The sequence below is a fragment of the Sapajus apella genome, unplaced genomic scaffold, assembly GCF_009761245.1.
Source record: "Sapajus apella isolate SASKATOON/1434 unplaced genomic scaffold, GSC_monkey_1.0 scaffold33, whole genome shotgun sequence".
In the NCBI taxonomy this organism is placed as follows: domain Eukaryota; kingdom Metazoa; phylum Chordata; class Mammalia; order Primates; family Cebidae; genus Sapajus; species Sapajus apella.
In genome coordinates this window covers 11910668-11982756 of record NW_022436973.1, presented here as the reverse complement: position 1 = coordinate 11982756, position 72089 = coordinate 11910668, and the positions used below count along the sequence as shown (strand labels likewise).

The window sequence follows — 72089 nt, the reverse complement described above, 5'->3', positions numbered from 1 at the left end:
GTTTGTTAAGAAAAATCTCATGTTAAATGTTCACTGAACAAATAAACACACAAATACCCCACCTCCTCCCAAAACCGAAACCAAAAGGACACAAGTAAACTTTAGAAGGTGATGTATATGTCTATCACCTTGATTGTGGTGATAGTATCACAGCTATTTGCACATGCCCAAACTCGTGCCATTATTCACATTAAATATGTTCGGTTCTCTGTGTATCAGTTATGCTTCAATAAAGCTGTTAAACTGGAATAAGTGTCTGTGCCATTGTAATTTCGGCAACAGAAGCAAGCGTGATCTGAGATTGCTGATTTTTGGGATATAATGTTACATCTCCATTTTATGAATAAATAAACTGATGCTTACGTGTGGATAAATGATTTGTTCAAAACCACACAGCTGAAAAGTGCTAGTATCAGGATGCTAGCCCAGTCATATCATACCTGAATTTCTATACTCTTAAGTTATATGCCACAGCCCTCAGAAACATGCCTGTCTTCTCGGGATTAGTGGCATCCTGTTTGCCTAACAGTCCTATAACTACTTGTGCCCTAAAACTCTCTAGCCTTGTGCTGTTCCATATGCTATAGAATCGTCTATCCATATGTGACTATAAGCACTTGAGATGTGGCTAACGTAAATAGAAATGTACTCTAAGTGTAATTACACATAGGAGATTTCAAAGATGTAATCCAAAAAAAAACTCTCTCATAAATAATTTTTACATTGAGTACATGTATAATAATATCTTGGATATATTACATTCAATAAAATATATTATTACAATTAATCTTTTTCTGATTTCTCCATATTCTATTTTACATATGGGCCTTTCCTCCTAAATATATGAGAAAAGAAAATACATCTCCTGATGCTTTCCTTATTATTGCTCCAGGAAAAAAACACCATAAATGCTTGTTACAGAGGCCTAATCCAGGCCATCCATGGGACAAACTCGATGCTGTAGTCACATTCCTGATGCCCACTTTTTCCTGGGCATCTAAACTTAAAAAATTCCATCCTTCCCTATCTCCACCTCCTCTGTGAGGCTCTTGTGAGAATGATAACATTACATAAACTGTAGGTGCTTAAACAGTATTTATTGAATGACTGATGACAGAAGAAACAGTTCTATGTCATTTTACAGATAGCAAAAGTAGGAGGAACTTGGAGTTTTAAGGGAAAGTTCCACATTACTGCTCTTCTGCTTCTTCCAGCTCCAGTGATGGTATTGGCAGTATGTTTGCTGGAGGTGGTGCTGGTGGTGGGGAGGCAGTGGCAGAATCTCTGCTTTCTTTGGTGTCACTCTTGTTAGAAGTACCAGTGTACATGATCTGTCCTGGGGTCATGGTGCTGGTGGTGGCAGAGTTCACAGGGGTGGCATTTGGAATGATGACAAAGTTGGTATTAGCAAAAAAGCTAGTGCTCTTGATTTGGGGGAGAACAGATAAAATGTGTTTTCTTGGTATCACAGCACTAGAATTCTTGACATGCTTTAGCATTTCTCGGACGTCTTCACCAAGGATACTGGGTGTTTCATATAGCAGGTAGTTTTTAATCAACGTAATCACTTTTGGTCCAATACAACATTTTTTCATCTTGCATTTCTGTACCTCTTTTTCATCCACATTGCAGTGATCCCTGCATCTCCCAAAACCCATTAAACACCTTCTCAAGCCAATAAATTCTGCATAAAAAAGAGAAAAACATTGGGTCAAGGTTAATAACTAGAGATGATGTTAAAACTGCTAGTGGGAGATGGACAGACTAAGAGAGAGTTTATTTATACTAAATTTAAAGCCCAGTGTTTAGGAATGTTGTTCACGGCAAATGGGCAGGCCAAGAGAGGCTCTATGCCCCTCTTGAATTCAAAATAAATTTCCTGTTTAGTCTGCCTTTCTTGAGTAATTTTAAGAAGCAAAGAACATGTAGAGGATAGAGTAATTATTTGCTTTTAGGATAGAATTTTAGACCTTCAACTTAGCATCTTAGATACTTGTAGGACATCACTATCTCATCTCCATAATCTTAGGAAATACCAATGACAGCAAAGTCTATCATAAAACTAATTTAAGAAAGAAGTTCAAAAGAGAATCAATAGAATTTTCAGGAATCAATAGAATTTTCAGGAGTCCTTGCTGTTCACCAAACCCAGTAGTCCATGACTTCTCTCTTCTCAACAATCGCCAGATCTGTGATTCCTGAAGCATGGTGTTCTTCCATCTCTTCTAGCCTTTTTGGACACACCATCCCTCAGAAGTCTCGTTCATTATCATAGCCTTAACCTCATCTCTACCAAGGCAACTTCTGTGTGGTTATCTATAATTCTAAATTCCCTGCTCAGCTTAGTTCTTTATCTGCTGAATGACTTTTCCATCCCAATGTCTCGTTTTTTTTTTTTTCTGAATCAAGAAACTTTTTCTCCCTTGTTCCTCTTAATAACTTAATGATTTTTCCATAAATTACAAGAGATTTATGTAGCATCTGCTAATTTTCAAAGCATGTTCGCATACATTTCCACATTGTTTTCTCATCAAATACAAAACAGAAAAATTCTTATATTGGAAGCAGCTGCATTGATTAACCCCATTATACTCATGTGGAAATTGAAGTTCAAAGTGGTTAAGTGACTTTACCCAAGATGATACAGCCATACTTACTTATGGTACTGCCCTTTTCCTAGGGTTCCAAGACAAAAACACTAGAAACATCTTTGACTCTTTCACTTTCCCTGCCCCTACCCATTGCTCATTATTTCAAATAGCTGGATGATTCTTGTATTCTGAAACAAATCTCAGTGCTTATCCTTTCTTTTCCAAAACCAATAGTTACTCTTCTGGCTTAGGCTTTTGCCATAATGCATTCCTAGATGCCCTTGTGGTAGCTTGGGGGTTTTCAGGAAGAGAAAGTCTGAGAGAGGGGATAAGGCTCTGGAAAACCTGAAATAATTCCAAATGGAGAACACAGGCCTGTTTACTGGATCTTGAAAAAGTTTTTTTTTGAGCATGAGGAGAAGAACTTCCTCCTTTCTACACCAAAGTGCAAACTGATAGAAACTTTTGTTTCAAGAGGTGGTTTCACAGGAAGGGGAATAACACACACTGGGGCCTGTTGTGGGGAGGGAGAGCATCAGGAAAAATAGCTAATGCATGCTGGGCTTATTACCTGGGCGATGGATTGATAGGTGCAGCAAATAACCACGACACACATTTACCTATGTAACAAACCTGCACATCCTGCACAAGTACCCCAGAACTTAAAAAAAGAGAGAGAGAGAAATGGTTTAAGATAGAATTACAGCTAAAAAGGCTGGGCTGGGTCTTAGCATGATAGATATGTACAGGGCAGGAAAGCAGCATTATATTTTGGATAGTTCCTGAATACACAAAAAATATCCTGCTTTCTCTGTAGCTTCCTGGGTATTCCAATCGGACACAGTCTGGGAGTTGGGGCCTATGAGAATGTATCAATGCATGACTGATACAATATGTAAGCTCTTCAGCCATCTTTTTGAACATCTCATCTTTCAGTCTCTCTTTGGGTTTCCATTGTCATGGGCAGCCAAATCCTCGGTTCCTCACATCTACCCATCTTAAACCTGGTAATCCACATTACCTGTGTTCACCTGGTACTGTAGCATGAGGCTGGCAAAGATAGGAAAAAGGAGCTTCATGGTTGGGTGCCAGAGAGGAAGCTTTGGATCTGGGCTGATGCTCCTGAGCTCCAGCCTTTATTGGCCTCTTCATGGCCTTAGGCCATGAGCAGTGAAGTGCAGCCAAAGCAGATTTGTGTGCTGCTCGCCATAGCTGTGTTTTTTCTGACTCTGCTTGAAAACACCCTTTCTTAAACACCTCTTTGCAACAAATTCATTGCTCTTGATCCTGGAGAAAAACATAAGATATATAAGAAAAGAAAGAAAGAGCAAGCCCTTTCTTTTTCTTTTTCATTTTTTTTTTTTTTTTTTTTTGAGATGGAGTCTCACTCTGTTGCCCAGGCTGGAGTGCAGTGACACGACCTTGGCTCACTGCAACCTCTGCCTCCCAGGTTCAAGTGATTCTCCTGCCTCAGGCTCCCAAGTAGAGTAGTTGGGACAACAGGAACATGTCACCATGCCCAGTTAACTTTTGTATTTTTATTAGAGACTGGGTTTCACCATGCTGGCCAGGCTGGTCTTGAACTCCTGACCTCAATTCATCTGCCCACCTTGGCCTCCCAAAGTGCTGGGATTATAGGCGTGAGCCACTGTGCCCAGCTGCATGTCTCTTTCTTAATGTTGGAGTAGGATGAGTTAGGTATTTGATTCACTAATTGTCAGCCAGTTATGATAAGATTGGCACTTAGTGCATGAGAATTAGAAGAGCTAGAGGAGAGTAAAGATTCTGTCTTGTTTGTACTGGTATGTCCAGTGGCCAGCATGGGTATCGGATCAACATACAAACTCAGTAGATGTTTGTTAAACAAGTTTGTGGGCTAATACTCTTGGCATATCTTTAACTTTTCAGTTTACAATGATTCCCACATCCTTTTAAAGTAGCAACTTAAAAAAACTTTTTTAACTTCGGGGATACATGTGCAGGATGTGCAGGTTTGTTACATAGGTAAATGTGTGTCGTGGGGGCTGGTTATACAGATTATTTTGTCACCCAGCTATTAAGCCTAGTATCCGTTAGTTACTTTCTCTGATCCTCTCCTCTCACTTTCCGCCCTCCAGTAAGCCCCAGTGTGTGTTGTGCCCCTCTATGTGTCCGTGTGTTCTCATCATTTAGCTCTCACTTAGAAGTGGGAACATGCAGTGTTTGGTTTTCTGTTCCTGCATTAGTTTGCTAAGGAAAATGACCTCCAACTCCATCCATGTCCCTGCAAAGGACATGATCTCATTCTTTTTTATGGCTGAATAGTATTCCATGGTATATAGGTACCACATTTTCTTTATCCAGTCTTTATCCAAATGCCCAAACGATGGGCATAAATATAAATATTCCTTTGGACATATACCACGTAATAGGATTGCTAGGTCAAATGGTATTTCTGATTTTAGGCCTTTGAGGGATCACCACACTGTCTTCCATAATGGTTGAACTAATTAAAAGCAGTAATTTTTATGGTGTACTGCTCAGATTCCTTGGGTATAGCTGATTGATCCAGGGGTAACAGTAGAACCAAGCCTACCAATCAAATGCTTTCTTCTGCTAATTTAGGACTTTTCCTAAGAAACTCAGATATTGAAGCTCATTGGCTCTGAAAATCATTCATTGTTCAAGTTTCAAGAGTTTCCCTGGTTCCTTGCCTTCCTGAAATTCACATCTTTTTAGGATTTCACTAGTTACCAATGACTTCTCTGTTTTGTTCAAACTAAACTGTAATTTTTTAAAACTAAAAGCAAATCTACTTATGAGCTTTAACTTTATGAAATGTATATTTTACTTCTATGAACAAAAATAATCAAGCTTAGGCATAGTTACTTACTACTTGTCAATATCAAGAGATAGATTTAACAGCCCTTTAGAATCAGTTAATCCTGAATATCACATATTAATCGGTTTCTGGTGTTTTAAGATGCATTAAAATAACATTATTCACCTTATCAAGTCTTGCTAGTCCAAAAACAATAAGAATATTGAGAGCACCAGTAAGAAGAGAAGCACAGTTATTAGGGAACAAAAAGTTGAGTTAATAAGAATTGGAAAGTTGTGAAAAATTAAGTATGTTGCATGTGTATATGGAATGAATCTATCAACAGTGTAGAATAATTTTGTAAAATGACAAATTATTCACATGTGCAAGGTGTTGCACTTACGTGTATCAGTTGGGAAATGAAAAACACTAGCTATTTTCAACAGAAATATTTCTAACATGCAGGATTATGTGCTTATAAACTCTCTTTAGAAGCTGACTGTGGGACTGGTCTCCCAGAATGACTTCCAGAACAATCCCAGCAAACTGGCCCAGCAGAGAATCTTCTAGTTCTTTCACAAGCAGGAAGGTAGTTTAACAGGGGCCTGTGATTAGACATGTTGGACTTCAAGAACACATCATGGTAGCTATAACCTAAGAGCAAGGATATATTTCTGCTGCTTCTGCAACTATCTCTTGAAAACCATAGAGCTAGGGATCAGACACTGGAATGTAACAGAACAACTCAATTGAATTTTAGGAATTTAATTTCCCTAACAATTCAGAACTGTCAGATTTTCAATTTCTTCTTGAATCACATCAAGTAATTATTTCTTCTAAATTTGATTTTTGGCATTAAGTTATTCCCAATATGTTCTTTGATCTTTTTGCTATCTATAGAGTTTATAGCAATGGCTACATGCTTTATTCCTCATATGGATAATGTGTTTTCATTTTTTTCTTGGTCATTCCTATGGCAAGTTAATTAATTGGTCCTTTCAAAATCAACTTTTGGTTTTGTTGATTCTATGTTTGATTTTTATTTAATTATATTTTATTTTAAATATTATGAAAATTAGAAAATATTTATTTTCTCCTCTCAGAGAAAATAAATTTTATTTTATTCTGTTATTGTTTTCTAACTTATTATTTGTGTCACCTCATAAATTTTCAGCTTTTCTTCAGTATAACCAACTGGATAAGACTAATTTTCCCTTTATATATGCTTTAGCTACACTTCATAGGTTTTGATATGTAGTGTTTCATTAACATAATCATTCACCTAAAAATAAACACTTTTCAATTTCCACTGTGTCACCTTTTCTGACGTATGAATTAGTTTGGATTTTGCTATTCACAGTGTGATGGAAAGACCAGCAGCAACAACACTTCCTGGGAGCTTGTCAGAAATGCAGGATTTCAACATATTCCAGAATGAATCAATCAAAATCTGCATGTTAGCAAGATCCTCAGGTGATTTGTATACACTTTAATATCTGAGAAACACTGGTTGAGAAATGTGTTTCTTATCTGAGCATGTGAGGATTTTTTCGTTATGAGCGAACTTTAAAAAGTTAGTGGAAGATGACACTAAAAGATAAAAAGATGAAAATATAAACTTTATCTCTCAACATAAACTCCATCAAGTTCAAGACACGTTTGTAAGCAATGATACCAGCCACTTAGTCTATCCCTGAAGAGCTGAGTTTCCTGGGAATTTAACCACATCAATATAGTCTTTTTTACATTATTAACTGAAGAAAAATTGGTGTCCTTTAAAGATTTTTTAAGATTAGGAGATGTAAATAAGTCAAAAGGAGCCCGATCATGATGGCAGGGTGGATGCCTAATGACTTCCCATCGAAACTCTTGAAAAATTGCCCTTGTTTGATGGAAGGAATGAGCAGGATCATTGTCATGGTGAAGAAGGACTCTGGTGAAGTTTTTCTGGGTATTTTTCAGCTAAAGCTTTGGCTAACTTTCTCAAAACGCTCTCCTAATAAGCAGATGTTATTGTTCTCTGGCCCTCCAGAAAGTCAACAAGCAAAATACCTTGTATGTCCACCAAAAACTGTTGACATGACATTTGCTCTTAACTGATCAGCTTATGCTTTGACTGGTCACTTCCATCTCCTGCTAATCTTTGCTTCGATTTTGCTTTGTCTTCAGGGTCATACTGGTAAAGCCATGTTCCAACTTTTGTTATAATGCTTTGAATAAATGTTTTAGGATCTTGATCCCACTTGTTTAAAGTTTCATTGAAAGCTCTGCCCTTGTGTGTAGCTGATTTGGGCACAATGGTTTTGGCACCCATCAAGTGGAATGTTTGTTCTACTTTTTTAGTCAGAATTCTGTTAACTGAACCAACTGAGAAGTCCATGATGTTGACATTTGTTTTCACTGTTAACTATCAGTCCTCTTCAATTGGGGCATGGACAAGATTAATTTTTTCCTCCCAAACTGATGTGGATGGACTGCTGCTAAGGGCTTCATATTCAATATTATCTCACCCCTTCTTAAAATGAGTTATTCACTTGCAAACTGCTGAGTTCTTTGGGGCATCGTCCCATAAACTTTTTGCAAAGCATCATTGATTTCATCATTCTTTTACCCAGGTTTCACCATACATTTGATATTTGTTCTTGCTTCAATTTTAGCAGAATTCATGTTGCTCCGATAGGGGCTCTTTTCAAACTGATGTCTTATCTTTTTTACTGTCTCATACTAGAACTTGTTCAAACATTTTATAAACAGTTAGTATTAGTTTATTTTTGTGCAAAATTTTTAAAAATTCCTGCATGATTTTTTTCACACTACACATTTTCTTGAACTTTTTGCTATGGATTTCTAAATAATTTCTATATTGGGGAAGGGAATAAGATATGGCAATAATTTTTGATATTAAGCCTGCTTTATCAATTTTTTTTTACTTTTTTGACATACATGTTTATTGCTATAAAACCCCCTCCCTTTTAGTACCACTTTTGCTGTATCCCATTGGTTTTGCTATGTTGTGTTTCCATTTTCATTTGTTTCAATACATTTAAAATTTCCTTCTTAATTTCTTCATTGACCCAATGGTCATTCAGGGGCATGTTCTTTAATTTCTATGTGTTTGTGTAATGTCCAAAGTTCCTCTTGTTATTGATTTCTACTTTTATTCTATTGTGGTCATAAAAGAGACTTGATATTGATTTTAATTATTTGGGTTCTTTTGAGACTTGTTTTGTGACCTAAAAAGTGGTTTATCTTTGAGAATGTTCCATGTGATAAGGAAAAGAATGGGTATTCTGTGGCTGTTGGATGAAATGTTCTATAAATGTCTGTTGTATCCATTTGGTTCATAGCAGACTAAGTTTGATGTTTCTTTGTGGATTTTCTGTCTTGGTGATCTGTCCAATGCTTAAAGTGGGGTGTTAGTGTCCCCAGCTATTATTATTTTGGGGTTTACCTCTCTCTTTAGCACTGATAATTTTTGCTTTATATATCTGTGTTCTCCAGTGTTGGGTGTATATATATTTATAATTGTTAGATCCTCTAGCAAAAATTGACTCCTTTATTATCATGCAATGACCTTCTTTGTCTCTTTTTACAGTTTTGTCTTGAAATCCATTTTGATCTGATATAAGTATAGCTGCTTCTCTTCTTTTTTGGTTTCTATTTGCACAGAATATCTTTTTTCATTCCTTTATATTCAGTCTGTGACTTTCTTTATAGGTGAAGTGAGTTTCTTACAGGCAGCATATAGTTGGGTCTTGCTTTTTTTTTAAATCAATTCAGCCACTCTTTGTCTTTTGATTGGAGACTTTAGTCCATTTACATTCAATGTTCTTATTACTAGGTAAGGACTTACAACTGCCATTTAAAATTTGTTTTCTGGTTGTTTCATTGGTCCTTTCTTTCCTTCCCTCCCATCCTTCCCTCCCATCTTTCCCTTCCCTTCCCTTCCCTTCCTTTCCCTTTCCTTCCTCTTCCCCTTCCCTTTACCCTTCCCCTTCCCCCTCCCCTCCCCTCCCCTCCCTTTCTCTATCTTTGTGTAAAGTTGACTTTGTGTGGTAGTCTGTTTTAATTTCTTGCATATTGTTTACAGGTTTTTGTTTTGTAGTTACCATGAAGCTTGCAAATAACATCCTATAACCACTTATTTTAAACTGACGACTACTTAATTCTGATTAAAAAGAAAAGAAAGACTAACAAGCAAAGAAAAAACTAGAAAACTCTACATTTTAACTTAATCTCCTCTGGTTTTTAATTTTTTATTGTCTCTATATCTTTTTATACTATCTCTTAAAAAGTTGTTACCATTATTATTTTTGATAGGTTTGTCTTTAGTCTTTCTACCAAAGATATGAGTGGTTCATATGCCACAGTTACAGTGTTAGAGTATTTGTATTTGTCTGTGTACTTATTATCACCAGTGAGTTTATACCTTCAGATGATTTCTTGTTGTTTGTTAATGTCCTTTTATTTCAGATTGGAGAACCCCCATTGGCATTTCTTGTAAGACAGATCTGGTATTGATAAAATTTCTCAGCTTTTATTTGTCTGAAAGACTACTTTTCCTTCATGTTTGAAGGATATTTTTGCTGGAAATAATATTCTAGTTTGAAAGTTGGTTTTCCTTCAGCACTTTTAATATATTTTCCCACTCCCTCCTGGCCTGTAAAGTTCCTGTTGAAAAGTCTGCTGCCAGATGTACTGGAGTTCCTTTATATATTATTTGCTTCTTTTCTCTTGGTGCTTTTAAGATCATTTCTTTATCTTTAATCTTTGAAAGTTTGATTCTTATAAGCATTGGGGTAGTCTTATTTGGGCTGAACCTGCTTGGTGTTTTTTGACCTTCTTGTACCTGGATGTTCATTTCTTTCTTGAGGTTTGGAAGGTTGTTTGTTATTATTTCTCTGATCTTTCTACCCTGATCTCTCAAAATGTTCCATGAACTGAGGAAAAGATCTGCCTCTTTACCCTGTTCTCTCCCTCTACATCCTCTTTAAGATCAACAACTCTTGGATTTACCCTTTGGAGGCATTTTCTACATTTCATAGACATACTTTTTTTTAATTCTTTTTTTGGCTTCATATATTTTCGGATAACCTGTCTTCAGTTCTCACCAATTCCTTCTTCTGCTTGATCAATTCTGTTGTTGAAAGACTCTTATGCATTTTTCACTTTGACAATTAAACTTTTTTAGCTCCAGAATTTCTGCTTGAATTTTTAGAAATTACTTCCATTTCTTTGTGAAACTTCTCTGATGTAATTCTGAATTCCTTCTCTGTGTTGTCCTGAAGTTTCTTGAGCTTCATCAAGACAGTTATTTTGAATTCTTTCCTAAAAAGTCACATATCTCTATCATTCTAAGATTGGTCACTAATGCCTTGTTTAGTTCATTTGATGAGGTCATGTTTTCCTGGATATTCTTAATTCTTGCAGATGGCTGTTGATGTCTGGACATTGAAGAGTTAGATACATATTGTAATCTTCACAGTCTGGGCTTGTTTGCGTCCATCCTTCTTGAGAAAGCTTTTCAGGTATTTGAAGGAGATTGAGTGTTGTGATTTCAGCCTGTGGTTATTAAAGCTACATCAGCACTAGAGGGCGCCCTAAGCTCAGGAACACTGCAACTGTTGCTGAGTGTTAGAGGAACGACCTTAGTGGGCTGGAGTTAAAATTTAAACAAATTCCTTGTAGCATCGTTTGAAGTCAGGTAGCGTGATGCCTTCAGCTTTGTTCTTTTTGCTGAGGACTGTCTTGGTTATGGAGGCTCTCTTTCGGTTCCATATGAAGTTTAAAGTGGTTTTTTCCAGTTCTGTGAAGAAGATCAATGAAAAGATTCCCTGTTTAATAAACGGTGTTGGGAAAACTGGCTAGCGATGTGCAGAAAGCAGAAACTGGACCCCTTCCTTATACCTTACACTAAAATTAATTCCAGATGGATTAAAGATTTAAACATAAGACCTAACACCATAAAAACCCTAGAAGAAAACCTAGGCAATACCATTCAGGACATAGGTATAGGCAAGGACTTCGTGACTTAAACACCAAAAGCAATGGCAACGAAAGCCAAAATAGACAAATGGGATCAAATCAAACTTAAGAGTTTCTGCACAGCAAAAGAAGCAATCATTAGAGTGAACCGGCAACCAACAGAATGGGGAAAAAAATGCTTGCAATCTACCCATCTAACAAAGGGCTAATATCCAGAATCTACAAAAAACTAAAGCAGATTTACAAGAAACAAACAAACCCATTCGAAAGTGGGCAAAGAATATGAACAGACATTTTTCAAAGGAAGACATTTATGAGGCCAACAAACATATGAAAAAATGCTCAACATCACTGGTCATTAGAGAAATGCAAATCCAAACCACATTGAGATACCTTTCTATTCTCATGACTGTACCCCAAACTCAACGTATGCTTTTAAACTTCATAGTTGTCCATGTGAACTTTATTCAAAGGCTGAAGATAGCATGAATTCAGTCTTCGAAAATCAGTGCCCTAGAACAAATGGGATGTGGATGTGTGTGGCTATTTCCCACATGCAACAGGTAGGGAGCCCTTTGGAAATTCACAGGAGGTTTCTTCAGACAAGTTAAAGACCATCCTTTTTTAAAAAGCAAGGGAAAAGTCAATGAAATAGAACCTTTGTTGTAGCAAATAGTAGAGATGGAAATAAAAATACAGTAACATAGGGTTTGTTGGTCTTTCATGACAGCTATATCAAGGTGGCAAAGGCAAGTGGAGACACCAGGACAGTTGGCATCAGAGGGGACTTCATAGGAATAATACAGGGTATATCCAACTTGGATATTCCTGGCACAGCCTTGGCCTAGAGTTCATGACACTGTGGCGATCTTGGCCTTCCCCCTGGGCTGGTGAGAATGTTGTGAGCTCGACCTCTTCCTCGGTTACCCCTTCTATCATCAAGATTGGAGAATGCCTGAGTCTATGGGGTTTCTTAACATGAGACTCGCAAAGACAGGGACGAGGAATTTTGTGGTTGGAGAGGCACCAGAGAGGAAGGAGCAATTCTGTGCTGTGAGACAAAGAACGCTTGCCCTTGCTGACTTTCCTGTGGGCATGGTCAGTGAGCACAAGGGAGATGTTGCTCATATTAGATGTCTGCAAGCAACCCTGTGCCATCAAAGTCTTCCCTGACTACTCCCAGACTCCACACTCCACACAGCAAGCACCACTGATAGAGGCCTTAGACAGGAAAGACAGGAAGAAAAAGACATTCCCATCCTTGAGAAACAAATGATGCCAGGGTTACTCACCTATTGCTGCATAATAAATTACCCCAAAATGTAGTGGCTTCAAAACAATCATAAGATATTATTATTTCATGGTCTCTATGGGTTAGAAATTCAGGCAGGTCTTAGCAGAGATGGCTTGTTTCTGCATGATACTGTCTGTGATGTCAGCTGGGAAGGCTCAGAGAGTAGGGACTGAAATAATCTGGAGGCCCATTCACTTACATGTCTAGCAGTTGATGCTGGCTGTGAGCTAGAGGTCTTGCTGTCTCCATGTGGCCTGAGCTTTCTTCTAACTTGGTGGCTGGAGACAGAGGGCCAGTCAGAAGCTGTTCTGCCTTGGAGATCACTTGATATCTCTTCCATTGCATTGCAGTGGTCAGGTTGGTTATAAAGATCTTCCCAGATTCAAGGACAGGGAGCAGTGACTTCACTTCTTGTTGAAAAAAATGTCAGCCACACATTATAAAAATGGATTGGTAACTAATATTGCTAGCTGTTTTCTTTGAAATGATAAATTCACTTTGTTAATTTTTGAGAAAATTTCTGCCAAGTATGTAAGTCTGAACAACCATGTTTTTTCAGTCATTCTTTCAAGTAAAAATGATATGTCATAAAAAAGTGTCTAGTTCAGTTTAATATCCAAATAATTACTTAAATGATTTTTTTCTGGAGATAACTATCATACCTCGTTATACTGCAGAAGTGTTATATATGTGCCTTTCATTGTATTACTCAGAACATAGTGTCAAAAAGGTAAACTAAGGCATAATAAAAAAATTTTTTAAACAGTTTATTTGACCAAACAGCGATGCATGAATTGGGCAGCTCCAAACCAGAAGTGGTTTGGGCTCTTCAGTTAAGAAGTGGGAAGGAAGCTAGGCACAGTGGCTCATGCCTGTAATCCCAGCATGTTGGAAGGCCAAGGTGGGAGGATTGCTTAAGCCTAGGAGTTTGAAACCAGCCTGAAAAACATGGTGACAACCCCTTCTCTGTAAAACAAAACAAAACAAAACAAAAAACAAAACAAGAAATTAGCCAGACATGATGGCACATGCCTGTGGTCCCAGCTACGCAGGAGGCTGAGGTGGAAGGATCACTTGAGCTCAGGAGCTTGGCTGCAATGAGCCATTACCATGCCACTGCATTCCAGCCTGGGTGACTGACTGAGGCCCTGTCTCAATTTAAAAAAATATGGTAAGGAACAGGGTTTTATAGAGTAAGTGTGGAAATAATGCAAATGAAATATTTAATTGGTTATAGTTTCAAAAGTTGTCTTATTTGGTCTATCCTGCTGGAAAGTACCTTCTTATATAATTATGAGTTAATTAGGTACTTTTGATTGGTTGAGCTTAAGTTCCATTTTTCTTTAATATAGGCGTTTACAAGAAATAGCTTCAATTAGGTTTTGCTTATATTTGCAAATCAAGAAAAGTTATGATCACTAAGGGGTCTTGTCTGCTCATGGATTCTCCAGGCCTGGTTTCCACTTTAATTTACTTTAACATTAGAAGAAAATCTACTCAAGGATTTAATAAAATTAATGATTTTTATATTTTAACAATGATTTTTATATTCTTAAGAGTGGCATTTAAAAAAATTACAAGTGCTTGGTGATAAAGAACCTAACTTCTAGTTACAGATTTGCACCCCTGCTTTGATGTGTGGTAAGGCTCTAGCTGTTTTACCTGCACAGTTTGCATTTTCAGGACCAATGTCAATTTTGTGAAAAGGCAAAATATTATTATAAAACTAGTTATTAAAAATATTGTTATGAAAACAATTTTGACCTTTCAGACTCCTTCAGAGGGTTTTGGGGATGCCTTGGCATATGCAAACCACATGGAGTAGGATCTTTGGGTGAACACATTTAACTCATAGGTATCTTGAGGAAATTTAGACAGCTGTGAGAGGCATTTCAAATAGACGCTGAAAGTAATGAGCAGAATTCCCTTTTAGAGCTACCGCTCTGGCTGAAAGATAGAGGCTACATCTGAGGGTGCATACGAGTGGCAGTGAAACTGGAGAGAATGGAAGGGCTTTGAGTACAGAATACTCAGAACAATTATGTGTGAAGCATGGGGAAGGGATCACAGAGGTGCTGTTCAGCCTGCCTTTAACACTCTCTTTCAAGTTCCTCTCATACTAACTCCTACTCACCTCTCAAGTCTCTGCTTAATTGCAGCTTTGCAGGAGAGTCTCTTTAAAATCCCGGACTACTATTGATCACTTAATTTTAACCTCCTATTCATTTCACTCCTTTACATTTGATTCATTTCATTCCTCATTTATTGAGCATCTATTATGTGCCAGAAACTGTCTCAGGGGATGGCAATATAATAATCTATACCACAGAAGGTCCCTGCCATCATGGAGCTCAACATTCAAGGGGGTTAAAACAGATATTGTTCTTGCCCTCGTGGAGTTTTCCACTGAACGCTGCACACAGGGAACCAAGTGGCTGCTGCTGGGGGCTTTGTGAAGACTGGAGATCATGAATTCAGGTGCCACTAATCCGCACAGCTGTGCGACTTTTTCCAGCTGCTCATCAGCCTGAGTTTATTTGTGGAGAAGACAAACAGTTAAAAGGATCTGGAGTTGAACTTTTCACACAGGTGGCTGCAGAAATTCTTTCAAAAATTTAAAACATGGTATTGGGATTTGAGGTTGTTGACAAGGAAGTACTTGAAGTGATGGATCATGGGGTTGAGGCTGATAAAGAAAAGTGAAGGAGGAAGAGACTGGCTGGTGCATGTTTCAAAATAACAAAATGAGGGAGCTGAAAAGGTGTGTGGGTGTGATCAGAGAAGGTGATAGGAGTTCACAGTTCATGTATGGAGTGGTCATTGGTGACGACATGGACCGCTGTACAACCAGAAATTAGGAGCAGACTAGCAGGTAAATTATTGACATTAAGGAGGACAAATAATTGAACATTTGTAGAATTGGGTAGTTTTTCCATATGGATGCCAAATTCACCAATAATAAAGGCAAGAATTAGAATAGATACATTCTAAACAAAGTGCCAGAGTCCTCAATAAAGAGGTGCTGCTTTTAAAATATAACAATAAAGATGGTTGAAGAGGCATTGAAAAGAACAGGCTTGAGTCTTGACTAGCTGGGGATTTTATGCTACAGAAGCAATGTTTTCAAAATAACATTGGGAAGGGAGGAAGATGTCATACCCACCTTTTGTCCTCGAATCACACAAAGTGGGAAAATGAACAGCATCACATTGAGAGTACAAGTTGATGGTGAATCCACGAGGGAGAACCAGGATTAACTTAACACAGGGAGAAATGAAAAGTTAGATGAGTAGATTCTGGTTGTACAGAATTTTGTTACCTTCCAATGGGGTTTCAATTAGGGACAGTGGGAAAGTTTGGGAGGCAGGAAAGCAGTGGGAAATTGTATTTTGTTGGTTATAAGATTTCCATGTAGATTTGTTCTAGCACTTCCCAAGAGAATAAAGATTAGTTGTGATAACTCTCTGTTAAAGTTAATTTGAGTGGTTTTCCTTCATGGTGCTTAGAAAGACTCAGGCTTGTCAGGGCCATGGGAAGGTACCTCCTTCTTTCTCTACCTCCAGTTCCACCAAAACACTTTATTTCTGCAGGTTGATAGACAACATAAATTGATCATCTCCTCTCTCTTCTACAGTTGACCAATGTTAGAGATTCCCTACTAGCCTGTTTCAACTGGGTTGCTGCAAGAAAATTAAATCCTAACAACCAAACACATCCATTGTTTGGATTAACTTATCTTCTAAGCACCTAGAATGGTATTTGTTATGTATCATCTTCGGAAGAATTGGGAAAATAATCACCTAAGTCATTTTCTCTGTTCTGTGGTGCAAATGAGGAATCCCAGTTGATAAAGGCCCCTACAACATTGCCTCATCTCAAGAAGGCCAAGTCTGTAGATGATAAACTATGAAGCGGGATTGAGGGTGAGATTTAACATTCACAGATTGTCATACGTGCTCCCACCTATCACTACCCAGCCATAGCTTTATTTCTTTGGAGAAGAAGGAAGCCACATCTTGATCTTTAGAGGTTTTATACACCAGTGGAAACAATTGTGGGGAGAAAAGGCAAGGAATAAAATTTTGGTGTCAGGCAGAATGGATTCAATTTAGCTTACACTGTTGATGCATTAGTGATACCCTGGAAAAGCCACTTCATGTCTTCTGGGCCTGAGTTTCCTAATTTCAGAATTGCTGGCAGTGACACCATGCCCAAAGAATTGTGCATCTTAAGTGTGGTAATTTAAGTGGAAGTGCTCAGCGTAGGATGGGTGCCCACAAATTATTAGCTCACTTTCATTTGATGCCTCCTTGCCTCAGTCCTTTATTCCATCCCTTTCTCCTGTCCCTATTGTTAGAGCCTTAGTAGGATTATTGTTCCCTGAAACAAAGCAAAGAGTGAAGAAATTGTCTTGGCAAAGGCAGGTTACAGGATGAGATGATAAAAGGCCCTCAGGAGGAGGGCTTAGCAGCAAGGTCAGCTCCTCATCTAGGTTATATGAGTCTAGGGTGGGAGGTTGCCTAGAGTGGAAAGTACAAATTCTTCAGGAGCCTCTAATAGCCCCTCTGGCTGTATACTCCTTGTACCTGTGACTTATCTCTTCTAGTTCTACTAGAGGGTCCTTGCCCCGGGCATAGCATGTTCTGCAACCACTCTTGTCCAAACTTCTGCCATGGTCCAGAGAGTAAAGCCTTAGGAGAGGCTTCTTATCTCTCATCAGCTAAGATAGTACAACATGCCTTATGCCTGTTACTGAGAATATGCTTAGGTAATTGTGGGGCGGGGGCAAAGAATATGCTCTCCCAGCTCCCCAGAGGAGAAGATATAAGTGTCAGAAACAAGATAGATTAATTTATAAAGCTATGTACTGGCAGCACAAACAGTGAAATATAAGTGACAGTTCTATTTGTTTGAGGACAAGGGACAATGAGGTTTTTGCACAGTAAATATAGTACAAAACAATATAGACTAGCACTTTAATTGTGTAATTCAAAATTAGTCAAACCCCTGATTACCTAGCTGCACAATTACTTGTTCATACAGATACTTGAATTACTTTGATATAAAATATCTCTTCTTGGCCAGGTGCTGTGGTTCACCTCTGTAATTCTAGCACTTTGGGAGGCCAAGGTGGGAGGATCGCTTGAGGCCAGGAGTTTGAGACCAGTCTGAGGAACACAGCAAAACTCTGTCTCTAGAAAAAATGAGCCAGGCATAGTGATGGCCACCATTAGTCCCAGCTACTCGAGAGACTGAGACAGGAGGATTGCTTGAGACCAGGATGTCGGGGCTGCAGTTAGCTATGATTTTGCCACTGCACTCCAGCATGGGAAAGAGTGTGAGACTCTGTGTCTTAAAAAATGATTAAAATAAAAGGTCTTTTCTTGTTGAATGCTTGGCTATATCCAACAGAAATTGCTGTGTTTTCTTTTCTTGATGATTGCTATTTGTGTGACAAAATGGGTTTTACTCTTATACAGACAGTCCCCTATTTATGATGGTTGACATGAATTTTTGACTACGATGGTGTGAAAGCCATATGCATTCAGTAGAAACCATACTTCGAGTACTCGGACAACCATTCTGTCTTTCACTCTCAATATAGTATTCAATAAATTACAGGAAATATTTAACCCTTTATTATAAAGTAGTCTTTTTATTAGATGATTTTGCCCAACTATGTGGTCAAGTAAATATTCTGAGCACATTTAAGTCAGGCTTGGCTAAGCTATGATGTTAGGTAGGTTAGTTGTATTAAATGAAGTTTTGATGTATGATATTTTCAATTTATTGTTAGTTTATTGGGACATAACTCTCTCATAAGTTGAGGGACATCTCTTTATCTTTTGGTGCCTATGACCTCCTATAACAGACAGACATTTGATGCTTTATCTGCTCAGCATCTCTTTTTATTTATTTATTTATTTATTTGGGAGACAGAGTCTCATTCTGTTGCCCAGGCTGGAGTGCAGTGGTATGATCTTGACTCACTGCAACCTCCGCCTCCCTGGTTCAAGCGATTCACCTGTCTTAGTCTCCTGAGCAGCTGGGATTACAGGTGCGCACCATCACACCCAGCTAATTTTTGTATTTTTAGTAGAGAAGGGGTTTCACCATGTTGGTCTGGCTGGTCTTGAGCTCCTGACCTCGTGATCCTCTGGCCTTGGCCTCCCAAAGTGCTAAGATTATAGGTGTGAGTGCCTGGCCTGCTCAGCACCTTTTAACGTCCTCCCTATGTTTGTAGAATTCTACATCTCTGTCGGAGATGACCAACTTTCCTCTTAAATGCATGCTCCCCTTCTGTAATATATAATTGTCAGTGGGAAGTGGTTGCCAACGTCTTATTCTCCTTGCATCTGTGTGGTCATGTGATTTGTTCTTGGCAATGGAATGTGAAGTGAAGTGATGAGTGTCACTTCTGGGATTAGGCTTTTAAGAATGAGATATGATTTCTTCATGTCTTCATACATTTGTCTGGAACTCATTGATTTGTTTATGAGAGAAATGTAAGACAAATATATTAATTTCTTAAATGGTGGGGTTAGCAGGTCTCCTTTTAGAGGGAAATGTGGATTCAGGGAGATAGGCTTACTGATGTATGTGATGGTGGCCTCTACAAGTGAGATTCTGGCACTGTCTCTCTGCAACGTGACTAGTGTAAACCTGGTTCTTGTGTTGTTGTACTTCGTAATTCTGCTTATTAGGATAGGTCGGCAGAGGCTCTTGTACTTGGTAATGGACTGTCACGCTGCCCTTTACAGGAACATAATACTTTACAATAATCTAACATCACATGGAGTAGCACATGAATGTCCTGCCAGTGAGCACCCTCTAGAGGAGTCAGAGGATATTTTGCAGGCCTATTCATCACCGTTTCTTGTAGGACAAGTCCCAGTCTTCTATTTACTGTTGATCTCCTTTTCCTATGTGTTATGGACAGCACGTTTGACCTCCAAATTCTTACTGCATACTTCTTAGTGTAGTTTTATATGAAATCATATAGTATTTTAAAACCAAAATAAACTATATACAAGACTATTAAAAATAATCATTCTGGTTGTTAGGGTACAAGATTGGTGAGCCACCATGACCAGCCCCTAAATATTTCATTTTTGATGTTATTATGAATAGGGTCGTTTTGGTCAAAATTTCTTTTTCTAATTTTTTGATAAAATATGCAGGTATATATTTTTGTATACAGACTTTTATTCAAAAACTTGCTAAATTCATTTATTAGATGTAATAGCTTTTTCACGTGTTCTTTAGGGTTTCCTGTGTACATGATCATGTCATCTGCAAATAAGGAAAGTTTTATCAGTTGAACTTATGAAGACAGAAAGTAGAATGATGAAATCAGAGTCTGGGAGGGGAAGTAGGAGGGGTCAGGGAGGGAGGTGGGGATGGTCAATGGGTACAAAAATATAGGCTCTGCTGCTTCTATTTTAGATCTACCTATCATGGCATTATTTACTTATCAAAAAATAACAAAAACAAAAAATAAATTGAAGTTCATTTTGATTTTAGAAAATAATCTGAAACATACTATAGCATGAAGACAATACCATGACATTGTTTATTTCAAATACTTTAATCTTTTAATGGCTCTGGACAAAAAGGAATACAATAGTCAAATGGCACACTGAAAGCGAATACAGTTACATGTTTAGTAATTAACCAAATATAATTGTGAACCAATATTAATTTTCACCCTAGATATTTTATGCCTTTATGTAGTGTTTTGCAATTGTTATCCAAATAAAAAAATAGGGGCCCAAATGTACATTTCATAAAATATAAGACACATTCTTTGTACACTTTGCATTTCAGAAACGCAGCAGAATGAGACAGAATAGCAAATTGCAATTCCATTGGGTCCTTTGTTGTTGTTGTTGTTGTTTTTGACTTTTATTTTAGGTTTCGGAGTATGTATGAAGGTGTGTTACATAGGTGAACTTGTGTCACGGGGATTTATCTTTTCTGCTCCTCTCCCTCCTCCCACCCTCCAGCCTCAAGGAGACCCCAGTATCTGTTGTTTCCTTTTTTGTGTTCATAAGTTCTCATCATTTAGCTCTCATTTATAAGTGAGAGCATGTGGTATTTGGTTTTCTGTTCCTACGTTAGTTTGCTAAGGATAATGGCCTCCAGTTCCAACCATATTTCTACAAAAGACATGATCTTGTTCTTTTTTATGGCTGCACGGTATTCCATGGTGTATGCGTACCACATTTTCTTTATCCAACCTGTCATTGATGGGGATTTAGGTTGATTCCATGTCTTTGCTATTGTGAATAATATTGCAGCGAACATTCTCATGTGTGCATCTTTATAATCGATTGATTTATAGTCTTCGGGGTATATATCCAGTGATGGGTCCTTCAATATTAGCCTAATAAAACTAGTTTATAAGACAATTTATGAATTAAAAGCAGACTCTCTTAAAGAGAATATCATATTTCTGAATCTATATCAACCTTCTTACAAAGTGCTTACATATTTTGCTGCTATAATATTGTCTGCCTATTTTCCTCTAGGTCAGTCCTGTTCTTATTGATTTGTAGCTATTATTTACATATATTATGGATAGCAATATTTTTACGGTATAATGCACATAGAATTTTTGTTCTACTGTGATTGTCTTTTAATCTTGTACTGATTTGTACCTTCTCCTGAATGCATTTTGTTATGAAGAGGTTATGCATTTTAGTTAAGTCTGTCACTCATCATTTTAAATAAGTCTCTTCTGTCCTTGGTATTAGTTTCTTTTCCTTTAAGTTCATTCATTTCTATTGTTTATCTAAATTCTTTTAAATGTTGTTTATTTTCCTGAAATTGACTGTTGATCTATTTAGGCATAAAAGTAGATTAGTAAGGACAGCTGACATAGGTTCCTCTGAATTGGTGTATGTCTATTTTGTCAACAGGTCTTTTTCTTGAGGTTGAGGGATGAGTGCAGCCTTTTGTGTGTGTATGAGTGTGCACGTATCAGGGAGTGTCAACTAGAAGGCTATTTTAAACTGAGTAGATGAAAAGCAAGCAAGCTTACTTTGCTCCATCTTATCTCTTACCCAGTTGTGAAAAGAAATTACTTTGGGGAATCATAGTTAGAAGGCTAAACATCAAAGTGTAAACAGAGAGCTGAAATAATGAGTGGCGTCTGTTTTATTCTTTTTGCTTATCTTTGTGTCTGATTTTTATAGCATAAAATCCTAGTTAACCTTCCTCTCACCTCTAAACAAAGAATGGCAAAAGAATCTTGCTTTGACTCACCCACCAAGTCTTCGTACAAGGGAATTGGCAATCCCATTTCTTGCCTGGATTCAGCCTGTCCAGCAGTTTGGAAAGATAACATCTTAAGTAGAATTCAGAGAACATTTCTCAGAAAGGAAGCATACTTAAAGTCTATTTATAAGTAAGATATTAAAAGCAATTTGTATCATTGATCACAACCGGAGTTACAGTAACAAATGTTGAGAGGTGATTTTTTTTTTAACTGACCACATCTAAAAAGCAACATTTCATTATCTGTTCCAGCTTACTCAAGAGAAACTCTATTGCTTAGCTATGAAGGGCTTTGAAAATGAGGAGATCGTGTGCTTCTTGTACCCAATCCAAGACTGCATAAAGCCTGTCTGATATTAAAGAATTGGCACAGAGGAACAAAAAGACTTAGGAATACACTGAAGTGGGCAATCAATACTTCTTCCAGGATGTAATAATGTCATCTTCAGAAATAAGAAATATGAATTCTCTCAATACAGGATGCCCTCTAAATGATGAATAGAATATAAAGAGGTAGGTTGTGGAAGGATGTCCAGCCAAGCACATGACCAGTACATTTTCTGAGTAAAGCAACATCTTTTATTTGAACACTTTGTCTTCAGTCTCCCTAGCATTGACTCATGGAAGGCAGCTGCAGAGGCAGCTTAGCATAGTGGCAAAGGCCTTTAATTTTAGGTTCATGCAGACTTGTGTTGATCCCAGTTAATTTCTTGTTGGCTGTGTGACATTGGGCACGTTATTAGCTTCCTAAATTGTAGTTTTCCAATTAAAAAAATTGAGGCATATTAATTTCTGCTTCATAGTGTTCCTGTGACGATTAAAGTAAGTAATGCATTTGAAATGCATTTGTCATCTACTCAGCACATGGTAAGAGGTCATGGAGCTGGAAAATGAGTTGAGAGCAAGTGGATTCTGGTAGGCCACTGATCAATTCTTATGCCTCATCTTGATGTATCAGCATCATTTGATGCTTTATCCTCCTTGACAAACTTAATTCAGTTAAGCTCCCAGAGCATCATGCTCTCTTGGTTTTCCTCCTACCTCACTGGAATGAAGCTTCTCAGTGTCCTTTGCTGCTTCTTATTCATCAATATTGGGAGTCCGAGGTCTCAGGTATTAGACACTTTTCTGCAGTCATAACCTTGACAATCCCAGTCAGTCTTATGGTTTAAAATCTCTCCTATTTACAAGACAATTCCACTTAGATGTCTATTGCACTTCAAAGTGAACATATCCTAAACGAAGATTTTTATCCTCCCTCAAGCAAAAAGACCAATCTGAACTTTCTCCAGCCCTATCCATCTCTGTCAGTGGCAGCTTTATTCTTTCAGTTACTCAGACTAAAACTGCGATGTTATCTTGACTTCTTCCTTTCTCTTCAATCTACAAGTGGCCGTATTTTCAATAGCTACATAGGGTCTGACCATTTCCCACCCTCTTCTCTGCTGCACTTAAACCCTATTAGCTGTCATTTAGATTTTGTGACACCCATGCAACAGGTTTTCCACTTTTATGCTTTTTCTTCCTCTCAGTCTATTTTGAACACAGAAGCCAGAGGTGTCTTTTGAAATTATATCAGATCATGTCAGCACTGTCCAATAACCTCCATCTTAGAGGAAAAGTCTAATTTTTTACTATGGCCCCTAAACATGCACCCCCATTACTCTTCTGACATAATCTCCTTTTTCTCTTTCCTCATTGCTTCACTCTATCCGTGTGTTCTTGCTGTTTCTTGAACACACTGGCATGGTCCCACCTCAGGGCTTTTGCACTTGCTCTTCTCATTGCCTGGCCGTCTGTTGACCCAGATACTTTTATATCCTTCCTGAAATGTCACTGCCTCAAGGAGTCTTTTCACAAATACCTCATTTAAAACTGTACTCTTTTTTGCTCAGGACTTCTCATCTTCTTTCTTTCTATTTTATTTTATTGTAGTTTTTTGAGACAGAGTCTCACTTTGTCACCAAGGCTGGAGTGCAATGGCACAATCTCAGCTCACTGCAATTTCCACCTCCCTGGCTCAATTGATTCTTCCACCTCAGCCTCCCAAGTAGGTGGGATTACAGGCACCCGCCATCATGCCCAGCTAATTTTGGTATTTTTTTGAAGATGGGGTTTCACCATGTTGGCCAGGCTGGTCTTGAACTTTTGACCTCAGGTGATCCACCCACCTTGGCCTCCCAAAGTGCTGGGATTACAGGCATGAGCCACCACGCCAGTCTTCTCATCTTTCTACATCTCGTTTTGCTTCAGAGCCCAATCGCCATCTGACATACTATATATTTATTCATATGATTTTTTTTATCTGCTCCCCACTTTTGAATGTATGCTGCATGAATGCATATCTAATTTTCAGGACCTGAAAGAGTTCCTGAAACATACTAGACTTCCAAAAATTATTTATGGAAAAAGGAGGCAGAGCAAGATGCCTCAATAGAAGGCTCCACTGATCATCCTTCCTCCCCTGTGCAAAGGCACCAATTTGACAACTATCTACTCAAAAAACACCTTCATGAGAATGAGCATGCATAGTAGTTGATTTTTAGTTCCTGTCACTGAAAGAGGCACTGAACAAATAGGAAACACAGTCCTCATTCACAGCCGCCACCCTGCACTCCCATTCCCACTCCCCTGTCAGTAGCAGCAGCAAAGAGAATCTCTGGGTGCTGGGGGAGAGAGGGAGAACTCAGCAATTGTGAGGCAGTGAACTCAGTGCTGCCCAGTTAGAGCAGAAAGGAAAATTGGACCAAACGCAGCTGAGTCCCACCCACAGAGAAAGTGTTTCAACCAGTCCTAACCAGAGGGAAACTGCTGATCCCAGTGGTCGGAACTGGAGTACCTGCAAACCTTTCCACTGTGGGCTAAAGGGCTTGGGTCTTTAAGTAAACTTGAAAGGCAGTCGAAACCACGAGGACTGTAACTCTTAGGTGAGTCCTAGTGTTGAACTGGACCTAGAGACAGTGGACTGGGGGGCACACGACCTACTAAAACAGTAGTTGGGGCAGCTAAGGGAGTTCTAACATCACCAGGCTGCACAATTCACAGCTCCAAAAGAGACCATTTTCCTCCACTTGAGGAGAGAGAGAAGGGTAGGAAGGACATTGTCTTGCATCTTGGATACCAGCTCAGCCACAGCAGGATCGGGCAACAGAGAGTTGTGAGACCCCCTTCTAGGCTATAGCTCCTGAAAAACATCTCTAGACACACCCTGGGCCAGAAGGGAACCCACTGCCTTGAAGGGAAGGACCCAGTGCTGGCAGCACTTACCACCTGCTAGCTAAAGAGCCCCTGTGTCCTGAATAACTAGCAGTGATAACCAGGTTCCACATTGATGGCTTTGGGTGAACCTATGAGACTTTCTGGCTTCAGGAGGCTCTCAACACATCCCCAGCTGTGGTGGCTGTAGGGCAAGACTCTTTCTGCTTGATGAAAACAGTGAAAAAATAAAGAGGACTTTGTCTTATGCCTTAAGGACCAGCTTGGCCACAAGGGAGTAGAGCATCAAGTGGGCTCTCGGGGTCCTTGATTCTAGGACTTGACTCTTGAACATTTCTGGACCTGTCATGGGCCAGAGGGGAGCCCACTGCCTTGAAGGGTTAGTCCCAGGCCAGGTAGCATTCACCACAAGCTGACTTAAGAACCCTTGGGCCTTAAGGAAATGGGCAGTAGTCTGGCGGTGTTCCTTGTGGTCTGTGGTTTTGGTGGCCATGAGGTAAGGCTCCTCTGCTTTTGGAAAGGAGAGGGAAGAGTGGGAAGGACTAAGTCTTGTGGTTTGAGTACAAGCTCAGCTTCAGTACAATAGAGTACCAGGGAGGTTTCTAAGGTTTGTGACTCTCGTCCCTGACTCCCCATGGGAAACTCTGTACCCACCTGGGGCCTGGGAGACCTTCTGCCTTAAAAGGAATGACTCATTCCTGGTTGGCTTTACCATTTGCTGATTGTAGAGCCCCAGGACTTTGAGGAGTATCCAGGCAGTGGTTGCAGCAGGTCTTGGGTGAGATCTAGTGCTGTGCTGGCTTCAAGTCTGACCCAGTGCAGTCAAAGTGCTGATGGCCACAGGGATGCTTGTGTCACTCCATCCTCAGGTTTAGGTGGCTCAGAACAGACAGACAGAGAGAGAGAGAGAGAGAGACAGAGAGAGAGAGAGGGAGACAGACTTTGTTTGGGAGAAAGTAAGGGAAGAGAACAAGAGCCCCTGCCTGGTAATACAGAGAATTTTCTCAGATCTCGTCTAAGACCATCAAGGTGGTATCTCTAAGAGTCTGCAAGAACCACAGTATTGCTGGATTTGGGGTGCTCCCTAAAGCAGATATAGCTTAAATCACAACACTCAAGGCCTTTTGAATATTTGGAAAGACTTCCCAAGAAGGACAGGTAAAAATAAGCTCAGACAGTGAAGGCTGCAAAAAATACCTAAGTATTAAATGCCCAGACACTGAAGAACATCTACTAGCAGCAACACCATCCAGGAAAGTATGTCCTCACCAAATGGACTAAATAAGACACCAGGGGCCATTCCCAGAGAAACAGAGATATATGACTTTTCTGACAGATAATTCAAAATAGCTGTGTTGAGGAAACCCAAAGACAAAAAATCAGCTGGGCATGGTGGCGCGTGCCTGTAATCCCAGCTACTCAGGAGGCTGAGGCAGGAGAATTGCCTGAACCCAGGAGGCAGAGGTTGCGGTGAGCAGAGATCGTGCCATTGCACTCCAGCCTGGGTAACAAGAGTGAAACTCTGTCTCAAAAAAAAAGAAAGAAATTCAAGGTAACACAGTGAAGGAATTCAGAATTCTATGAGATAAATTTAACAGATTTAACTAATTAAAAAGAATCAAGCAGAAATTCTGGAGCTGAAAAATGCAATTTGCATACTGAAGAATGCATCAGAGTCTTTTAATAGCAGAATTGATCAGGGAGAAGAAAGAATTAATGAGCTTGAAGACAGGCTATTTGAAAATACACAAAGGAGATGGAAAAAAAGAGTTAAAATAATGAAGTATGCCTACAAGATCTAGAAAATAGTCTCAAAATGGTAAATCTAAGTGTTATTGCCATAAAGAGGAGGTAGAGAGAGACATATGTGTAGAAAGTTTACCCAAAGAGATAATAACAGAGAACTTTCCAAACCTAGAGAAATATATCAACATCCAAGTACAAGAAGATTATCAAACACCAAACAGATTTAACCCAAAGAAGACTACCCTCAGGCATTTAGTAATCAAATTCTCAAAGATCAAGGGTAAAGAATACTAAAAGTAGCAAGAGAATATAAACAAAAACATACAATAAAGGTTCATATGTCTGGCAGCAGACTTTTCAGTGGAAACTTTACAGGCAAAGAGAAAGTGGCATTACATATTTAAAGTGCTGAAGAAAAAAAAATTTTACCCTAGAATAGTATATCTAGTGAAAATGTCCTTCAAACATGAAGGAAAAATAAACTTTCAAAGACAAACAAAAGCTGAAGGATTTCATAAACACCAGACATTTCCTGTAAGAAATGCTAAAGGGAGTACTTCCATCAGAAAGGAAAGGATGTTAGTGAGCAATAAGAAATCACCGGAAGGTAGAAAACTCACTGGTAATAATAAGTATACAGAAAAACACAGAATATTATAACACATAACTGTGATGTGTAAACTACTTTAATCCTAAGTAGAAAGACTGAAAAGTCAACCAAAAATAACCACAACAACTTTTCAAAACATTACAGCAAAATAAGATATAAAGAGAATCAATGAAAAGTTAAAAAGTAGAGGGATGAAGTTAAGGCATAGAGTTTTTATTATGTGTTTTCTTTTTGCTTGTTTATGTAAACAGGGTTATTATCAGCTTAAAATAATAGGTTATGAGATAGTATTTGCAAGATTCATGGTAACCTCAAACCAAAAAAAACATACACTGGATAGACAAAAACTGAAAGAAAGTAAATCATATCACCAGAGAAAATCACCTTCACTAAAGAAGACAGGAAGAAAAGAAAAAAGAGAAGGCCAATAAACAACCAGAAAAATGAAGAACAAAATAGCAGGAGTAAGTCTTTACTGACAAATAATAACATTGAATGTAAATAGACTAAACTCTCCAAACAAAAGACATACAGTGACTGAATGGTTGAAAAAACAAGACCAACTGATCTGTTGACTATAAGAAATACACTCCACCTATGAAGACAGACATAAGCTGAAAATAAAGGGTTGCAAAAATATATTCCATTCCAATGAAAACCAAAAAAGAGCAGTAGCTATACTTAGACAAAATAGATTTCAAGAAAAAATTATAAGGAGACAAATAAGGCCACTATATAATAATAAAGTGGTTAATTCAGCAGGAAGATACAACAATTTTAAATATATGTGTATCCGATACTAGAGAACCCAGATATATAAAGCAAATATTATTAGAGCTATAAAGATAGACCCAAATACAGTAATAGTTGGAGATTTCAACACCCTACTTTCAGCATTGAACAGATCTTCCAGAGAGATAAAATCAACCAGGAAACTTCAATGTAATTGCACTGTAGATCAAACGAACCTGATAGATGTTTATAGAACATTTCATCCAATGGCTGCAAAATACACATTCTTTTCCTCAGCACATGGATCATTCTCAAGGATAGACCATATGCTGTTATCACAAAACACATCTTAAAACATTTAAAAATAGTGTCAAGGATCTTCTCTGACCGCAATGGAATATAACTAGAAATCAATAACAAAAGGAATTTGGGAAACCATACAAATAAATGAAAAGTAAACGATATGCTCCTGAATGACCAGTGGGTCAATAAAGAAATTAGGAAGGAAATTCAAAAATTTTTCTTGAAACAAATGAAAATGGAACCACAATATACCAAAACCTCTGAGGTAAAAGCAGCATTAAGAGGGAATTTTACAGCTGTAAGTGCCTACACCAAAAAAGACACGTGCACACATATGTTCATTGCAGCACCAGTCACAGCAGCAAAGACATGGAATCAACCTAAATGCTCAACAGTAGTACACCAGATAAATAAAATGTGGTATGTATACACTGTGGAATACTACACAGCCATAAAAAATGAGATCATTTCCTTTGCAGGGACATGGATGGAGCTGGAGGCCTATATCCTAAGCAAGTTAACACAGGAACAGAAAAAACAAATACCATGTGTTCTCACTTATAAGTGGGAGCTAAACATTGAGTCCACATGAACACAAAGATGGAAACAACAAACACCAGCGCCTACTTGAGGTGGGAGGAGGGTGAGGATTGAAAAACTACCTATTAGGTACTATGATTATTACCTGGGTGATGAAATTACCTTTACACGAAACCCCTGTGACATACAATTTACCTATATAACTAACCTGCACATGTTCTCCTGAACCTAAAATAAAAGTTAATTCACAAACACAAACATACACACAAATGTGATTAGTGTTACAAATACAAATGGTAAGAGCTGTAGGGGCTCAAAATAGGAATTAATTAAGTCTATCAGAGGAGTTAGGAAAACATCACAGAGGTCTTACTTAATCTGAGCCTTAAAAGACAAGGATTTTCTGGGAGGTTTTGAGATTTGGAAAGAAACAATTTAGAATTTGATGAAAATCATCGTTAGGACTTGGTGCTGACAAATACACCTTTGTATCCTGAGTGAAATATACTACTGGAGTTCTGCTGGAGTGTATCTATCAGACATGGGAAAAAATGGTGTAGAAGATGGACATCTACTTGGAGAGGAAATTTCCTCTTCTTTCATGGTCTTGAACATGGAGGCAGTGGGAGTGGGGTTGAGAAGCTTCCAGAGCACCATACTTGGCTGAAGTAAAGGTTTAGAACAATAAAACATCTCATCTTTCTTGATTCTAGTTAGAAAAGGCTAAAAGAAACCCATACACTAATCTGGAGTCCAACTTCTTAGTTCTTATTGGGCGCTAAAGTGGCAAATAAATGATTTCCTGCATAGCTGGACTCATATTCATCTAATCCTTGGGTTATCTCTATTTAGTGTATTTAGAAATGGAACTAAGTCCCTTAGTGGAACTTTCCCTGGTTGGGTCAGGGAAACTTTCACATATGTAGAGATGATTGAACTTGGTTTTGAAGGAAAATTAGGAGTTTACTAGGACCAGTTATATGGAGGGGATAGGGAGTCTAATATAATTTGTAAAGAGGGATTTAAATGTGAAAAGAAACAGATTAAGGAAGTAAAAGTTCAGGAAGGTGTACTCATTAGTTTGGCAGAAACATAAGTGGTTTCATAAAATGTCCCAGGAGAGGAGAGCAGGGACCAGTTTATAGTAAGTTGAATGGTGTGCAAAGGATATTTGATCTTCTGAAGAATTTTCAGTTGTTGAATTTTGCTCTACTAGATGGACAAGTCTTTATGGGAAACTCTCAAATAATATCAATGTATCTAGCCAAACCTAAAAGTAATCTTACTCCTAGAATGACTATCTAGAAGCTTTATACATTAAAAAAAATTGTTATTGAATGTGCTTCTGTGTCTATCTTGACTAATGACTTAATTTATCTTTCAAATTGGGTTTCTTTTGTGAGAGGCAGCCCTAGCCGGATGGAACATTGGAACAATAGGAATAAGATAGGATTATCCCACACAAAGCAGGGCACATGACCAACCAACCTTGACCCAAATGGGGTGAAAGTTCAGATGGAAAGTCATAGTTCCTGCTCTCTAGGAGCACATGTCCTGGGGAAGGGGGAGGAAGGATGATATGGTGGAACATTCTGTGATTGTGAGCTCCATATTTGGGGATGTAGGTGTGTGTGTGTTGGTGGGGTGGACTTGGATTTCCTGTCTGTCGATGTGGGTTAAAATGAGAGCTCAGAGCTCTAACAGCACTCAAACTCTGCATCTTGAAAGACCTGTGGGACACGGACCACTGGACAAAATTTCGCTGCCTCTTTCTCTTGGGAAGTCTGTAAACATGAAGCTGTTTCTGGTTCTCATTATTCTGCTGTTTGAGGTACCCACAGGTAACTTGTCCAAACGTACCATAACATCCTAAGAGAAATGACTATTTATAAGAGTGGGAACAGGAGTTTCAATATTATTTATATTTGGCCAAAATCGTTTAAAAAAATACCCATTCTCCTGGTTGCCTTGCTTGCGTCTGTGCCTTAGAAGAGAGCACCCAGGGAGGTAAGAGGAGGTCAAGGCTATACTGTACTCTCAGGAGTCCTCTTCAAAGGTATCCATGAACTCATCATCTAGAATTATCTTTAAAATGCTGGACACAGTTTTCACCTGAGAGCCTGGCCATCCCCTTTTCCGTCCAAATTCATTTTCAGTCTGTATTACAACAGTAATTAGAATAACACATATTTTGAAGTCATGTCAATGTGAGGTTAAAAGATGTCTTCATCATTGACTTGTATGAATTGAGCATGTTATTCCCTTTTAATCTCAATTTTCTCCTCTGTCAAGGAGTATAATGACTATATTTCATGATTCTGTTTGATGTGTAGATTACATGAGCTAACAAGCACGAAGTACAAAGTTCACAGTAGAAGCTCTGTCAGTGAGAGTTCTCTTCTCTCTTCCTAGGAAGAAGGCATATTATATTTTTGTGGCCCCAAAATATTACTCCTCTAACCCTCAAAGATGTTCCCTGATTCTGAAGTTTAGGATAGGGAGAATATGTCTCTGTTCTCCATCTTAATTCTTTGGGCTTGTTCAAATTTTGGGTAGAGGGGCAAATAAGGATTAGAAACAAGAAACTTAGAATCTCAAAGCATTACCCTGAGTAGGCGACGGTGTAGCTCTCTAGCGCCAAATTCATTGAATTGAATTTGATCCCTGGGCAACCCATTTATCTGAGATCAAGGAGAATGTGACAAATGACAGACAGAAGGAGCCAGATTAAGGGAAATCATTCTTAATAGCACCTGTTGCTGAGACCCATGAGATCTTGTCGAAGGGAAATTTCTGCTGCCCATATCAGTGAGTGTAAAACCCAATTAAGTTACAAAGTCTTGTTTGTGATGTTTTTTCAAAAGTTGCTTTGGCTCTGAGCTGTGCCAAAGGTGACATGTTAGTGGTCTCTGGGGACATGAGTCTGAGGTGGAGCTGAGAGAGTACTGACTTTGGAGCTTGCTGGAGAGAGTCAGCTTTGCCAGGGCTCTGGTTAATAACCAGGAATTGAGCTCTCTCTTCTCTTTTGTCATACCAGTTCTAATGTTTTCAGAGGCAACTGGACATTGGCTGAGAGCCTGGGATTTTGAATGTCCTTAATTTGGGATACTTTTCAAGGAGGGGCCTCTGAGTTTCCTTTTGTTAGAATAATGTTCACTTGGGACCACAGGAGGCCGTGACTTGTGGGGAATCGTATATCTACCTCTTCTGCTCTCTCTCTCATGCACTAACCTTGGTTCAATGTTGTTTCCTATGCACAGATGGGGCAAGACTCAAAAAATGCTTCAATAATATAACAGGCTACTGCAGGAAGAAATGCAAAGTAGGAGAAATATATGAAATAGGATGTCTAAGTGGGAAATTATGTTGTGTTAATTATGAAGAAAACAAAAAACATGTGCCAGTTAAGAAGCCACATACACATTCTGGTGAGAAGCCGACCATCCATCAGGATTATGTCATTTTACCCACTGTCACCATTTTCACAGTAGAATCCTAAATCAAGCCCTTGTCTCACTGGTCTCCACTCTTCCTAAATAAAAAGTGCTGTCTAATCCAGCAGGCTGCAGCAAAAGCTTTCTCCACTTCCTTCCATGAACTTGATTCCCCACATAATAAAGTCCTGTGCTTCCCTCTGGGTTCATTTATTGATGTAGTCACTCATTTTTTAAATACTTCAAACATAAATGAATGGTTGCCATGCTCCAGGTTTTATGCCAGTAAGATAGGGAATATATAAATAAAGTAAACACATTGGTAGAGGTGGAAGTTAGCCTTTCCATTAAAAAAATAATTTCAGCTTTTATTTTAGGCTCAGGGGTACATGTGAAGGTTTGTTACACTGGTGTACTGTGTGTTGTTGAGGTTTGGGTTACAATTGATCCCATTGCTTAGGTTCTGAGCATAGTACCCAACTGTTAAGTTTTTCAACCCTTTCCCCTCTCCTCCTTCCCTGCTCTTATTAGTTCCCAGTGTCTATTGTTCCCAGCTTTATGTCAATGTGTACCCAATGTTTAGCTCCCACTTATAAGTGAGAACATGTGGTATTAGGTTTCCTGTTCCAATGTTGATTTGCTTAGGATAAGGGCCTCCAGCTGCATTCATGTTGCTGCAGAAAACATGATTTTATTTTTTTATGGCAGTGTGGTATTCTGTTGTGTACAGGTAGCACATTTTCTTCATTCAATCCACCGCTGATGGGAACCTAGGTTGATTCCATGTCTTTGCTGTTATGAATAGTGCTATGATGAACATATACATGCATACATCTTTTTGGTAGAAAAATTTATTTTCTTTGGGGTATATACCCAGTAGTGGGATTGCTGAATTGAATGGTAGTTATGTTTTAAGTTCTTTGAGAAATCTCCAAACTTCTTTCCATAGTGGCTGAACAAATTTACGTTTCCACTAACAGTGTATAAGCATTCCCTTTTCTCTGCAGCCTTGCCGGCATCTGTTGTTTTTTGATTTTTGAATAATAGCCACTCGAAGTGGTATAAAGGGATTGTGATTTTGATTTGCATTGCTCCGGTGATGAGTGATGCTGAAGACTTTTTCACATATTTGTTGGCCACTTGTATGTCTTCTTTTTAGAGGTGTCTGTTCATGTCTTATGAGCACTTTTTAATGGGGCTGTTTGCTTTTTGCTTGTTGAATCAAGTTCCTTATAGATGCTTGATATTAGACCTTTATCAGAGGCATAGTTTGTGAGTATTTTCTCCCATTGTGTATGTTGCCTTTTTATTCTGTTAATAGTTTCTTTTGCTATGCAGAAGCTCTTTGGTTTAACTAGGTCCCATTGTTAATTTTTATTTTTGTTGCAATTGCTTTTGAGGACTTAGTCATAAATTATTTCCCAAAACCTATGTCCAGAATGGTGTTTCCTAGCTTTTCTTCTAGGATTCTTATAATTTGAGTTCTTACATTTCTATCTTTAATCTATTTTGGGTTAATTTTTATATATGGTGAGAGGTAGGAGTCCACTTTGATTCTTCTGTATGTGGCTTGCCAACTATCCTGGCACCATTTATCGAATAGGGAATTGTCCCAGATTTGGTCATTTGAAGCTCTTTTAGACCGACTCCTGCATCCCTTTAATATGTCCCTATCCTTTGATTTTTAAGCCATTGCTTACCTTCTGGCACCACAAGATATTCTAGGCTTATCTTACATACTCCCTATCCTATCCCTAGAACACTAAATAAGAGAGAGATTAAGAGAACACATGCCACACATTAGTGGTGAATGTTACAGTGGATGAACTAAATCTTTAAAATGCTTGTAATTGTTATAGTGAAATGATATAAGAAACAAAATTGAAAACTGAGTGTGAAATGTAGTTGAAGAAACTTTCCATGTTAATAATATTCAGAAGGTACATCTTTAAGAATGCAGCAGACTATGAACATGGATTATTCTTCTTGCATATCAAGACAACAAGAGCACTACAATTTGGATGAATTCCCAGGTCCAAAACTCCCCTAAACTCCAAAGGGCCCCAATAACAAAAAGATGAACATGTTAACGGTAACAACAAAGCAAAAATAAAAAAACTTCCGTGTTGGAGTTATTTACTTAGGTCTTCCTTCACATTATAGAGTGAGCTCCACAACAGTGGAATCTTATTTATCTCTATCTTCCTGATTCAATGCTGGTACACAGGAGCTTAGGAAATAAGACTTCCCCATAGTTCAACTTTGAGTGCTCTGTTCATCCAAACAAAGTGCATGTATAGTTTCCTAAAATGATCTGTCTTTTCCAATTTTATTCCATTAGTTGATGTCATTCTGTTCACTCAAATTGCCTTCCCTACCAAACCTTAGCCATTGAAATTCTACTTATTATTATAAGACGCTGCTTTATTCCTAAACTTATTCACGAATTTACCCTGAATATTTGCTTCACCTTTTCCTGCCCTAAATTACGTCAATGTTTCTGAGTTCCTTTTTCCAGACTTCCACACTATAGGATTTTTTTTTAAGTGTACTTATTATATCCCCTTTTCAAGGAGATTTCTGGGTTCTTATCAATTCTTTTCCGAGTATATAATGAGTGTTCTATCCCTGGTTAAAGAACAAAATGAGACAGAAAACTGGCAATGCACTTTATTGAAATATGCTCGAAGGTCATTTTAAGGATCAATAAACCAAAAGGAAGAAGATGTAGATCTCATCACCTTAGTTCATTAGACTATCGCATTTGATTTATGTAGACTGTCTTCAGGGTTGCGAAATTTTCTATTACTGTAACATAGTCTTGAGGAAGAGTCAGTGCAAGTGTTGCTGGCTTTGGACAAGGTAGCTTTGTAATTTTTTTTATGTGCTTCCAGTTCCTTGATATTGAGGCAATAATCTCTCCCATTTTCACATCGTACCTCATGTACTTCAGTTACTTTCAGATTTTCCTGCAATGTCCTTGTACATGGTTATCTCAGCACTTCTTAAGTTGTTCGGTTACAATACACGGAAAGGTGCAATAGGACAATATCAGTGTTTGAGACTGAGGGCACATTGGTTTTAGGGAAAACAGAATCCACAAGGCAGACCTTCATATATTTTAAAGAGGATTTTCCGACAAGGTGAATCTCAGTGTTTATATTTAACTGGATCACTTATATTTAGGTCCTGTAAGGTTTTAGGCCTCCCTTCAACGTCTGATAGCCTCTGCCAAGAATATAAGATCTTGTCTGAGAAAATAAAGGAACTGAATTCTTGATTTTAGGCTATGGAACAATGCCGTACATGGGAACCTCAGCCAATCTGTCTCCATCCTGAATGCTCCCAGGGCACGACTCACTACGGCACCTCCTCTGATGCTCAGAGAACAATATATTGTTACTATGTGTTTATGTCTGAGTCAAACGATTCTCCCCAGTTCATACCCACTATCACCACTATTAGGGTCAAGAACGACTTTCTTGTCATCCAGTAACATAATGGTCTATTGGGTCTTAAGAATGTGGAGGGCCAGGAATAGGCCATTAATATTCTTATGATAAGGGCCACATGTAAGAAATCTGGTTTTGAAAGAGGAAAGGAAACTCTAATTTTTGAGTTCTTAGTATGTGCCAAGCTTCACATAGGTTACATCATTTAATAAAACTTCTGTTAATCAGGTGTCATTATCTCCACAGATGAGGAAGCTGAGGCTCATAGTCTTCACTACTTACTCAAATTTGACAAACTGGTAGATACTGAAGTCATGTTTCTTAAACCTGACTCCAAAATTTGGTTCTTTTTCTGTTCACACACTTTAGTGTAATAGAACACACACACACACACACACATACTTGAGTAAAAGGAAATCTAGTTGAGCATCAGAGTAAAAACCATATCCAAAGATATAAAGATATCCCTAGATATTGGAATCATTCCTTTCTATAACAATACATCCTTCCCAGAAGAAATTGTGACCTCTTTTCAGCTCTGTGGGTATTCCTTTTTAAGGATAGTACCATGCAATAAGGCTCCAGGAAGAGGAAATTTCTGATAATATTGGATAAACTTTAGCCATCCTTGGGGGTCTGTTTCCCTCTAGTGTGGATTAGGAAATTCCCTTGGGCTCTTGAAAATATTCCATCCCATTGTTGATTTGAGTGAGCCACTGGAAAGCTTTGGTTTACCTCTGGGTTTCTGGAACAGTGGAATTGAAATGATCATGAAGAGCCCCATAGCCAGGCTTTCTGGAAGAGGTGCAGCCAAAGTTTTTGGTCCAGTGAACTGCACACTATGCCACCGTCCTCAGAGACTTGGATTCTTATGCACTGAAACAGAACAGATGGGATGATATGAAGTGTGTCCCTAAACTGAACTGTGAGTTTTGTGTCATGTAGGCAGACACAGGAAATTTGATGTCACCCACTCAAACCCAACATGGAATAAAGACACAGCATGTTCCATCCCATCACACCTAATGCCACTCTGTGGGCTGTAGACTCTGGTGGGAAGAATCCATTCTTCCCTGCTTTGACTCTCTGCCCAGCTAGACCAACATTGATATGTACTCACCGCCAAGAATGAATATGGCAATATAAACCAAGACATAAATCCAAAACTCTGACAATAAGAAATTCGAGTAGGTTTCTTGCATGTTTGAAAGGAAGGTACGATGTAGTTGGATGTGATTCGAGATCACCTGATTTTTTTATAAAAGCACCAAGAACATACATTGGGGAAAGGAGACCCTCTTTAATAAATCATGCTGGAAAAACTGGATTTCCATATGCAGAGAAATGAAACTAGACCCCTATCTATCACCACATAAAAAATTAACCCAGAATGGATTACAGACTTCAATGTAAGACTTGAAACTATAAAATTCTAGAAGAAAACATGAGAACTATTTTGGGACATTGGTCCAGGCAAAGCTTTTATGACGAAGATTTCAAAAGCACAGGCAACAAAAACAGAGAAATTGGACTATATTAAACTAAAAAGCTTCTGTACAGCAAAGGGAATAATCAACAGAGTAAAGAGACAACCTTCACTCTGTTGCACAACAGGTAAAATATTTGCAAATTATTCATTTGACAAGTAACTAATATCTAGAATATACAAGAAACTCAAACAACAGCAGCAAAAAAAACTCCAAATACTCAACATCACTAATCATCAGGGAAATGCAAATCAAAACTGTAATGAAATAGCATCTCATCCCAGTTAGAACAGCTAATACCAAAAAGCCACAAATAATAAATATTGGCAATGATGCAGAGAAAAGGGAATGCCACTGTTGATGAAAATGCAAGTTAATACAGCCATTTTGGAAAATAGTGTGGGGTTTTCTCAGAAAACTAAAAATAGAACCATTATACCGTCCAGCAATCCTATTACTGGGTATTTTTCAAAAGGATAAATTTTTCTATTCCATATTTTAAGATATAGAATCAACCTAAATGCCTATCAACAGATTAATAAAGAAGACATACTGTGTATCTTCTTTATACATATACATATCTTCTTTATACACATATATATATATATTCATTAGCCCTATATATATATTAGACATACACACACACACAAACACACACACACACACACACACACATACACACACATACACACAGACACAATGGAATACTATTCACCCATAATGAAATTCTGTCCTTTGCAACAACATGGATAGCCTGGAGGACATTATGTCATGTGAAATGTCAGGCACAGAAAGATTACCACATGTTTCCATTATGTATGGGAGCTAAAAAAGTTAAGCACATGGAAGTAGAGAGTAGTGTTACAGATATCACTATTAGAGGTTGGTAATGATTAGGAGGAGGGGAGGATGAAGAGAGGTTGACTAATGAATGCAAAATTACAACCAGATAGGAGGAATGACTTCTGGTGTCGCAGCACTGTAAGGTGAATATGGCTAACTACAGTTTATTGTATACTTTAAAAGGCTAGAAGAGAGGATTTTTGATATTCCCAAATACAAATGATAAATGTTTGAGGTGATGGATACGCTAATTACCCTGATTTGAGCATTACGCCTTATATACGTGTATCAAAATATCACTTTGTATCCCATAAATATGTATGATTATGTGTCAACTAAAACTAAAAGAAAAAATGACTAAAATGGCTAATGTTACATCATATATTTTACCACAATTAGAAAAAAAAGATGCCTGAGGGTATTTTTTTTCTACCAATGGCACCTTGTCTTTGAAAATATTAAAATATCTCCACAAGGAAGCAATGTTTACCTAGATTGTTCTTAGATCATTGATTGCAGTTTTCAAAAAATTTCAACCCTGTTAACCACTGATATGCATTAAATAAATAAGCCGGTTGGCTTGGATAAGCCCTATGACCATTATTCAGGTCACACAGTAGTTTTACACAAGAATATATTTACACTGATAGATATTGGCATAGAATAAATCCTTTATGGAGACAATGTAAATTTAAGAGCAGTTACCTCGGAGGTCTCAAGGATCACCTCTCTTTACTTTTGCCACCAGCTTTTACATGGCTTAAGTCCTAGTCAAGGGATTGGTTTTATTATTTATAGTCTTTCTGTGAATGAGAACTTCCCCTAAAGGTGACTTGGTGGTGGAGCATCAAATAAAGACCCTACATCTGAGCAGTCAGGAGAAATACAAAAAGCCTTCCTATTAAAGTTGTATTTCTGAAGCTGCATGTTAATAATAATAAATATAAGCATAGGAATGGGTCCTAATAGCAAGCACAAAGTTCTAATAAAACAAATAAATTTTATAATATTTATATTAGCAGAAGAAAATAAAATTTATCCAACAGAAACTAAAAAAATGAGGAATAGGTAAGTCACAACTGGAGGGCAGAAAAAAGTTTTAAGCATCAGTAGTTATAATACATTCACATGGCTTAAACTCACTGATTGGATGGTAGAGATTTATCATTGAATTAAAAAAGATATTTAATTTCAGCAATATTAGACAATAAGACACATGTATACTGGACTGTTGTTAACAGAAATATAGTTGAATAGATATATTGAACAATGTATCTGGTGAAAATAACCAAAAACATGGGTAAATATAAAAAGGAAATTATTACTGCATTAAGCAACCATCAAAAATGAAAATCTGAACAGGCCAAAAATTTAAGATTGCAAACCCTGAAAGATAAGTTGAGCATTATTTTGAAGGCTATGTGTGATGCATAAAGCTAAGGTCTCGTTCTAGGGGAGACATATAATTGATAACCTTATATAAATCTGGGATTTAAAGGCAACAATCTCAGTCTAAGGAAGAATGAAATCTCTCTCTCTCTGACACACGAGTGTACACACACAACCCCCCCCCCCACACACACACACAAATTAGACAGCCTGTATTAGATTGTATTTTGTCAACAGTAACCTTGGCTCTGGATGGAGAAGGAAAATTCTCATGGGTTTTCAATCTAAGTTTAAGCTGTTTATGTGAATTTTTAAAATCAAGTAAAGAATTTGATTATAAGAAGAATCAGTTGTTACTATAGCTAGGTGTTTTGTGGAAGCAGATGTGAATCTTTTCTTCATACATCCAAGAAACCCAAGAATTCCTAAATATGAAATTCCAATTAAAGTGAGAATCTTACAGGTTAAAATTATAAAAACAGAATGAGATATAGTCCCATGAGCCTGAATCATTAGAAGGTCCAGACATTAGAAATAGAACAAAACACAGCAATGACAGTAACACATGGCTAATGCTTATATAACACTTTCTGTGTGCCGGCCCTCCTGTAGGTGTTTTATTTACATAAACTCACCCTTACAGCAACATTTTGAGGTAGATATTATTATCTCCATTTTACAAATGAGATGCTCAAAGGCACAGAAAACATAAGAAACTTACTCCAAGTCACACTACTAGAAAGAATTTACAATAGCAAAGACCTAGAACCAACCCAAATGCCCATCAATGATAGACTGGACAAAGAAAATGTGGCACATATACACCATGGAATACTACACAGGCATAAAAAATGATGAGTTCGTGTCCTTTGTAGGGACTTGGATGAATCTGGAAACCATCATTCTCAGCAAACTCACACGGAATGGAAAACCAAATACTGCATGTTCTCACTCGTAGGCGGGTGTTGAACAATGAGAACACGTGGACTCGGGGAGAGGAGCATCACACACTGGGGACAGTTGTGGGCGGTGGCTAGGGGAGGGACAGTGGGGGTGGGAAAGGTGGGGAGAGATAACATGGGGAGAAATGCCAGATATAGTATACATCTATGCAACAACCCTGCATGACCTGTGCATGTACCCTAGAACCTAAAGTGAAAAAAAAAAAAAAAAAAAAAAAAGAGCGGGAGCTGGGTTTGAATCTAAGTTCTAAAAAGGCAATTTGTAGCTATTAGCAGCATGGCTAGGAAGTCCTAATTGGGGAGCGGGTATTGAGCTGGTGGGATAGAGGGAAAGCAAAAAGAGAAAGCAGATAAACTAAGTCTGCCTTTCTTTATGGTCTAGGCCACATAGCCCTCCTGTGCAAATAACTCACATTTTTCCTGTGTCCAGCATCACCAAACCCTTAGCTGATAGAAAAATGCAAGTTAGTGCACTGCAACCTCGGCATTGTCAGTACTGCACATAGCTCTCTCCAGCAAAAGCACCATCCCATAAAACCCCCAGCAAGCCTTTGTCTTCTTGCAGTCAGCTCTTCTCTTGCTGATTTGTCCACTGCTTCCTTGCAACATATTTTCCTACTTTCTCTAATAAGTCTGCCTTTCTTTACCTATAACTCTCTTGGTAAATTTGTTTTACTGCCCATGCGACACCAGCCCTGGATAATGGCATCCATGATAATGGCTATTGAAATTAATTAAATGTAAGTAAAATTAAAAATTTAGTTCTTCAGTACTTTTAGTGCTCAAAATATTATAGAGCACATATCAAGTGCTTTATGACCACATGACCAGTGACTATCATATTGGATAGTGCAGATTTAGAACACTTTCATATTTTTAGATACTTCCATTGAAGAGCGCTGCTCTAGAGATTGAAAATTCACTACTGTACTATGTACCTAATACTAGATTATCAGATCCTTCTTAGACTTATGCGGCCATCAACAAATCAAAATATAGAATTATTCATCATGAAAAGATCTCCCTCTCTTATTGTCTTACTTACCTCCTTCCCCTAATTATTCATAATTTCTGTCAAGCACTAATTTGTTCTACCTTTCATAATTTTTTAGAGAATGCTATATGAGTATAGTCATACACTATGTGACCCTTTGAGATTGTCTTTTTTTCTCACTCAGCATAATGCTCTTATAATCTATATAAACTATTGCATGTATCAATAATTCATTTTTTTTACTGCTGAGAAGTTTTCCATTGTATGGATGTTAAATGACATTTTGGTTATTTACACTTTGGGGCTATTAGAAATAACACTACCATTAATATCCCTGGCCAGGGGTTGTAGAGAAAAACACTTTCATTTCTTTGGCGTAAACACCAAGGAGTGTATTCTGTTGTCATTGGGTGGAATGTTTTATAAATGTCTACTAGATCCTGTTGCTTTATTATGGTTTTGTTTGTTTGTTTGTTTGTTTTTGTTTTTGAGACAGAGTCTCGTTCCGTCACCCAGGCAGGAGTGCAGTGGCATGATCTCAGCTCACTGCAACCTCCACCTCCCAGGTTTAAGCGATTCTCCTGACTCAGTCTCCCAAGTAGCTGTGATTACAGGCGCATGCCACCACACCCGGCTAATTTTTTATATTTTTAGTAGAGATGGGGTTTCACCATGTTAGCCAGGCTGGTCTCAAACTCCTGACCTCATGATCCTCCTGCCTTGGCCTCCCAAAGTGCTGGGATTACAGGCATGAGCCACCGTGCCTGACTCTTTTTATGGTATTTTAAAATTCTTCTACATCCTTGTGGATTTTATGTGTAGTTGTTCTATCTATCGACTGTTGAAGTTGATATTGTAGACTTTTCCTTTTTTCTTTCTTAGACAGGGTCTTGCTCTGTCACACACACTGGAGTGCACAGCTCACTGCAGCCTTGACCTCCCAGGCTCAAGCCTTACACATCAGCCTCCTGAGTAGCTGGAATAACAGGCGTGGGCCACCACACCTTAGTTTTTGTATCTTTTGGAGAGATGGGGGTCTCACTATGTTGCCTCAGGTGGTCTCAAACTCCAGAGCTCAAGCAATTCACTCATCTCGGCTTCCCAAAGTGCTGAGATTACAGGCATGAGTAGCTACATCCAGGCCAATGTTGTAAATTCCTTTCTCCTCTTTAATCAGTTTTTGCTTCATGTATTTTGAAACTCTGTTTTTCAGTTTGTAGACAATTAGGGCTCCTATGTTTTATTGGTTGATTGATTGACCCTTTTGGCATTATGTAATTTCTCTCTGTGTCCTTGATAATTTGTTTTGCTCTGAAGTCTGCTTTAACTGGTATTAATATAGCTATTCCTACTTTCTTATGATTCATATTTGCATGGTGTATCTTTTTGATTCATGTTAGGAATTAAGTTACCATTTTATATTTTGTTTTCTATTTGTTCCTTAGAATTCCATTATAATTTAGCTCTGATTTCTTGTTTATGTATTTTTTTTAGTGGTTGCTGTACATAACATCACAGTCTACGGTGTCAGTGTTTTACAAGTTTGAATGAAGTATAGAAAACTTACCTCACTTTAAATTTCTTTGCCTTACCTGGCTTATAATGTCTTAAGTACTTCTTCTACATCTATTTAGAACCACATCAGGGTCACAATATTTGCTTCAATCTACCAAACATGATTTTAAAACTATTTAATAAAAAGATAGTCTCGCTTTGGGAGGCCAAGACGGGCAGATGGCATGAGTCCATGAGTTCGAGACCAGCCTGGGAAACACAGGGAAATTCTGACTCTACCAAAAATAGAAAAATTAGCCGGGCCTGGTGGCTGGCGCCTGTGGTCCCAGCTACTCACTGGGCTGAGAAGGGAGGATTGTTTGAGCCCAGAAGGTTGAGGCTACAGTGAGACAAGATCGCACAACTGGACTCCTGCCCAGGCAATAGAGCCAGACACTATCTCAAGAAAAAATAAAAACATATTCTTTTATATTCACCTCCCATTTTATCCATTCTATTGATCTCTTCCTTTCTGAAATTCCAAACCCCCTGTTATCATTTACTTTCAGTTTAGAGAGGTTTCTTTGACTATTTTTTAGGGTAGGGCTGCTAGTGACAAGTTCCCTTAACTTTTTCTTATTTGGGAATGTTTTTCTTTCCCTGTTTATTCCTAGAGAACTTTTTTTTTTTTTTTTTTTTGCTAGATATAGAATTTGGATTTAATAGTTCTTTATTTTGGCATTCGAAACATGTTATGATATTTCTTTTTTGCTTCCATGGTTTCAGATGACAAATCCCATCAACCAAACCATTGTTTCACCACCGGTGGTGTATTGTTTCTAAATGCTCACTTGATTTTTTCTGTCTTTAGATATTAGTTTTAGTTTGATTATACTTTATCTTGGCATGGATTTCTTTGGATTTATCTTATTTTGGGTTAATTCAAGATCTTGAATTGTAGATTTACGTATTCTGTCACATTTGGGATATTTTTCAGGTATCATTCCTTCAAATATTTTTTTTTCAGTTCCACACTCTTCCTCTCCTTGAGGACTCTGATGACATGAACATTTGATCTCTTTATGTCCCACAGATATCTGTGGCTCTGTTCATTTTTTTCAGTCTATTTTCCTGTTTATAGGTTGGGTAATTCTATAGATCTGTCTTATTTTTCCTCTGTGAAAAAGTGCCCAGAAATCTTACTCTCACCTCAGGAGAGAAGTCAAACTTTTGAATGAATATGCACTTGGGATTGAGTATCAGTGGCTGGTGAAATCTAAATCTCATTTAATTTATTTAAGGCAAAAATGTATTCAAAACACTAGAATCTGAATGTACATAGACATGCATGTGCATGGTTTACATAGCTACGTAATATGAGTAGAAGTCAGCTTTGAGAATATCATCAGGATTAGCATGAGATGGGGTAGAGATGTGAGCTTGAGAACAGGTTAAATTGGCTTACAAATATGGTTGTTCTTGTGCAAGATCCTCTTTCTCCTTGAAACTCAGAATTTCCATATTTTATTTTTTGAACATTTCATATTTTAAACCGTAATAACCTATGTCTCATATGCCTTTTGAAATCTACATTTCTTAGAATTTCATAGGTGCTAGAAATCATAGTGCCCTATATGCCTTATCTATTTTAATTTTTAGAGTGATTCTAAGAGGTAGATGTGTGATTATACCTGTCTTGCTAATAAGGAAATTGATATCGAGACCACATGATGAGTAAAATTAGTAAGGAACAAACCTAGATGTAGCCCTAGATACATTTTGCTCCAGGTTCCTCAGCTTTAATCATCTTGTCATAATTATTATACAATGCTTTTGTTTAAGAAATTGTGTATTAATGTGCTTGGCACATTGCAGGTTCTCACACAATAAAGGTTCCTTTTCCCTTGGCCTCCTAATGCCAATAGTCAACTCCAAAGCAGGAAAAGATTATTTCCCACCTAAGTTCCAGAACAGCATAAAGGAAGGGTAGGATGTAAGGCAAGAAGATAAGAGAACAACATTTCAGGCTGCAGCACTAAGATTATTCATTGTCTATAATCAAAGTGATAATAGCTCTAAGATGTTTTCAAGGTAGTGATCAAGGTGATTACTGAAAAGAAAGCACAGCAAGTTCTACTAGAAGCCTTTAAAATCTCATCTGGCTGTTCAAGGAGATCCCATGACTCTCAACTCTGTCACATTCTTCCCCACCTAATAATGACTCTTCCCCCAGGTGAAACATAGGATATAATCACCCATACTCATGCAAGGTAGCCAAGGTCCAGTGGGCAGGGCCCTGGGAAAATGTGCCGTACTGTTCCTTATCCAGGGAACAACCTGTTACAGCTAAATTCCTATGACCATGATTACCATTTTAATATATTGCTCTCACAGCCCTCAAAGTACCTTGAGTGGGAGTAACCATTTTCCCTGTTCTTCAAATTCAGCAACATAGGCTCAAAGATGGGAAATTATTTGTCTATGGTCCAAGAGTGGATATGTGGTGGGATCATGGATGACCTCAGATATGTCTGACTCTAAAGTTATATATTTTTTCTACTATTCTACTCTGCTGAAGTAACTTGCTTCCACCCGACCACCTTCTTGTATGAGTTCATGAGTTCTCCCTACAAAGATAACCCTAAGTGTAAGAGGCAATGATGTCCTACCAATTGGGACAAGCCACCACTCAAATGTAATGACAACAGATCATAGACGTGTTTTCTAAAGGAGACAGAAGCCTGTTTCCTGGAGAAGATCTAAAATAAATAAAAATGAGATTTCAGTGCTATCCAAAGATCTTTCAGGCCTTCGAGAATCCCTCTACTTATTCAGCAAGAATTAATATAGAATCTTGTTAGGGGATGGTAGGAGAAAGAGAAGATAAAACTGTTCCTGTTCCTGAATAAAATTTCAAAGTCTAGTAGGGGAGAAGACATAAGCAGATATTCAGAGTGAAGCATGTGACATGATGACTTAAAATTCTGGATAAGTCATAATAGTGGAGCACAAATGGTGGCAGTAGTTCTACTGTGGGAAGAACAGTGTGGTTATCAAAGTCCTCCAGAAGAAAATAAAGACTTTTTTCCAGGCAGTTATAAATGGAGACAGAAGAGTATGTGCAAAAACTCAAAACTAGTAGCAATCCAGTGAGTTCAACCCAATCACAAAGAGATGTGTGTGACAGGATAGCAAGACGCCCTGTGAGAGCGCTTCGGAGGTAAAACTGGAAATGCAATCCAGGTTCTGAATGCTAAGGGTAATAAAGGCTGCATTGAGAAGTTGTCCTAGGATGCTACGGGCAAAGATGCCAGAGGGGAGGCTACTGATTAGATTTGTGCTTCAGGAAAATGATTCTGGCTATCACAGTGGCTGATAGATGGGTGTGTGTGTGTGAAAAGAATGCAAAGCAATCAATGGGAAGGCTATTGCAATAATCCCAGTAGCACCTGGAGATAGAAGTCATGGCACATATTGGAGGTGGTAGAATGAACATGGATCTTCAATGGGATCAAGTAAAGAAGGAAAAGGAGTCTGTGATGACACACATGGACTTGTGTCTACAGTGGAGAGAGCCCTTCCAACAATGTTTTCTCCAACTTTTATATCTCTGTACTAAATCCCTAGGAGCTTATGGGGTCAAAGGCGAAGCTGACCCCAGAAAACATAAGCTAATCTTACATTTCCAAAATCAGAAAGATGTAGTATGACAGGAGTGGGGAGAAAGATACTGAGTAAAACAATATCATTTCATAAGTGAGCAAACTGAGATGACAAAGACAAACACAGCAACTACAAGTGTCCAGAGAGTGAAGGCAATTGTATTTCCTATTCTCCCTCTCCAACTATCAGGAAAGTGGGCCTGAGGCATGGATGACTATAATATACCCAGTCGTATTCTTTTATTGGTGCAGGCAGAGCTGGTAAGGGAAACACTCTATTGCTTGGGATGAGTGCCTGTCCTAACATTCAGGCCACACTATAAAGCTCTTGATCTCTCTTTCATTATATTTAAGTTGGAAGCTATGAATGAGGATGTCCAGGGTGAGAAGAAAATTGTGTAACCTCATGATGCAGTGACAGAATGCTCTCAGTAGTCAATTTAGTCTGTCCCAGTCTTCTAATGCTTAGAAATCAAGTTTCCTATTCTCTAAAGTGAAGTTATAATACCTACATTCTCAGGTAGTTGTAGGAAGTCTAATAAGAAAATAATTATCAAAGCATTATGTAGGATGCTTTTGTGTTACTATCTACTTCAAAACTACATAGGAAATATAGCCTTCAATCTGTAGAAAATCACATCCACAGTTGGTGTTCAGTCCTTTCATATTATAAGCCAATTGTTCTCAGAGTGTGGTCCCTGGACCAGCAGCACTAGCATCACCTGGGAACTTGTGAGCAATGCAGATTCCCAAGCTTCCTTGCAAAATAGGAAACTAAAAGTGAGCCCTAGAAATCTGTGCTTCAGCCATCTCTCCAGGTGTTTCTGATGTACATGAAGTTTGATTATAATTGCTATGGCAAGTTATGGGCCTAGAACTGTCTTCAAGGATGACATTGCTACTACCTATCATTCCTGAGTGGGTGTTTTGGACTAACCCTCACTTGTTCCTGGTCCTATCTTATTTGCATTTCTACCCTAGAATTGCTAGTGCAATTAAATTGTGGTGCTTTTCCAGACATCGTTGAATGGAGGGAGAGTGGAAAGGGGGCTGTAGAGAGAAAACTGACACCATAATTATCCTCTTTGCTTTAATGAATTGGGGATCCTAGAGCAGGAGACAGAGGCTGGAATGTTCAACTGGTGACAGAAACAGGGGTAGCAGCCACCCTAGTCACTGAAGCCATCGAAGACATCAAAGCAGTATTCATCATCAAACTTCTTGTTGTTGTTGCTGTTGAATGTCTTGTAGTCTTTTTCTCCACACAGACAGAAGGATGACCAGAACGTCTAGCTGGAACACAGCATACACTATCTTTGCCGCACATCTTCTCAGCAGGCATTGCATGCATCTCTCCAGGTTTGCACGTCTTCTTGCAAATTCCAGTTTTGTTTGCACACTTTTTCCCAACCCAATTACCTGCATAAAGGAATTATATAGATTATTAAGCCTAAGTATTTGTCACAGGAGAATAACATTGCAATCGTTTTTGAGCACTGATTATTCAAGTGTCTTTCCAGTTGCTTTGGCATATTTTTCCTAATCATAAACACCTGCTTTGAGGACTAAGTGAAATTTCATAAATATAGACACACACAGAATTCTTTAGAAATGTATGAGATTCTCATTTCTGAAATCAGAATTCTGTATACAAATACTAGGGGACTATTTCCCGTTATTTTAAATTGGAAAATATATAACATGTTATTATACATGAATACAAAATCTCCAACCAGTTTCCTAAAATGTAGCTAAAACACAAATAACACCTAAATAGAAGTGAAAACTATCATTTTAAAAATAAAAAATGCTCAAATAATTGATGTCATCTTTCTCACCATTACGGAAACACATATGGCTTTTGTCGTCAATTGGTGAGATTTTCAAAATGTCCTTACATGTTTCAGAGATCCTAAAAGTATATTTAGAAGGTAACTCTAGGGTTGTCTTATATATTACCTGGTTAAGAATGTCATGTCGAGTTATGGAAAGATAAATACGAAATTTTAATCTATATCTATATGCCCATATGATATTGAGATATAGGTACATTTTATAAAATTTTGAGAATAAAAAAGACATTCTATTAGGAATATATTCATTAGGGAGACATTCTTCAGGGTTTGCCTGTATACATGTACATATTATATACATATGAAAATATCTCATCACGTGGTTTAACACAGAGACCCTAGCATGATGTTCGAGCTCTTTCTTACCTTGCTTAACTCATTACTCTATTTAATCAACAAGTATATAATGAGTGTTTACCATGTCAAGAATTCTGCAAGATGCAGGGAATAAAACAATGAACAAGAAGACACGATTTGATGACCTTTCATTAAAGAGAGAGCAAAAGAAAATAAGCAAGTGAATAAACAAAGTAACTACAGATTGTGATAAGTACAATAAATGAAAGAAATAATGTAAGGTAATTGACAGCAAGTGAAGAGAGCAAAGTTTTTTGAATGCTATTACCACTACTGTTATCCATTATCAGCTGTTTAATCCTCTTCTGATGATCAACTGAGTTTTTAACTATATATATATATATATATATATATATACACACGTACATTAGAATAAACACACACACACACACACAAAGTGTAAAAAAAAAGACTACATACAAGTATGTGAAGTATGTCGATGTATGTCATTAATGTTCCAGAGACAGAAGGAGAAATGAGATAATTTAAACTCATAGAATTTCAAGGATGCAATAGGTCTGAAACATCTTTTGAGACAACAATGAGAGCTTTATAATTTCCTCTTATCCACGATCAATTTGAACATTTCTGCAAATTCTAGGGAACATAAACTACTATCTCTACAGGCAGGCTATGGAGTTTTTATATAACCCTCCACCCACTAGGAAATTATACTAAAGGTGGTTAGTTTATTTCTTTGTGCCTTATGTAAAAGGCAGGATTGAGTTCAGTGTAAAAAACAAAATCATAGGTGAATAACTCTTCTCAACATGGAGAAGGACTTTCCAAGTTAATGGAAGAATGCAAAAAAAAAAAAAAAGAAAACACCAACAGATTTGACATCATGAAAATGAAAATTATGTGTCTCCATGCACAAGTATGTTCACTGTGGCACTGTTTACAATAACAAAGACCTGGAACCAACCCAAATGCCCATCAATGATAGACTGGATAAAGAAAATGTGGCACATATACACCATGGAATACAATGCAGCCATAAAATAGGATAAGTTCATGTGCTTTGCAGGAACATGGATGAATCTGGAAACCATCATTTTCAGCAAAGTGACACAAGAACAGAAAACCAAACACTGCATGGTCTCACTCATAGGTGGGTGTTTAACAATGAAAACACATGGACACAGGGAGGGGAGCATCACACACTGGGGTCTGTTGGGGGGTGGGGTGCTAGGGGAGGGATAGTGGGGGCGGGGAGATTGGGGAGGGATAACATTGAGAAAATACCTAATGTAGGTGATGGGGGGACGAAGGCAGCAAACACTATGGGATGTGTATGTATACCTATGTAACAATCCTGTAAGATCTGCACATGTACCCCAGAACTTAAAGTATAATAATAAAAAAACAAAAATTATATGTCTCAAATAAATAATACATTTTAGAAGCAACCAATATATTTGGAAATATTTGCAAGAAATATGAAATACAAATGTTAAAAATACAAATATACCAATAGTAACCATTGGCAATATGTGCCAGTTAACTTAGAAGAAATAATACCCTTGGACCAAGCAATGGAACTTCTAAAATTTATCTATACAATCAGAGAATCTCACAGTGATATATTAATAAGATTGTACAATGTTATTTACAATAGTCACACGTTAGAAAAAATAATCCAAATGACACACAATTAAGGACTCTCCAAGTTAATATTGGTACAAAAATATGACAGAATCCTAAGAATCTACTGCAAATTGTGTTTTCAATGAATACTCAAAGACCTGTGAAAATTTTCCTGGTACAATCTTAGGTAAAAAAATAAAGTAGGTTATAAACTCATATACCAGTCAGTTACAAATGAAAAATGAAAGCAGTGATGAAATGCGGCCCATTTATTTCTAAATTGCTTTCAGTGTTCTTGTCTTGATTTTGTAAATACAAGCTACAGGATAAATTAAAAATAAGAAATGCTTGGACAAACAGAGCTGAAATCTGATATAGACTTCCAAAGTTCCCACACAGAATTTTTTTTTCTTTTCCGTTTTACAGTCCTATACGTATTTAGAAACAGCCTTCCCTATTCTGTTAACCACATCCAAGAATAAACAAAAAATCAGAGACCTTCTCTGTAAGACCAAGAAAACTGAGTGAAGTAATATTACATAATTGTTATCTTGGAAGGGAGTATCTACGACAAAAAAAGTAAAATGAGGCAGGGCTTGACTGGACTGACCCAAAGTGACAGGACAGAAGTTTGGGATTTCAAGATCATTTCTACCTTTGGAGGCAACTTTATGGGATTGGCCTTACCCTCCTCCCCAGCTCCGATCATAGATCCTGCTCTACCTAAGAGCTTTGAAGTTTCTTAGAACAGAGGTGGTTTGAAGAAGTAGGACAAATCTCAGCCCTGGTCCCAGTGAGAAGCCAGACCCCGCTTCCACAGACCACTTAGAAGAAACAGGGACTCCGTGTGCAGGACCCTGTTCTAGGCCAGTGTTTTTTCTTCCCCGAGATTCTATTTACCTGAGACCAATTGGGCCAGGAGCATAAAAACTGCAAGGGTGAACAGCAAGGACTTCATCAGGAGGCAGTGCATTCTATAGAGTCCAGAATTCTCTATTCAGTATGTCTCTGAACACAGATTTTTATTGTCCTTCTTAGCTGGGGTTGGGCTCAGCCAGTAAACTGGGAGGATATGGGGTATTGTGCCAACATAACTTCAATCTATTGGCCAGCAACTCTAACTGAGGCATCACTGTTCAAGAGTCCTGTGCTAGGCATGCCTTGGGGGAAGAATAAAGTCTTAGACTAGAAGTTGCAAACTCTGCTGAAGTGTATGGCAATTCAGAAAGAAAGGATTACAGAAAGAATTTATGCTGCTCTACCACGGCTGGGTACTCATAGCTGTTTTTTGTTGTTGTTTTTTTTCCCCACAACCTCCTGTGTTAGTTCTATCAGGGTTCCTCTTACTGCATGTAGCAGTTTGTTCATCTCTCTGTCTCTCCACCTAAAATACAATGTCTTTCTGAACACTTATGACATATTATTCATATATATATAATACATAAAATTCTTTTCTTTTCTACATTATTCTTTTCAGAGAAGAATATAAGCAATTGTTTTTTAACTGACCAAATTAATACTTTGTTGATGATCTGGAAATTTAGAAAGTCATTTTATAAAGAAATAAATAAGTGCTCAAAGATAAATGCACAAAGAAGTCTTTAGATCTACATCTTAGTTCTTCTACAGCATAGCATAAAATAAAGTACATCCATATGATTTAATTCTGTGCTTCTGTTAAAAAGAGGGCAGCAGATTTTATTTTACTAAACATTTTTTGAGTGAAAAGGCAACATTTTAGAACAACATGCATAGTAATAATTCTAATTTATGTGAAAAAGTTGTGTCTGTGTATATAAGTAAATGCATGAACTAAAAATGCAAGTCACATGTCATTCTAATAAAAGTAGTTTTCTCTGGATGGGACTGAGTTTAAGTTGGCATCCAAAGAAAATTTTATTTGTGTTAAAGATTTTTTTTGAGTCCCTGACTATGTTGTGACTGGAAGCTATAAGGTCCTAGAGGTTTTGTTCTCTGTGAGTTTTTATTTTTTTATTTCCAAATTATTGAGATGTAATTGTTATACATTGAACTGCATTATTTAGAATGTATAATTTGATGAAGTTGGCAAATGATGCACTAGTGAAACCATTACCATAATCAGCATAATGTATATACCCTTCACTCTCAAAATGTTTCTCATACCTCTTTGGTATCTACTGTTTCCTCTTCCCTTCTTTCCCTCTACCTCCATGATACCCAGGCAATGACTGACTTACTCTTTGTTCTCAGTTTAGCAGGATATAACATTTGTGTTTGACAGCTTTTTTTTCTTTAAGAAGCCCCAAAATTGGGCCCAATCTCTTCTGGCTTGTAAGGTTTCTGCTGAGAAGTCCACTGTTACTCTGATAGAATTTCCTTTATAGATGACTACATGTTTTTCTCTTGCTGATTTTTGATTTTTTTTCATTCATGTTGACTTTAGATAGTCTGATGACTATATTTCTTAATGAAGTCTGTCTTGCAAATGTATCATCCTGGCATTCCTCGAGGCTCTTGTATTTACATGTCTAAATCTCTAGCAAAACTAAAGAAGTTTTCCCCAATTACTTCCTCAAACAGTTTTTCCAAACTCTCAGTTTTTCTCTTCCCTCTGAGTACCTGTGACTCATAGGTTCAGTTACTTTACTTATGAGTACTTTACATAATCTTACGTAATCTCATACTTCTTGAAGGCTCTGTTCATTTTTTAAATTCTTTTTTCTTTATTTTTGTCTGACTGGGTTAATTCAAAAGAGACTTGTCTTCAAGTTCTTAAACCCTTTCTTCTGCTTGGTTTAGTCTATTGTTAGAGCTTTCAACTATATTTTGTAATTTCTTAAATGAATTTTTCATTTATGGAAGTTCATTTAAAAAAACCTATTTAGGCTGGGCACAGTGGCTCACAACTGTAATCCCAGCATTTTGGGAGGCCAAGGTGGGCAGATCACTTGAGGTCAGGAGTTTGAAACCAGCCTGGCCAACATGATGAAATCTTGTCTCTATCAAAAATACAGAAAAATTATCTGGACATAGTGGCACACATCTGTAGTTCCAGATTCTCAGTAGGCTGAGGCAGGAGAATCACCTGAACCCCAAAGAGGGAGGTTGCAGAAAGCCGAGATCGCACCACTGCACTCTGGCCTGGGCAACAGAGCAAGACCCAATCTTAAAAATATAAATAAATAAATAAATAAACAACAGAGAAAACTATTTTTAAAAAATCTATCTCTTTAGTAGATTTTTCATTTATATTCTGAATTTTATTTCTGATTTGTATCGATTATTTACTATCTCTTGGACCTCACTGAATATATGCTTGATCTTTGTTAAAAATCAATATTTTGAATTCTTTGTTTGGTATTTCAAAGATTTCATTTTGGTTAGGGTTCATTGTGAAAGAGTTAGTGCAATCCTTTGGGGTGTTGTAACACTGTTTTTTCATACTTCCAGAATTATTTCTTGGGTTCCTTCTCATTTGGATCAACTACCTGTTCTTATTTTTTAATTTACTTTCATTTGGTCAGGACTTTTTCCCCCTTGAGGATGTGATTATAATATATATATTGTGTAGGGTCATTTGGCTTTGGTTCTGGGTGCTTTCAGTGGCAAAGACTCTGTATGAGTTTCTTGATTATAGATAGCCTTTGTGTGGTGGCTTTCTCAAATGCTGGTTGTAGTAGTGATGTACTGGACTAGGCTCACTGCCTCCTACAGAGCCAGAGTGCAGAAGTCTCAGGAAGCTTAACTTGTTTTCCTGTGCTGTGCACTTGTGTTAGCCAATTTTTTATTGGGTTGTGCAGTTAGATCTCCAGCCCAGTACGTGTTGCTTACGAATAAAATCTGGGCAGAAGCAGGTGGATATATGCTTGATCTTTGTTTACTGGGAGAAGCTCTCTGTTGCCTCAGGCAATGGGCAGATCTATGGAATACACACTGGCCTGAGCTCCCTGCTCAGCCCCTAAGGGGAGGATAAAGCTGAGTGGAGCTGAACTGTCAAACCTGCCTTCAAATAGCTCATTGGCAGGCACAAGCACCAGCCCTTGCAGTGACAGGGAGAATGGCATGTACTCTGTATGAATTCCTTGGTTATAAATAGTCTTCTTGTGGTGACTTTCTCAAATGCCAGTTGTAGTAGTGATGTACTAAGCATGTGATGAAGCTCACAGTCTCCTGCAGATCTTGGGAAGAGGTCTTAAGAAGCTTATCTTATTCTCAAGCACTGTGGACTCATGTCAACACATCTTCTATTGGGTTGTGCAGTTTGACCTCCAGGCCAGTAGGTGACACTTGCAGCAAGAGCTGAATATGGTGGTAGCAGAGAGTTTATATTTTATCTTTGTTTACTAGGAGAAACACTGTTGTCTCAGGAAATGGTCTGTCTGTGAATGCATAGCGGCATGGGCTCCATTCTCAGCCCCCAACTGAGGGCAAAGTTGGGCACAGCTGGACAAGGCAGGCCTGCCCTCAGGTTTCCCAATGGCAAGCACAATCATTAGTCCTGATGGGAGTGTGGAGGAATTATGTAGACTTTTTATGATTTCCTTGTTACAAATAGCTTTACTGTAGTGGCTCTCTCAAATGCCAGCTGCAGTAGTAATGTACTGAACAGCTAAGTGGGCTCAGGTATCTTGGATAGCTGGGGCATTGTGAGGAATGGTGGCAGCTGAGGTCATGGAAGCTTATATCCTACCTGAACATACTGCAATTGTCTCTTGCTCACTTTTGGTTTCTGTGTCATGAAGTATCTTTTTCTATCACTTTATTATCAGTCTATGTATCTTAACAGGTGAAGTGAGATTCTTGTAGGCAATATATTTTGGGTCACTTTTTTAAAAAATTCATTCAGTCAGGTCTATATGTTTTCACTGGAATATTTAATCCACTTACAGTCAAACTTACTATTTATATATGAGGACTTTTTCTTGTCATTTTGGTAATTAGTTTTTGGTTGTTTTATATACCTTTTTTTTTCCTCTCTTTTATTATTTATAATTATGGTTTAGCGTTTTTCTGTAGTGGTAACATTTGAGTCTTTTCCTCATTTGTGTGTTTGCTCTAACAATGGGTTATACTTTTCTGTGTTAAACAAAATCAGAAAAGAAAAAAGGGGACATCACAAATGATACCACAGAATACAAAAGATCATCAGAGATTATTATAAACAATGATACACTAACAGACAGGAAAATCTAGGAGAAAAGGTAAATTCCTGGACACATACCAGCCACCAAGATTAAATCTGGAAGAAACAGAAATTCTGAACAGACCAATAATGTGCAATAAGATTGAATTAGTAATAAAAAATCTCTGAATAAATGCCCAGGATCAGATGGATTCACTGATGTACCAAGTTCTACCAAATGTATAAATAGTTAACATGAATCCTTCTCAAACTATTCCAAAAAATTGAAGAAGAGGGAATTCTCCCTATAGCATTCTATGAGAATTACTCAGATACCAAAGCCTGACAAGAACACAACAAAATGAAAGGAGCTACAGGCCAAAATCCCTGATGAACATAGATGCAGAAATCCTAAACAAAATGCTAGCAAGTTAAATCCAACAGCACATCAAAAAGATAATATATGATAATCAAGTGGAATTTATCCCAGAGAAGCAAAAATGGTTCAGCATATGCCAATTGATAAACATGATACATCAACAAAATGAAGGACGTAAACAATATGATCATCTGAATAGATGCAGGAAAAGGCATTTGATAAAACTCAACATCACTTCATGGTAAATTTCAACAAACTAGGCAAAGAAAGAACATACCTCAACATAATAAAGGTCATATATGACCAACACACAGCTAACATCATATTGAATGGGGAAAGGTGATAAGCCTTTCCTTTAAGAACTGGAATAAGACAAGATGCCCACTTTCATCATTCCCATTCAACGTAGTACTGGAAGTCCTAGCCAGAGCAATTACACCAAAGAAGAAATAAATAGTATCTAAATGGGAAAGAGGAAGCTAAATTATCCATCTTTGCAGATTACATAATTTTATTTAAAGAAACCTGAGGACTCCTCCAGAAAACTCTGAGAACTGATAAACAAATTCAGTAAAGTTGCAGAATGCAAAATCAACACTAAAAAATCAGTAGTATTTTTATATGCCAATAATGAACAAGCTAAAGAAGAAATCAATAAGGTAATTCCAGCTACAAAAAATACCTAAGAATAAATTTAACCAAGGAGGAGAAAGATGTCAACAAGGAATACTCCAAGACACAGATGAAAGAAATTGAAGAGGACACAAAAAAATGGAAATGCCTCTTAGGCTCATGAAAAGGAAGAACTAATTTTGCTAAAATGACCATGTTTTCCAAAACAATCTACAGCTTCAATTCAATTCTTGTAGAAATACTAATGACATTTCTCACATAAATAGAAAAATTAATCCTGAAACCTATATGAAACCAAAAAACCAAAATAGCCAAAGCAATTCTGAGACAAAAGAGCAAAGCTGGTGGCATCACACTACCTGCCTTCATAATATATTACAAGGCTATAGTACTTAAAGCAAACAGTATGATATGGGTACAAAAATGAATGTATAGGTCAATGGAACAGAATAGAGAATCCAGAAATAAATTCACGTATTTTCAGCCAACTGATTTGCAGCAAAGGCACCAAGAACTTCCACTGGGGAAAGGACACACTCTTCAATAAGTAGTCCTGGGAACTGGACATTTATATGCAGAAGAATAAAACTAGACCCCTATCCATCATCACATAAAATATTCAACTCAAAACAGATTAGAGACTTAAACCAAAGACCCAAAACCATAAAACTACTAAAAGAAAACACAGGGGAAACACTCCAGGACTGGTCTAGGCAAAGATTTTATGGCTAAGACCTTAAAAGCACAGGCAACAAAACCAAGAACAGACATCTGGAACTGTATCAAACGCAAATAAGCAAGGGACTAAACCGAAAACAAAAACCAAAACAAACAAAAAAACCCAGAAACAGAAACAAATAATCTCCTTGAAAAAATGAGCAAAGAACATGAGCAGACATTTCTCAAAACATATGCAAATGGTCAACATATATATGGAAAAAAGCTCAATATCAGTAGTCATCAGGGAAATGCAAATCAAAACACTGTTTGATGCTCTGTTTTTAGGCACATACACATTAAGGATTGTTGTGTCTTCTTGGAGAAATAACCACTTTATTATTAGGATAAGGTAAGATGTTTTTTCTTCTGTCTTCTTTCAAGATTCTAGCTTTATATTTTGTTTTATGCAGCTGGAATACGATCTGACTAGGTATAGTTTTGTTTATTTGCATTTATCCTGCTTGGTATTCTTTGAGCTTCTTGGATCTGAGGTTTGATGTTTGATATTAATCTGGGGAGAAGTTTTTTTTTCATTTTAGTCTTTTAAGTTTTTTTTTCTTTCTTTTTATTTTACTTTAAGTTCTGGGATACATGTGCAGAATGTGCAGGTTTGTTACATAGGCATACATGTGCCATGGTGGTTTGCTGAAACTATCAACCCATCATCTAGGATTTAAGCCCCACACACATTAGATATTTGTCCTAATGCTCTCCCTCTCATTGTTTCCTACCTAACAACAGGCCCTGGTGTGTGACATTCCCTTCCCTGTGTCCATGTGTTCTCATTGTTCAACTCCCATTTATAAGTGAGAATGTGCAGTGTTTGGTTTTCTGTTCCTATGTTAGTTTGCTGAGAATTTTGGTTTTCAGCTTCATCCACATCCCTGCAAAGGACATGAACTCATTCTTTTTTATGGCTGCATAGTATTCCATGGTGTACATGTGCCATATTTTCTTTATCCAATCTATCATTTATGGGCATTTGGGTTGGTTCCAAGTCTTTGCTATTGTAAATAGTGCTCCAATAAACATACGCATGCATGTGTCTTCATAGTAGAATGATTTACAATCCTTTGGGTATATAAAGCCTTTGGGATTGCTGGATCAAAGGCATTTCTGGTTCTGTATCCTTGAGGAATCGCCACACTGTCTTCCACAATGGTTGAACTGATCTACACTCCCACCGAAAATTTTCAATTGTTGTTTTAATATTTTTTCTGTTTCTTTCTCTTTCTTCTCCTTCTAGTACTCCCATTGCATGTAGGTTACAGCTTTTGCAGTTGTCCCTCAGTCCTTGGATATTCTTTACCTTTTTTTGTCTTTATATTCTTTGCTTTTCAGCGAGTAAAGATTTTACAGGCCAAAAGTGAAATAGATCAATACAGAGAATAAGTTGGATATACAAGCTACTTTTGATGGCTTTGCAAATTTTGGACTAACTATATTAATATCTGATGTATTTGACTCTAAGACAAGCAGTATTTTCTAGAGATAATGGAGGCCATTTCATAATGATGAAAGGGTCAATTCATTAGAAAGACATGATGTATGTAATCATAGAACTTAAAAATACGTGAAGTAAAGACGGAGAAAAGTACATTGAAAATAGACAAATCCACAATTAATTAGAAATTTTATCATTCACTGTTGGTTATTGTTAGCATAGCTAGACCAAACATTTAGTAAGAATGTAGCAAATCTGAATAATACTACCAACCACCTCAATCTAATTAACATGTATAGAACACTACATCCAATAACTACAGAATACCCACTTTTTTCACATGCACATGGAATGTTCACTGAGATAGAAAAGTGTTGATTCTTTAAAGAAGTCTCTATAAATGTCAAAACATTAAAATATTGCAGAAATAATTGAAAAATAGCAATCAATTAAAAATATGGTATCTAGAAAAATATCGGTATTAAGTTGGAAACCGATAAAAATAAAATGTTAGAAAACATACAAAATATTTTTAAATTAACTAGCATACTTTTATGATATAAAAGTATTTAAAATATAATTTAAAATTTAAAAAGTATTATTTAAAATTATTTAAAAGCCATGTGTTAAAGATAAAATTATAATAATTAATATATATATTGAATTGAAAGATGTTAAAATACAACATTTTATAATGTATGAAATACAGTTCCTGCCTTGCTTAATAGAAAATCTTTAGCTGTAGATGCATATCATCAAAGAAGAAAGGTTTACAAACAAGATTTTTTTTTCCTACCTAGTAGGGTTCCTACTAGGAATGCAAGACCATCATTCTCAGCAAACTGACACAAAAACAGAAAACCAAACACCATATGTTCTCACTCATAAGTGGGTGTCGAACAATGAGAACACACGGACACAGGGAGGGGAACATCACACACTGGGGCCTGTTGGAGGGTGGGGGAGCTAGGGGAGGGATAGCAGGAGGTGGGGGGATTGGAGAGAAATAATATTAGAAGAAATACCTAATATAGATGATGGGGGGATGGATGCAGCAAACCGTCATGGCATGCGTATACCTATGTAACAATCCTGCATGATCTGCACATGCACCTCAGAACTTAAAGTATAAAAAATAAAATAAAATAGTAAATCAATGTATAGAGAGTTAGTTGGCCACGTGTTGTGGCTCATGCCTGTAGTCTCAAAACTTTGGGAGGCCAAGGTGGACAGATCACAAGGTCAGGAGTTCAAGACCAGCCTGGCCAATGTGGTGAAACTTCATCTCTACTGAAAATACAAAAACTAGCCAGGCATGGTGGTGCACACCTGTTGTCCCAGCTACTCAGGAGGCTGAGGCAGGAGAATTGCTTGAACCCAGGAGACAGAGGTTCCAGTGAGCCAAGACCGCGCCGCTGGACTCCAGCCTGGGCTATAGAGGGAGACTCCGACTCAAAAAAAAAGAGTGAGTTATAGTATTCTCTTATTATCATTTTATTTTATTTCCACAGGGTCTTTAGTGATATCCTTTGTTTTAGTCCACATGCTGGTAATTTGTGTCTTTATTTCTTGGTCTTGCTAAAAGTTTGTCAGTGTTATTGATCTTTTCAAAGAAGCTGCTTTTTATCTCACTGATTTTCACTGTTGTTTTTCTGTTTCCAATTTTATTGATTTGTGCTGTTATCTATATTATGTTCTTTCTTCTGCTTACTTGCTTACTTTGCATTTAATTTGTTCTTATTTTTCTAATTCAGGCAAGAGCTAACATTTTTCTTCTTTTGTAATGTAAGCATTCATTGCTCTAAATTTCTCTCTTGGCACTTCTTTAGAGCAAATTATGACTATGTTATTTGTTTATATGTTCATTTTCATTTAATCTAATACATATTTTATTTTTATTGAGACTTCTCTTTGACTTGGAAGTATGTTGTGTAATTTCCAAGTGTTTGTAGGTTGTCCACTGTATTTCTGGTATTGATTTCTAGTTTGATTTCACTGTGTCAATCATATAGAGAATACATTTTGATTTAAATTCTTTTTAATTGGTTGAGTCTCTTTTTTTTTTTTTTTTTAGCCTAGGATACAGTCTATCTTAGTATACATTCACTGAGCTCAAAAAGAATATTTTTTCTGCTGTAGTTGAGTGGAACACTCTTTAAATGTCACTTGGATCCTGTGGTTAATGTTGTTTAGTTCTTCTATTACAGTTACTGATTTTCTTGCTGTTCTATCAATGCTGAGAACTGGGCGGTGATATCCCAATTGTGTTTTTGTTTACTTCTCTCTTTTAACTCTCTCATTTATTGCCTCAGATATTTTGCAGCTTTGTTTTTTTGGAGCATACAAATTTAGGTTTGCTGTATCTTTTGGTGGATTGGAACTTTTGTCACTATGTAATGACTTTTTTTATGCTGATGTTCTGAAGTCTACTTTAGCTGGCGTTAATGTAGTCACTCCTGAAAACGTTTTATTAATATTTGTATGGTATAGCTTTTTCCATTCTTTTACTTACAGTCTATGTCATTATATTTGATGTGAGCTTCTTGTAGATATCATATTATTGGGTCACTTAAAAACATACTTTGCCAATATTCATCTTTTAATTTGTGTGTTTAGGTCATTTAAATTTAAATAAATTATTGATATGTTAATGCTTAAATCTTTCATTTTGTTTTTGTTTCCTTTTGCTTGTCTTATTTTTCCTGTCATTTGTGACATATTTTTCCATAGATTAGAATTCCATATTCATTTATCTGTAATATTTTTAAGTGTACCTCTTTGCATAGCTTTTGTAGAGACTGTTCTGTGTTACATTACATATCTATAACTTATCACAGTCTCCCTTTATATCTCTCTGATAACCCCCCCATTACTATTATAATCAACTGAAATATTTTACTCCACCTACATTGAGAATCACAGTAGAGGGATATTTTTTGCTGTTTCTGTCAAAAATAGTTTAGAAAACTAAAAAATAAGTTAAAAAAGCTTATTGCATTTTTGATGTTTTTGTTCTTTCTCTGCTTTTTCCTTTAAGTTCCAAGATTCCTTTAAAAAAAACAACAACTTTATTTCACTGTGGAGGACTTCCTTTAGCCATTCTTTTAGGTATATCTACTAGTGACTCCCCCTCCTTTTTTTTTTTTTTTTTCCAGTTTTCCTTAAACTGGGAATGTGTTTATTTGGTCCTTATTCTTGAAGGATATTTTCTTGGACATAGATATCTGGGTAGAGATTTACTATTCTCAAGAGAGAAGAAAACTACATGTTTTAAACTTAAGAGAGTTTAATTCTCAATTATATTCTATCTATAATCCATGATATACCGGTTAGAAAGCATAATAGGCTGTCATATGAAACAGAAAAACATGAAAAATGTGTTTTGTTCATTTATTACAAATTCAGATTTTATTTTTCTTATATAACATAAAGTCCATAGATTCTATAACAGCTTCACCATGCTAATCACCCTCTACTCTTCTGTTCACATGCTCTTACCCAGTGTTTTTGCCTCATTGTTGTAGATGGCAGCATTACCTCCAGCATTATGACCATGTTCCAAACAGGAGGAAGTGGAATGCCAAAGTCAAGTGGGTGTCAACCACTTGAATATTTGGATCACTCATCTCTCCCATTAGTAATTTTTCCCAGAGACCCCACCAAAAACACATATCCTGTTTAAATATCATTGCCAAAAATTGTGTCACATTCCATAACTGTGCATTTAGGAAGTTTGGAACAGTGGCTTATGTAAGTACACTGTTGAACCCAAACCAACATTCTGACATAATACAGTGTAATAAGGGGCAAATAAACAGAAATGCCAAGGGCACATTCATGCCTCAGCAGATCTCACTCAGTTCTCCAAGAAGGGTGGCACATCCTGCAGGGCCAAACTAATGATCCCTTTCTTGGAACATGAAGATCTGATTGTACTGGTAGCCTGGAGGCATATCCCATGAATTGTGGAACATCATAGATGTTTAGGAGAGAAACTTCATGTTCATGCCACCATCCATTAAAGGAGCAGGCTAAAGAAGTGGAGGATAAAAGAACTTTGATGACTGGTGATAAATGCCACTACTGCTCATTTAAGTCAGCTGAAGAATTCAACAGCTGAAAATATCAACCTATATCCCCTGGAGTATATAGGGGCTTCTCCATAACTCTGCCATCCTAGGATACAATATATTAATATTTTAATCCTAAATGGATTAAATATACAGACACAATACATTGTTAGTGTTGATGAAAAAATATTCAGAGTTAATAATATTCATGCAAGCTACCTATTGCCCTGCTCATTCCTCTGGTCCCTGTTCCAACTAGGCTTTTTTGTTGTTGTTATTTAGCTTTGTTTTAGTAAACAATTGATACAAATAGGCTAATTCCCTTCAAAAGTATCCAATCTGAGATTAATTATTTTAGCACTTAAATAAGGATACTATAAGATAAATGGAAGAAATATGTGTGATAAACAGAAGATGATCAAATAATGCTCCTCTAAAATAATGTCATAAAATAGAACATTAAATTACTTATTATTTAATAGTCTTAGGCTGCTACATTTGTCTACCTTAGAGTTTATCTTTTTTTAATGCTGCAATAGATGAGGGTGTATCGTAACTATATTTTGTCTCTGGAACATTTATTCTTTCTTCTATGATGTGAACTGGTTGCTTCCTATGCAGCCTACAGAGCTGTCATCTTAGAATTTTGTTTTACTAATCACCTGAGTTGGTACAAATATTCCTGGAAATTATGTTTTCATTTTTTTAGTTAGTTACTTTTTCTGCCTAGGTGATGACCTCTAAAGAAAGACTATGAGAAATAAACTTCAATATTATGCATTCCAGCAAACATGTCTTTTCTATCTTCACAGTTCAAACATTTTAAAACAAAAGCTGTGGACAAGTTTGCACACATAAAATGGCTCTCTCTATATATAGATATAGATACAGATATAGATATAGATATAAATATATATATATTATATACATAAAATATAAATAGGCAAGCTAGGCTAGCTATCTGTGAAAAATCTTTAATATGACTGAAAATAAATGAAGAAAGTCACATTAGAAGAACTATTACTTAGGAGTTGGAGAGAGTTTCAAGAGTGTATTTCATCCATAACACAATAACATCATGCTATGTTAGGAGAAGTAGTAAGCTTTTGGAAATTAGAAAAATAATTAAGTAACAGCCATATTTGAAGATAAAGTGAGAAAATCTTTGAAGTCCAAAAACAAGTAGAAAGTATGAGCAAAATATGTAAGACACAGATTGTCCATTCAGGAGAGCCAATCTCTGATTAATAAGATTTTCAAAGAGAAGGGGAAAAAATTAAAGAAAAAGAATTACAAAAAGCTACATAAATTTGAAAAGATAATAAATCTTATTATTTTTCTAGAAATACTCTAAGAAACACTATTCCAGAAAGTAAATAAAAATTGTCATCTAAATGAAATGACAAAGAAAGAGAAAAGCTGAAAACAGTCAGAGAGAAAAACAGAAATCACACTTTTGATAGAATAATTGTTACACTGACAGGTGATTTTTCCCAGAAATAATAGAAGCCATAATCCAATGGACTGAGTTCTTCAACATATTTTTAAAAGTAAATGCCATCCTAGAAATCCATATTTATGAAAATATTTTTAGAAGAAAATATAAATACAACCTTTTCAGATAGAGAGAGACATCAGCAGATCTCATGAAAGGAAATTCTAAGGGATGTTCTTTAGTTTAAAAAATGACCACATATGGAAAGTATGTGATGAAGAGGCAATAAAAAATGGGATAAAAGTGGATTAAACTGGCAGAATTAAATAAAAATGTTTTATAAGATTTAAAAACATAATAAAACATCAAAAGTCTGAAAATAGAATCAATTGAGAGTTAAATAGAATTAAAGTGGTCTATGTTCCATGTTATTCAGAGATTGGTAAATCTATGGATTAATTCTAGTTGCTAGACTGGATGAAAAATTAGATGCTATTTACAACAGATAAATGTAAAAACAAGATATGGAGAAGATTGAAAGTAGAAATATGGGGAAAAAAACTTAACATGCAAATACCAACAAAAGGAAGTTATTCTACTTCTTCGTAGCGAACAAAATAGTATTTAAGGCAAAAATTATCTTAGCAGAAAATGAGTTACTTTATAATGATAACTTGTTGGATTCACCCAGAAAATAGAACTATCTATAATTGTCATGTGTGCAATAATATTGTCTTAGTATTATAATATATGAAAGTAAAATAAAGCAATAGACTATAAACTGGAGGCAGGTAAAATGGAGTTGTATTCCATGAATTGCCTGAGGAGAAATACAAGTTTTTGGTTCATATTAGAAATTGATAGGTTAAGAATGTATGTCTTTATTTCTAGAGTGATGATGAATAGAAAAGGAGAATAAATTAAAGACTAGTGAGGAAGAAAATAAAAAAGAACATTTAGTGTACACAGAAAGATTAAAAGAAAGGAGAAAAAATAGAAATATAGAAAACTCAGGGAAAATATAAATCATGTTAAACAATGATTGTGTTGGCCAAACGCAACAGCAATTAAGATTAAATTGGATTGAGAAGTTTTGCTCTTAGGGAGAAATTAATAAAGTCACAGAAAAGCAATGCCTTTGATGCAAAACCTAGAAAAACTTGATTTTGTTAAAATAATATTTCCAAAGCATTAGAGAACCAGAGAAATTACTGGTATCAGAAGAGTTGATATTCTAAAGAGAGAACAGGACAGGCTTTCTGTTTCTGGAGGAGGCCAATAATTGCCAGCCATTTCCTCCCTGGGTGCCTTTGTCAGTTTGGGACAGACTGGAAGTGAAGCTTGGCCCAGAAAGAAAGGCTCTCTGGGAAGTAATTGAATCAGCCAAACTAGCGGAGATTCTATGAATTACAAATTGGACTTTCAGGTGCCCCACATTTTCGTTCCCCCAATGGAGCATTGGAACACTAGAGCTTTGTGAGAGGTTGGAAAGCTCAGCTGAAACTTTTGAAAGGCAATAGGAGATTTCTCGTACTCTTGCAGTGCATAAGAAACAGATATGATAGTGACATGGAGCCTACCTCAAACACATAGACGGTCTCCCTTTTACTGAGAAACAGGAACAAACTAGGTATAGGTGGAATCATTACTAGCACTGAAACCCAGCCCTGAACCAGCTTAATGCCTTGTTATATTGAATTAATCATGTCCTCATCTCTTTGCTATCTGGAGAAAAGGAGAACTTTTTATACTGAAAGATAACATCACCTGGAGTCTCCAAAACCCATTTGCCCAATGTTTGGCATACAATAAAAATAACATACCATAAAATGAAACTTATAAGCAATGGACAAAAACAAAAAGAAAAAAGATAAAATTAGTGTAGCAGTCATTACTTGTGAGATCAGTTTCTTGAACACAGCAGATGGATGGGTCTTATTTTATTGCCCAACTTGCCACTCTGTGCCTTTAAGTGGGGTGTTAAGATCATTTACATTCAAGGTTAATATTGTTATGTGAGATTTTGATCCTGTCATGAAATTGTAAGCTGGTTGCTTTATCATTCCTATTGTGTAATAGCTTTAAAGGATCTGCGTGCTACGTACTTAGGTGTGGTTTTGTGGTAGAAGATATTGTTCTTCATCTTTATATTTAGAACTCCCTTAAAGATCTTTTGGAAGGCTGGCCTAGTGGCAATGAATTGCTTTAGCAATTGCTTGTCTGAAAATGATCTTATTTCTCTTTCAATTATAAAGCTTAGTTTAGCAGGGTATGAAATTCTTACTTGGAGTTTCTTTTCTTTGAGAATTAAATAGTCCCTCAGTCTCTTCTCCATTGTAGGATTTCTGCTGATAAGTCTGCTGTTAGCCAGATGGGCTTCCCTTTGTACCTCATCTAACACTTTTCTCTAGCTGCCTTCAATGTTTTTTCTTTAGGGTGTCGATTTTAGATATTTCCTAGCTTCTCTTTTGGGCATTTAGTGCTATAAATTTCCCTCTAGACACTGCTTTAAATGTGCCCCAGAGATTCTGGTATGTTGTGTCTTCATTCTCATTGGTTTTGAAGAACATCTTTATTTCTGCCTTCATTTCATTACTCTATCCAATAGTCATTCGGGAGCAGGTTGTTCACTTTCCATGTAGTTGTGCACTTTTGAGTGATTTTCTTAATCCTGAGTTCTAATTTAATTGCACTGTGGTCTGAGAGACTGTTAGGATTTCCGTTCTTTTGCATTTGCTAAGGAGTGCTTTACTTCCAATTATGTGGTCAATTTTAGAATAAGTGAGATGTGGTGCTGAGAAGAATGTATATTCTGTGGATTTTGGGGTGGAGAGTTCTGTAGATGTCTATTAGATCTGCTTGGTCTGGATCTGAGTTCACGTCCTGGATATCCTTGTTAATTTTCTATCCCGTTGATCTGTCTAATATTGACAGTGGGTGTTAAAGTCTCCCACTATTATTTTGTGGGAGTCTAAGTCTCTTTGTAGATCTCTAAGAACTTGTTTTATGAATCTGGGTGCTCCTGTATTGGGTGCATATATATTTAGGATAGTTAGCTCTTCTTGTTGAATTGATCACTTTACCATTACATAATATCCTTCTTTGTCTTTTTTGACGTTTGTTGGTTTAAAGTCCGTTTTGTCAGAGACTGGGACTGCAACCCCTGCTACTTTGTGCTTTCCATCTGCTTGGTAAATTTTCCTCCATCCCTTAATTTTGAGCCTATGTGTGTCTTTGCACATGCAGTGGGTATCCTGAATACAGCATACCAATGGGTCTTGACTCTATCCAATTTGCCAATCTATGTCTTTTAACCGGGGGCATTTAGCCCATTTATGTTTAAGGATAATAGTGTTATGTGTGAATTCAATCCATATTTAATAAACAGTGCTAAGAAAATTGGCTATCCATATGAAGAAAACTGAAATTGGACTCCTTCTTTATACCTTATACAAAAGTTAACTCAAGATAGATTAAAGACTTAAACGTAAAACCCAAGACCATAAAAACCCTAGAAGAAAACCTAGACACTACCATTCAGGACATAGGCATGGGCAAAGACTTCATGATAAAAATGCCAAAAGCAATTGCAAAAAAAGCCAAAATTGTCAAATGGGATCTAATTAAATGAAAGAGCTTCTGCACAGCAAAAGAAACTATCATCAGAGTGAACACACAACCTACAGAATGGGAGGAAATTTTTACAATCTACCCAGCTAACAAAGGTCTAATATCCAGAATCTATAAGGAACTTAAGCAAATTTACAAGAAAAAACAAACACTTCCTTCGATAAGTGGGCAAAGGATGTGAACAGATCCTTCTCAAAAGAAGACATCTATGCAGTCGACAAACATATGAAAAAAAGCTCAACATCCCTGATAATTAGAGAAATGCAAATCGAAACCACAATGAGATACTATCTCATGCCAGTCAGATGGTGATTATTAAAAAGTCAAGAAACAATAGATGCTGGCAAGGCTGTGGAGAAATAAGAATGCTTTCAAACTGTTCATGGGAATGTAAATTAGTTCAACCATTGTGGAAGACAGTGTGGTGATTCCTCAAGGATCTAGAACCAAAATTATCATTTGACCTAGCAATCCCATTACTGAGTATATGCCCAAAGGAATATAAGTCATTCTATTATAAAGACACATGCACATGTATGTTTACTGCAGCACTATTTACCATAGCAAAGACATGGAACCAACCCAAATCCACATCAATGATAGACTGGTTAAAGAAAAGTGATACATAGAACCATGGAATACTATGCAGCCATAAAAAATGAGATCATGTCCTTTGCAGGGACAGGGATGAAGCTTGAAGCCATCATCTTCTGCAAACTGACATAGGAACAGAAAACCAAACACCACGTGTTCTCACTCATAATTGGGAACTGAACAATGAGAACACATGGACACAGGGAGGGGAACAACACACACTGGGGCCAGTGAGGGTGTGGGGGGAAGGGGAGGGAGAGCATTGAGACAAATAGCTAATGCATGTGGGACTTAAAACCTAGATTATTTGGGTTGATAGGTGCAGCAAACCACCATGGTACATGTATACCTATGTAGCAAACCTACATGTTCTGCACTTGTATCCTGGAACTTAAAGTTAAAAAAAGCTAATCAACTTTATAGTCAATAACTGCTTCTCTGTACTATCATAGAAGACACTTACTGACCCATCTGTTGCCATACAAAAAGCACTCACATGCCTACAGCCATACAAAGCAGAGAAACACTGCACACAATTAGCATTCACGGACAGAACGGGGACCTGAAGAGGCATTTTATGAGGCTGCCATAATTGGAAGTTGGACTTCTAAGTGGAAAGAACATTGGAAAAGTAAATAGAATTTGAGATGCACCTTTTCATTTAATGTGATGTACTGTCAAGACAAGTCCCACTTTTATCTCTACCCAGTTAGATCAGTGTTTGTGCTAAATGAAAGAATTAGCTTCTAACTCTAACTCTTAGTTACCAGCTAGAACCTTAAACAAAATTTGATGTCATGACACAGAAAAGTACTTAGGGTCAGAACTTGCAATAAAAGGTGGAGGGTAGAGAAGGGAACATTTGTCTGGAACCCTTTCTATATGCTTTTTTATGTTCTCCTAGATATGATAGCAGTGGACCAGGCACTCTTAAAGTAAAAATTCTTGTCTTAGTCATAATAGGCAGCTCCAAACAATGGTGTTTGTTTTTGGTTTTTGGCATGGAAAAACACATAGACACACAAATGTTCAGGTGAGATAAAATTTAGCTTACATATTTTAGTACATCAGAGGAAGACAGACGAAGAACTTAAGTCCAATTAAGAGAATCCTTGTATCTTCTATACATTTCTGTCTACACATTTCTAATTGTAAGGCAACTATCTTGGCTGTTGTTTTGGTAGTAGCAATCATGTCCATCCTAATTGTCATCCAATCCCTGATGGAATTTTCCTGGTGAAATTGGATTGGTAGAATAAACTCTTTGGATATTATTTCCAGCAGTATTTCTAATTTTCCATACTAGCAGTAAATGCTAATTGATTATTAGTAAGAGCTGTCTAAGGAGATGATGGCGTAGTAGTCTTGGAAGTAGTGGCCTTGGGTGGTGGCATAGTAGTCTCAACAGTAGCGGTCTCGAGTGCCGTGATTTCTGCAGAATTAGTTGTTCCAAATGTTACCAGATCATTCAACCTAGATACTGGGGAGCCAGTAAAAGAGTCCACATAATTATAATCAAATGTTATATCCTCTAGGTGAATCACAGGAAATGCTGGTCGTTGAGTGTATTCATGTGATATTATTATGGAAATGCAGCATGATAGCTTGTTTCTACAAAGAAGTATGTACCTTTCAGTATCTAAACATCGTCTTCTGCAATATCCTATATTATTCTTCCAACATTTTTGGGGTGCAAAGCTACCTGTAGAGAGTAAAATATAGGTCAAATTTTTAACTCTGGCATCAACAGAACAATTTTACATTCATTCAAAAATTTACAAGTACTACCACTGACATCAAGACTAATGTGATGTCAAATACAAAATGCCGTTAAAAGAGACAGACAGGAGAACAGAAGGTATATATTAAAGTTGTGCTATGTGCCATCAAAGAATTTGGGTGGAGAAAAGGAGAAAGGTAGAAAAAGGGAGGGAAGGGCAGAGAGGGAGGAAGGGAGGAAGAGAAAAAGAGCGAGCGAGAGAGAGAGAGTGCGCATACTTAAACTGATATGAAGCCTGGATAAGAAGGATGAAAATGAAAAGCCCAGCACGAGATGGATTCACAGCTGAATTCTACCAGATATACAAAGAAGAGCTGATAGCCTTCCTACTGAAACTATTCCCCCAAAATTGAGAAGGCAGAACTCCACTTTTACTTATTCTATGAGGCCAGCATCATCCTGAGACCAAAACCTGGCAGAGAAACAAGAAAAAAAAATTCCAGGCCAGTATCCTTGATGAAAGTCAGTGCAAAAATCCTGAACAAAATACTGGCAAGCTGAATTTAGCAGCATATCAAGGATGCAAGGTTGGTTCAACATACACAAATAAATAAATGTGATTGCTTATGGTTAGCATTTAAAGTACAGAAATTGATAAACCAAGGTGGGTTCGAATAATATGAGAAAAAAGAGGACCAGAATTGAATTCTAGTGAGTTTCAATTTTAAGAGATCAGATAAGAGGAAATTACTTAAAAGGATCAATAGGATAAGTCAGAGCAAAACAGGAGACTAAGACACTAGAATCTTAAAGTGGACCCCCAGCAAAGCAGAGCCCCAGCAAAGATTTGAGTATAATAGTTTAGTTGAGAGGCAATTCCTCCCTCAAAAAAAAATCAGTGGAGAAATATAGAAATCAGGAAAGCAAGAAATCCAGGAAAAGGTGAATTATAACCTGTTATCATAAGTTCATCTCTATCAACTGCTGGCCAGCAGCATGGCTATGTTCTGTTTACCCAGAGCACAATCCCACAGAGAAGCCCAGCAGCTAGGCTACAAACAAGCTCAGACTCATGGTTGAGCCTGGAGGACATCTCACATTCTGTTAAGTGAAATAGACAGACATAGATAAACACCACATGTTCTCATTCATAAGTAGGTGCTTAAAAAGTTGAGTTCATCGAAGTAGACTGTAGAGTAGTGATTACTGCAGGCTGGGAAGGGAAAGGGGGATAGGGAAATGTTGGTTAACAGGTAGAAAATTACAACTAGATAGGAGGAAAAAGTTCCAGTGTTCTGTAGCAGGGGTCTCCAACCCCCAGGCAGCTAATGGGTACTGGTCCATGGCCTCTTAGGAACCAGGCCACAGCAGGAGGTGAATGGCAGGTGTGCGAGAATCACCGCCTGAGCTCCACCTCTTGTCAGATCAGCCGAGGCATTAGATTCTCAGAGCATGAACCCTATTGTAAACTGTGCATGTGAGGGATCTAGGATGTGTGTTCCTTGTGAGACCGTGGCTACTGCTTGATGACCTGAAGTGGAACAGTTTCATCCTGAAACCATCCCCACCACCACCTTCACCCCCTTGGAAAAATTGTCTTCCATGAAACTGGTCCCTGGTGCCAAAAAGTTTGGGGTCCATTATTCTATAGCACTGTAGGGTGATGGTAGTTAACCATTGTTTATTGTATATTTTCAGATAGCTAGAAGAGAGGATTCTGAATGTTCCCAACATGAAAAAATGACAAATG

At 37.3% G+C, this 72089-nt stretch overlaps 5 protein-coding genes and 1 long non-coding RNA gene across 6 annotated transcripts in view; 2 read left to right on the top strand and 4 right to left on the bottom strand.

Moving 5' to 3' along the window:
• The window catches only part of LOC116562867, an 11350-nt gene extending 4161 nt beyond the window's left edge, over window positions 1-7189 (top strand). Inside the window, exons 2-3 of the long non-coding RNA XR_004274116.1 lie at window positions 4075-4078; window positions 6989-7189. This is a non-coding gene — a long non-coding RNA (uncharacterized LOC116562867). The remainder of the gene's footprint in view (window positions 1-4074; window positions 4079-6988) is intronic.
• On the bottom strand, window positions 1081-3695 carry DEFB129 (defensin beta 129). The gene is made up of 2 exons (XM_032295338.1): window positions 3613-3695; window positions 1081-1684 (listed from the first exon to the last, which is right to left on the bottom strand). The coding sequence occupies exons 1-2, from the start codon at window positions 3668-3670 to the stop codon at window positions 1191-1193; spliced, it is 552 nt and encodes a 183-aa protein (XP_032151229.1). The 5' UTR covers window positions 3671-3695; the 3' UTR covers window positions 1081-1190.
• Window positions 7190-30811: 23622 nt separating the features above from the next.
• DEFB128 (defensin beta 128) lies at window positions 30812-32637 on the top strand. The gene is made up of 2 exons (XM_032294905.1): window positions 30812-30937; window positions 32357-32637. Exons 1-2 carry the CDS (start codon window positions 30889-30891, stop codon window positions 32593-32595), a joined length of 288 nt encoding a protein of 95 aa, XP_032150796.1. The 5' UTR covers window positions 30812-30888; the 3' UTR covers window positions 32596-32637.
• A 2648-nt stretch (window positions 32638-35285) lies between these two features.
• DEFB127 (defensin beta 127) lies at window positions 35286-36766 on the bottom strand. Its single transcript, XM_032294881.1, is given in 4 exon segments — window positions 35286-35414; window positions 35416-35492; window positions 35495-35553; window positions 36720-36766. Coding segments are annotated over 4 exon segments (312 nt in total).
• An 11131-nt stretch (window positions 36767-47897) lies between these two features.
• On the bottom strand, window positions 47898-51722 carry DEFB126 (defensin beta 126). The gene is made up of 2 exons (XM_032294904.1): window positions 51511-51722; window positions 47898-48232 (listed from the first exon to the last, which is right to left on the bottom strand). The coding sequence occupies exons 1-2, from the start codon at window positions 51581-51583 to the stop codon at window positions 47949-47951; spliced, it is 357 nt and encodes a 118-aa protein (XP_032150795.1). The 5' UTR covers window positions 51584-51722; the 3' UTR covers window positions 47898-47948.
• Window positions 51723-69623: 17901 nt separating this feature from the next.
• DEFB125 (defensin beta 125) overlaps window positions 69624-72089 on the bottom strand; it is a 9300-nt gene continuing 6834 nt past the window's right edge. Inside the window, exon 2 of the mRNA XM_032294903.1 lies at window positions 69624-70321. Coding sequence (XP_032150794.1) covers window positions 69960-70321 — 362 coding nt within the window. The 3' untranslated portion in view covers window positions 69624-69959. The remainder of the gene's footprint in view (window positions 70322-72089) is intronic.

Bases quoted from the DNA above. Each gene is read 5' to 3' on its own strand.
- DEFB129 (XM_032295338.1), bottom strand. From the start codon at position 3,670: ATGAAGCTCCTTTTTCCTATCTTTGCCAGCCTCATGCTACAGTACCAG. The intron at 1,685-3,612 runs GTAATGTGGATT...TTTTTTATGCAG, and splicing joins ACAGTACCAGGTGAACACAG to AATTTATTGGCTTGAGAAGG.
- DEFB128 (XM_032294905.1), top strand. From the start codon at position 30,889: ATGAAGCTGTTTCTGGTTCTCATTATTCTGCTGTTTGAGGTACCCACA. The intron at 30,938-32,356 runs GTAACTTGTCCA...TCCTATGCACAG, and splicing joins GCTGTTTGAGGTACCCACAG to ATGGGGCAAGACTCAAAAAA.
- DEFB126 (XM_032294904.1), bottom strand. From the start codon at position 51,583: ATGCACTGCCTCCTGATGAAGTCCTTGCTGTTCACCCTTGCAGTTTTT. The intron at 48,233-51,510 runs GTAAATAGAATC...TCCTTTATGCAG, and splicing joins CCTGGCCCAATTGGTCTCAG to GTAATTGGGTTGGGAAAAAG.